This window comes from Lynx rufus, unplaced genomic scaffold (assembly GCF_022079265.1).
Source record: "Lynx rufus isolate CCGP_SWC_20201006 ecotype Redwood Valley unplaced genomic scaffold, mLynRuf1.p SCAF_5, whole genome shotgun sequence".
Classification (NCBI taxonomy): domain Eukaryota; kingdom Metazoa; phylum Chordata; class Mammalia; order Carnivora; family Felidae; genus Lynx; species Lynx rufus.
Window position 1 is genome coordinate 220,166 of NW_025814867.1, and position 72,089 is coordinate 292,254.

Consider the following 72,089-nt stretch of genomic DNA (forward strand, 5'->3'; position numbering starts at 1 on the left):
TGCACTACTGGGTATTTACCCACAGGATACAAAAATACAGGTTTTTGTACAAAGGGGTACATGCACACTGATGTTTATAGCAGCATTATCAACAATGCCAAATTGTGGAAAGAGCCCAAATGGCCATTGACTGATGAATGGATAAAGAAGATGTGGTATATATATATATATATATATATATATATATATATATAGAGAGAGAGAGAGAGAGAGAGAGAGAGAGAGAGAGAGAGATATTACTCAGCCATCAAAAAGAATGACATCTTTCCATTTGCAGTGACGTGAATGGAGCTTGAGTGTATTCTGCTAAGCGAAATAAGTCAATCAGAGAAAGATAAATACCATATGATTTCACTCGTATATGGAATTTAAGAAACAAAATAGATGAACATATGGGAATGGGGAAAAGAGAGGGAAACCAACTGTAAGAGATCTTAATGATAGGGAACAAATTGAGGGCTGAAGGAAGGAGGTGGATGCGGGATGTGCTAAATGGGTGATGGGTATTAAGGAGGGCACTTGTTAGGATGAGCACTGGGGGTTATATGTAAGTGATGAATCACTAAATTCTCCTGAAACCAATATTTCACTATATGTTAACTACCTAGAATTTAAATAAAATTTTGAAAAATAAATAATACCCTTCAATAATTCCCCCAAAAAGAAAAATTTGTTAGATAAAACAAATGAATGTAAAGTGACTGAATATGAGAAAAATAACTGATAAAGGTGATTATAATTTTTTTGTTTGAAACATTGCTAGTTCTTTAATGTTTTGTCTTCCAGATTTAAGATCTTTCATTTTTTCTCTTCAGCTACATATATATATACCCTACAGTAATTTGGTAAATTATAACTTTGTAAACAGAATTAAAGGTTTAATTTACCTTTTTTTCCTACCTACCTAATCCCTTCAGAATTTTGAAACTCTTACGAAGTTTTTTTTTTTTTTTAGACTCTACTGAGTTGCATAAATTCAACAAAAAACTATTCTCCTTGTAAGAGGACACAATGGACACATTGGTTTTATAGCCACAACTTTGACTGGAATGTCATAGTTTGAAATGATGTGCACAGAATTCAATATAACCAGACAGTTTATCGGGGCACATGCGTGGCTCAATCATTTAAGAGTCCGACTTTTGATTTGGGCTTGGGTCATGATCTCATGGTTCCTGAGATCAAGCCCTGCACTGGGCCCCACGCTGACAGCGGCGGGGGGCGGGCGGCAGGGGAGGGCGAGATTCAGCCTTGGGATTCTCTCTGCCCTTCCCCCGCTTGCACACCCATGAACCCCTTCTCTCACTCTCTCAAAATCAGTAAATAAACATTAAAGAAGAAGGAGGAGGAGGAGGGGAGGGGGAGGGGCAGGGGAGGAAAGGAATAAAAGAAGGAGAGGGAGAAAAAAAGAAGAAGGAGAGGAAAAAGAAGAAACTAAGGTTGGCTTTATGGAGCCAGTAAAGGCCCTCGAAAAAATCTCCTGGAATTTTTCTTACAGGGTTCCCAGTCTTACCAATTGAGTAAGAAAGGTCATACCTGGCAGCCCCAGGAATATCAAGCTATTTCCAAACTTCAAGAAATAAAAAATTCACCCAAATCTATAGGTATTTCATGTGACATCTAGCAAATCACTGGGTTAGCTTCCTATCCTCAAGAGGCTTTTAAAAGTCCAATCTAAGAGTCCTTGTAAGAAGTTTTAGCAAAGGAGACTTTTAAAAAGTCTGGTCAATCATATTTTTGTTGCACTTGTGTAAATAATAAAACCAAGTTTAATAATACTAGACTAATATGCAAATAAATTAGTCTGTGATTATTTTTTCTAAAAATTGGAGTAATTGTGAATAGAAAAATTATCTTGCAGTAAAAAACTATTACACACCCTTGTGAATATCAGATTCTTGTCCTGTTCATTGTCTTTGAGATTTTGCTACTACCTGTAAACTGCTCTAGACTTTGAATTTCTCTAGGTTCCTAAATATCTGTTTTTGACTCTCCAACTTTATCCCACTCTTCTTTTTTTTTTATTATTTGTTAAAATGTTAACTTATTATTTTGAGAGAGAGAGAGAGAAAGAGAGAGAGAGAGCTGGTGTGAGTGGGGGAGGGGCAGAGAGAGGGAGACAGAATCCAAAGCAGGCTCCAGGCTCTGAGCTATCAGCGCCGAGCCCAATGCAGGACTCAAACTCATGAACCATGAGATCATGACCTGAGCCAAAGCTGGATGCTTCACTGACTGAGCCACCCAGGTGCCCCCGCTCCTACTCTTCTGACTTGGAATCACTAAGAAGAAAGACTGCCCTTGAACCTCATAGAAAGGGACCATACCAGGTCCTCCTCACTACAAAGACAATAGCCAGATTTCAGGGCCCTGAATCTTGGGTCCACATCTCCTAATTAAAAAGGCCCCTGAAGTTCTTGAGTGGCTCAGTCGGTTGAGCGTCCGACTTCGGCTCAGGCCATGATCTCGCGGTTGGGAAGTTCAAGCCCTGCGCAGGGCTCTGTGCTGGCAACTCGGAGCTTGGAGCCTACTTCACATTCTGTGTCTTCCTCTCTCTGCCCCTCCACCACTTGTGCTCTGTCTCTCAAAAATTAAAAAACAAACAAAAAAACATTGAAAAGAATTTAAAAGGTCCCTTGCAGACTCTTGGACCTGCACGCCAGCTAGAGATCTAAGATTAAAATTGACTAGAGAGGTTTCTCAACGGAAGCAGATGGCATCTTGAGGTGGACGACTCTCCCAAAATCAGTGATCAAGATCTTCATCTCCAAGCAATATGAAATCTTTTATTCCTTTTGCTTTTTTGATACTTGCTTTTTCTCTGCTAACGCATGGCGAAACTATGCTTCTTAATTCTGGCAACTATCACTGAAGCTAGCACCAAGGCCATAGTTGCACAACAAAAGTCCCTAGGGTTTCTTGCTAAGATGGTTTTAGATAATAAAATTGCTTTAAATTACTTATTAGCTGAACAAGGAGGAGTCTCTGCTTTAGCAAATACCTCATACTGTACTTGGATCAACACCTCTGGTACTATAGCAAATACAAGAAATTAACAAGCCACTAAAATAGGCTAAAGTAGGTTGATACCTCTGTAAGTAGGTACATTCTTTAATTTATTTGATACCAACTGGCTTGGTTCATGGGGGCCCTCGCTAAAGGATATACTTCAGTCTCTTAGTAATATCCCCCTCATAGCCATCACTGTAGTCTCCATGGTGCTCTGTATTCTCTCAAGAATCTCAAATACATGTTTGGAGACATCAGCAATATATCAAATGGTCTCACTGTGCTTGGATAAAGATAAACAAATGACAAAGAAATAAAGAGCAAAAACAATCCTTCCACAAATCTGATAGCATAACTTATCATAAGTTTCATGGGTTTCTCACAACAAGACAAGAACAATTAAAACCTGACAGTGACCAAGAGTGGCACTAATACCAGATTTGGGGTCACCCTTAAGGTGAGAATTGATAAATCAAACAAGGAGACCATTAGACTGAGGTGGCTCTAATGCCTTGGTAGCCTCATAAGGAAGCCAAAATCTAAGTCAGAGTCAATTCCTGTAATGCCTCAATGTTTTTCTGGTAAGAAAAACAACTAATCACCAGCAGCCAACTGGGCTTTCCCAAATAACGCAAACTGCTTAAGGTATAGCCAATCAAATAATGTCCTTGCTTTGCTACCAATCTTTTCTATAAAAGTGTTGTCCTTAGCTCCTGTTGATGGAGTCCTCCTAACCAGTTCCAATTTGGTGCTACTCAGTCCAAAGCAATGTTTCCTCATATAAACTCTTTAAAAATGTTAATATGCCTCAATTTATCTTTTTTTTAAGTTTATTTCTTTTGAAAGATAGAGAGAGAGTGTGCATGCAGAGGAGGGACAGAGAGAGAGGCAGAGAATCTCAGGCAGGCTCCACACCATCAGTACAGAGCCATATGTGGGGCTCAAACTCATGAACTGTGAGATCATGACCTGAGCCAAAATCAAGGGTCAGCTGCTTAGCTGACTGAGCCACCCAGGTGCCCCAAGTCACAACTTATCTTTTAACAGTAGTAAGTGTTGGTTGTATTAGAGGGATATAAAACCATGGAAACCATTATACACTATTGCTCGAAATACACTATTTGAATGACAAATCTGGTATTACTTGGAAAACTATGAAATCTCAATTTGGACATGTAAAAATAAAAATCAGAATTGGTCCTTTCCATCCAAGATAGCTGAAGCCAGCAAAAGGCATAGGTTCTATAAAAACATAATTAAGGTATAGGCTGAATATAAAAAGTGTCACGAGAGAAAAGGCCTACCAACCTGGCTTAGGTTTAGAGAATATTCGTTTATTTATTCAACAACTATTAACTGAGTGCCTACTATATGCTAAATCCTGTTCTGAGTACTTTGGGATACAACAAAAAACACAGTTTCCATAATCTCTTCCTCATGGCTATGGCCTGACCCAAAGATAGACAGATCCTCCACCCCATTACAAATGGAATTCAAACTCCCCTTCTTGGCTTCCTGATCCTTTCTTTCCACCCCTGCTAGGCAAAGCATACTCTATTTGCAGAACTATGGGAGAGGATTTAGGGATGACGGAGGGGGTGAGGTGGGGTCCAATAAGAGGGGAAGCTGAATTCCATTTTAAATCTTTTTTTTACTACTTAAAGCATCAGTACTTTTTTAAGTATAAATTACACAGTAATTTAAAAATTCATTTAAAAAGAGATCACCTTCCAAAAGAGGAGACACCTTTTTTACTTCCTGTTTTCACCCACAAAAGAGGGTCTCAGAGCTTGTGGCCAGAAAAGGAGTGAAAATTTCATCAGAACAATTTCATTTCTTGTCACTTGGCCACAGCTAATTCTCAGTTTTACATTCTTTTCTTTTTTTCTCTGGTCACAATCCTGACATTCATCCCTACTCACCATACCCAAATTCCTTCCGCATTTCAAAATAGGAGGGAAAAAAATTGAGGGGGAAATGCCCCTCTTATTTTAGATGCAAAAAGCTGATACATTTTAACTTGAAAACAAACTAGCCAAAACCTTCAGCATGTGGCTTTTGCATGCAGGAGGGAATCAGGGTAAAATGAAGCATCCTAAATTCTGAGGTTCTCAGCCTCAGAGAACCACCTGGAGATTTAAAGTACTAGGAATCCCCAGGGTCCTGCCCAAAATGCTGTGGATTTAATTGATATGGGATACAATTTCTTTAAAAGCTCTGCATGGGGTGGGGGAGAGGACGCCTGGGTGCTCAGTCAGTTAAGCATTCAACTTCTGGCTCAGGTCTTCATCTTGCAGTTCCTGGGTTCGAGGCCACATCAATTCTGTCCTGACAGCTCAGAGCCTAGAACCCACTTCGGATTCTGTGTCTCCCTCTCTCTCCGACCCTCTTCCACTCGCTCGCGCTCTCTCAAAAATAAGTAAACATTAAAAATGTAAAATATCTTAATAATTAAAATTTTTAAATAAAAATAAATAAAAGCTTTGCAGGGGCATATAATATAGTGGGCAGCAAGTTAAGAGCCAATGATGGACATGGTACCTTGCTGCTCAAAGCCTCGTATAGGCTTTGACATGGACACATCTGGGACTTTGTCAGAAATAGTCTTTGGCCCCTCCCAGACCTCCTCAGTTAGAATCTACAGTTTAACCAGTTAACCCCAGGTGATTTGTGTCCATATGCACATTAAAATTGGAGAAGCTCTACCTAGAGCTCATACCAATCACACTGACCCAATCTGTAAGGAGGTAAAGTACTCAGGAAATAGAGCTTGCGAGATTAGGAGTCTGACCAGAGGAGGCATTGCTACAGACTCCATGCTGTGGCTCTCAGAGAAATCGGGTGCTGGCAGAAGTGGGCTGAGCTTCAAACGCTGTGCAGGATCTCAAAACAGAGCTGTTCTCCCAGTGGCTGCTGCCAGCTTTGCATTGCCGGTGGGGCCACTCTGATGGATCTGTTCCACCACATCGGTCTGGGTGTCATCTGTGCTGACTGCCTAGTCATGTTGTAAAACATCCAGTAAACACACCCCAAACACAGAGAACCTTCTCAAGCTCCTCTATGATGGGAACATTTCATTCTCAAACAGACAAAACTCAAAACTCATTCCATGGGTGGTTGTAAATATTCAATCTGCCCGCGCCCCCCACCTGGTACCACCTGCCTCCTGGAGTCAAGTTTTCTAAGATTATTATTTCAAAAGGAAAGCAATGGAGAAATTGGGCATTGACAAGTGGTAAGTTGTTCCCATTTTCTTTTTTAGTTATGTTGGATATGTCGACTGAAAGAAAGCCAACCTCAAAGTAGGTTAATAAATGCTTTATTCTTTATTTTACTGAAGCCTATAGCCTGGGAAACAGTCTTTCAGATTGCTCTGAAGAACTGCTCCAAAGCTTGTTAGCTATGGGGGATATTATATACAAAAAAGGGAAAGGGGTATACATGCTTGCAAACAGCTCTCCAAACACTTGTGCTTCACAAGGTGTAATCTACTACAGTTGTAAGAACTAAGGTTTACTGATTTCCACATAGACACGAGAAAGGCCCTTAGGTCATCTTAGTACATTATATTTCTATCATATCTGGTTGTTTAAAAATATTGCTTGTATATCTCTGCTTAACTGGTTTTCTGCTTCTTCCTTTTCTTGATTTCTCCTTGAGGTCACTCGAGATGGTCATAGAAGGCTGACATCAGTCACCTACTGCAGTTTCAATGCACAGATATTTTCCAGTTGCCACTCCATATTCATTCTTGGTCCTTCCCAACCCTGTCCCGAGATGTGGGAGGTTGACCTTGGACTGCCCTCCAGCTTCCAGTTGGGTTAAACCAGTGCCAGTCTCTGGCAGGAAATCAGAAGGAGAGTCAGGTCCAAAATACTTATTCTTCCACTTCCCTCTGTACTTGACCATGGGTTGGCTATGCCCCTTCGCTGAAGGCCACAGCTTCTGTCAGTTAGCCTGCTCCTAAAAGTGGTTGCTAGCCCTGGAGTTCTATACCACCATGTCAACTTTCCTTAAGCCATCCACCTTTTGTAAATCATCTTTGAACTCTCCTCAGTTACCCTGCTTCAGCATGCCATCTGTTTCTCTTCCACATCATCACCCTTTCTCTAGTATCAGACTCCATTCTCTGTTGCCATCCTTGGTGACTGGAGCATTGAAAAGAATCCTGGGGTGTTTCAGATGGGTGGAGTGGAGCCTCGGCACAGATGTACATCCTTCCTACTGAAAGATCAAGTGGCAACATGCTGAAGCCTGCCACTAGAAAGCATATGCCAGAGATAACCAGAACAGCTACCTGGCCCCTTGGCACAGGAGCTTGTAGCATACCCCCCAAAGGCAGCAGATGGCCTTTATGACATTGCCTACACATCCTCCAGGTTGCTGGCACTGTCGATAGAAGACATTTGCTCCAACAGAGGCTGGGCAGTGGGCTGATGTTGCTTCAGCTCTTCTTCACATGGCCACTCCACCCCAAAACCTATTTTCCCAGGATTCCACATATTGGCATATGATGCCATTGTTCATCCAGTAGGTGAGCCTCCCTAGAAATTACCTATAGGAATGTTGAAGACACGATGACAGGCCCAAAATGGAGTTGCTTATGCTAAGCCCAACTCACAAAACCAAATTTAATTACAATTTTGGCTGTCCCAGAAATGGATTCTTAAATCAGTTAATGAGGAATTTCCTGATTAGGTTAGGTAATCTGCCTGATAAACCCCCATCCCCCATAAGGAAAGTAATCTTGGAATAACCAAATTCCCCTTTTTGTCTAGTATAACTTACTTTTTCCTGCTCCCTCTTGCCTATAAAATCTCTTGCCTTGTAACTTTTCAGAGCTCCTTTCTACCTGCTAGATTGGATACTGTCCAGTTTGTGAATTGCTGAATAAAAGCCAGTAAGACCTTTCGGGGCGCCTGGGTGGCGCAGTCGGTTAAGCGTCCGACTTCAGCCAGGTCACGATCTCGCGGTCCGTGAGTTCGAGCCCCGCGTCGGGCTCTGGGCTGATGGCTCAGATCAGCCCAGAGCCTGGAGCCTGTTTCCGACTCTGTGACTCCCTCTCTCTCTGCCCCTCCCCCGTTCATGCTCTGTCTCTCTCTGTCTCAAAAATAAATAAAAAACGTTGAAAAAAAAATTAAAAAAAAAAAAAAAGCCAGTAAGACCTTTAAAATTTACTCTGTTGAGTTTTGTTCTTTTAAAGCTTATCAATTTTTCTTTTTTTAAAAAAGTATTCTCAAGAGTCACATGATCTTCCAACTGAGCCAGCCAAGCACCCCAAATTTTGTTCTTTAGCAGTTTTGGCAATAAGGATGGGATCAAAAGGAGACCAATAATGGCCATGTGGACAATGGGAAAGGCTTTGGTGCCTGTGAACCCTTAGTCCTCTATCTTTCTGTTTCCGAAGGCCATGAGTCATTTTTTTCTCAGATCCGAGTTCTGTTTCCCTTCTGTTGGAACTCTCTAGTCTTAATGGCTTTCCAGTCTGGGGCTAATGGGCTAGTTTAGGCTGACAGGAGTCTCCAACAATGCATACTAGTCCCTAGCCCTTGGTTAGTCTATAGTACCATTTCTTTGGTTACTGATGGTATCCACAATTGTATGTCGTTGGTTATTGTTGGTTTCAGCTAATGTGCACATAAGGTAAAGAAATAATAGATCTATTGTTATGGGAATGCTAGAAGCCAAAACTGTAAATTTGGTGGGTGTAGGTTGAACACTTAGCACACCTGTCACCTAACTCTGAGACTCCTGTGCTGGTCACTGAATGGCTTAGATTGACATTAGGGCATCTGTCAATCTCAAGGAAACGTGTGTTTTACAAGTTACCACCATAAAATTCCCAGCCCATCCAAATTAGGTATTCATTTGGCTTTAAGAGATTCGGGGCTTAACAAATTCTGAAGAGTTGAGTGCTCTACCTTCCAGCACACCTGCTTACTTTGCTTCTAAGAACTGTGGTCCTGAAAGCTATAGACTTCTACAAAAATGGCAAAATCTTACTAAAGACAACCTAGAATTGTAATGACCATTATGGAGAACATTCCAGTTAGGTCATTCTTTTAAGAAGAGCACTTGAGGGGCGCCTGGGTGGCGCAGTCGGTTAAGCGTCCGACTTCAGCCAGGTCACGATCTCGCAGTCCGTGAGTTCGAGCCCCGCGTCAGGCTCTGGGCTGATGGCTCAGAGCCTGGAGCCTGTTTCCGATTCTGTGTCTCCCTCTCTCTCTGCCCCTCCCCCGTTCATGCTCTGTCTCTCTCTGTCCCAAAAATAAATAAACGTTGAAAAAAAAATTTAAAAAAAAAAAAAAAAAAAGAAGAGCACTTGAAAGCAAGGGTTCCCAATCAAACAGAATGGAATACCTATGCTGATTGGTATGTAGAAGCCTCCAAAGGGCTTCCAGATGTAAAAATAGCTTCATTGCAAAAGGCTAATAAAAATTAAAGACACAAGAGGTCCCTGAAACCAAAGACTGTAAGACTGATGTGACTTGTACCTGAGAACTCGCAATCTACTAATCCTCTATTTGAATTGCTGTCCCACTTTGAAGAGACTATGAAAGAGTTATGTTTTAAAATAAGATCACCAACATGGTATCGAGGCCTGTATTGGGCTCCACACTGTGAGTGGAGCCTGCTTGGGATTCTCTCTCTCCCTCTCCCTGGTGCCCCTCCCCACCTCAAAAATAAAATTTAGACCACTGGGCCTACTGGTGATCATTTTCAGTTATCTCCTCTCCTTGGTCGAAGACTGAACTAAAGGCCCTAAAGAATTTCCTAAACCCAGATAGGATCCCCTAAAGTTTTCTGAAGAATTTAGAGTTCTCATTAGGGCCTATGATCCTGGACTTCCAGATTTTTACCAGTTTGTGCATACAGTGAAGCTCAGAAAAGGAGACAGGAAGCAGAATGACATAACCCCAAGAATGATATTCAAGATTCTCAGTCTGCAACGTGGTCTCCTTATGGATCAGAAAACGCTTGCAAAATATTGCAGCAGATATTTTAAAAGCCATTCCTTGCATCTTCCCTGCCTGCACTGATTGGTCTATTATCAAACCTGTGAACCAAAGAAAGCTGAATCTGAGGCAGACTAAAGCGTGTCTGAACTCTCTTCCTATAGCATTCTGGTTTCTATATAATGGATGATACTACCCAACCTGCTCCAGCTGCCTTATGTGTAGATGTAATACCTCCTAGGATTAGTGGATTGATTACAAGGCAGAAAATAGGATGGGAAGCCATAGGTCTGAGTGAACTTGTGACCATAGCTGAGCACTTTGAAAGGATCTTGGAATGGACTGTTAACAAAGGTCTGCTAAGGTAGTGTCCTTACAGTTTTAATAGGTGTAAGGCCAGAAACCTAAAACAATACCTGGGCTTCTCCCATTGCACCCTCCTAGGGGTCCGTCATCAAAACACCCAGACATGTTGTCTCATTTATAATCAACTGGGACACTGGAAAAAGATTGCCCCCAAAGGTTTTGTGCAAATCCTTCAAATAACTCAAATACCCCTATATCTGCTTTTGAAGAAGGGCCCTATATGGGCCCCTCCCAGGGGTGACAGGACTTCGAAGGATTCTCCAGTAAACTGCTGCTAATTATTTTCATAAACAGCCAAGGGGAAACTAAAATTAAAATCAATAGAAAACCTTGCCAAATTCTGATACCAGAGCTGCACTCTGTTTGAAACCTGATCTCTCATAGGCCAACAAATCCCTCAGAGTAAAAATAAATAAATAAATAAATAAATAAATAAATAAATAAATAAATAAATAAATATTAAATTAAATTAAGTTAAAAAGAAGAAAGAAACAAAGATATAAAACAACAACAATGACAAAAATCTCCATAGATGGGTATCCAATTAAATTCAGGGAGAGTTTTTATCTCAACTAGTACAAATGACTAAGAACTTTCACTGAAATCATTCCTTTTTGCTATGATACAGCTCCCATCAGTCTATAAAATAGAGATCTCTTTTGCCCCTAATATAGACCTTACCTTAGAATATCCTGACTAACCTAAAGCTGATGTTTTAATGTTCCTTACAATCCAGGCTTAATAAGCAGGGGGAGAATTTCCAGCAAAAGATCCCTAATTTAATCGAGGTGTCCAAATATCTGTGGGAGACCTCTAATACTGACATTGGGAGAATAAAAAAACAGAATCTATAAAAATTCAGAGAGACCTAACGAAAACTATTCCCAAGTTATCTCCATATCTGTTAAAATCTGAAGCCATACAAGACCTCACACTAATAGAAGACCTAATTGCCCAGGGCCTAATCATTCCCTGCCCCAGCCCCTGTAACATATCAACTTTGCCAGTCCAGAAATATTGTAGGTAGGGATAGAGATTTGTCTAAGACTTGAGAGCTATTAAACAAGATAGTTATTCCCAGAGCACCTAGCTTGCTTAGTTGGTAGAGCATACAAATCTTTTTTTTTTAAGTTTATTTATTTACTTTGAGAGAGACAGAGAGACAGAGAGAGAAAGAGAGAGAGAGTAGGGGAGGGGCAGAGAGAGAGAGAGAGAGAGAGAATCCTAAACGCTGACAGTGCGGAGCCCGATGCAGGGCTCAAACTCGTGAACAATGAGATCATCACCTGAGCCAAAATCAAGAGTCAGATGCTTAACTGACTGAGCCACCCAGGCACCCCAAGTAGAACATACAACTCTTGATCTCAGGGTCACAAATTCAAGCCCCATGTTGAGTGCAGAACTTTATTTAGGGGAAAAAATATATAGAGTTATTCCCCTTTCCCAGTTGTTCCAAACCCTAACACCCTGTTGTCACAAGTCCTACTGTAAAGGTTAAATTGTAGTGTAGGGCTAACCTGTAGCCTTGAGAAATAACAGCTTTGTTTTGACACTGTAGGTTAAGAGATAACAGGCCTGTCCTATCAATCAAGGGAACAAAAGTTCAAGGGAAATCAATTGGATTGGTGTTTGGATTGGGGCAAGGGCATGTTGAGAACTTTGAAAAAGTGGGCCAGAGGCAGGGTCAAGGAGGTCAACTGGTTGCAGCTTAACCACAGAAGGTCTGAACTGCTTCCACCCCCATCTGGGAACTATTTCTTTGTTCTGTTCCCAGGTGATGATAAGATGATGTGGTCGGCTATAAAAACTCTGCACCCCAGCTGTTCAAGGCCGCACTCTGATCAAGAGTGTCAGTCCCGATGGGTCGGCCTTGCCTCTCAATTGCAATAAACTTTGTTGTGACTGTCACTGGTGCCCGTAGCATTCTGTTTCAGGAGTCATGTGGATGCAACACTACCAGATGTAAAATGATTCACTGTTGTAGACCTATGTTCAACCTTCTTCAGCATTTCTGTAGACCTCAGCTACCAATACTTGTTTGCTTTTATTTAGAATCAGTAATATACCTGGACAGTGGTGCCTCAAGGGTTCACTGAGGCCCCTTATTTCTCCCAAGTGGTCCATCAAGATTTAAGTCTCTTTCAGTTCCCTGGGAAATCAACCCTTCTACAGTATGTAGACTATCTCCTGCAATGCTCAGTTACCAAAGAAGCATCTGTATAAGATTCCATTTATCTGCTGCAACAGTTAGCTGAGAAAGAACAGGAAGTCTGTACGGAGAAATGACTTGATTTACCTAGTCATAATGTAAGTGCTGTAGGAATCCAATTGTCTCCAAAGATAATTTTAAGCTTATTCAAGCATTCTCTAGGCCCATGATCGGCAGTAGCTTTCTGGATTTCTACCCCTAGCTGGGTATCATAGATTCTGGGTTCCTGACTTTTCTCTATCAACTTCTCCACTCTATGACCTTCCTGAAAATGTAGTGAGCAGGCCATTATGAGATTTACAAAAGCACTATAAGAACTCCTGCCCTAGGGCTATCTAACTATTCAAAGGCCTTCACCTTTTTTGTGCAGTAGAGAGATAATCAATGCCTGTGAATGCTCACACAAGAGCGTGCTGGTAAGAATAGGCCTATTGCCTATTATATCATACAACTTGATTCACTTGCTCGTGCCTATCCCAATTGCCTTAAGGCCTTACTGAAGCTGCAAAGTTAGTAAACATTTCCATGGATTTAGTCCTAGGAAATGATGTTTATTTCGCAAGCTCCACATGCCGTCCTAAGTCTTCTTAATTCTGAATTGACTCATCATTTCTCTGCATGCAGACCAACCTCCTATGAGATCCTTCTGCTCTCACTACTAACATACAGGTTAGTATGCAACATTGCAGCATTCTTAATCCTGTCCTTGTCTGATGAAAATGAACCCCACGACAGAAAGGTAATCATGTGATTTTGTGATACCAAGTCTGGATTTATGACACACTTCTTTGATGAATCCCGATCTAATTTTATTTGTTAATAGGTTATCCTCTAAAAATGAAAAAGGGACTTTCCAAACTGGCTATTCTATTACTATGCAATATGAACTACTTGAGAGGGGAAACCTCCCACAAGCTAAATCAGCCCACCAAGCGGAGCTATACACCCTTACCTGAGCATGCCAATTATCTGAAGAACAAACTATTGATATCATATTTATAATGACAGCTGGTATGCCTTTAGGATCAACCATGATTTTTGGATGTTAATGGAAACAAAAAGGTTTTCTCACATCCACTGGGACTCCAATGAAAAATGGACAGTAAGCAAATGATTCCTTGCTGCTATTCTCTTATTTTTCTGAAACTACTGTCATCAATTTGAGGCTCACACAAAGAGGACTGAAAATGAGTTTAGGGAAATGTCCCAACTGACTTTCATGTAGTAGCAACAAAAACTATAAAGGTTTTGGCATATGGGGATGAAGTCAATTCTTGCTTCTGCAAAAAAAACCCAAAAAACAACAAAAAAAAAACCCTGACCCTTTGAGCTCGACATTGCCTTTTGTCCTCTTGAAGGTCTTGTGACATGTGCTCCCGAGTCATAGAAATCACAATGGGCAAACAATGTTTGTAAATGGAATGAACAGTTGGGACCATGGGAGACAACATGGCTGCTTGTTTCTTCCTAGTGGAAGAGGGGGAGAATTTTTCCTCTACCCTCAAGTTCTTCTAGCCGGACTAAGAATTAAATTTACATGTGAAAGGTTAACAGGAGAAAACCAGAAAGTTTTATTGCGTGTGCTTGGAAGTCCAATAATGAAATTGAAACCTAAAGAAATGACCAAGATGGCAATTTTTACACATTTTAGATAAAGAGAGATGATAAATTAGTGAGGAATTTACAGGATAAGGAAAACAGGTATTTGGAAGCTGTAATTGGTAAGGAATTCAAAGCAAAATGAATTTGGGCTGAGGAAGTAGATTGGTAAAAAAGTAACAAGGTTTATTTCTACAGCTTTCTCCACTTTAAAGTCCATATCGCTGGTGATAAGGGTGTCTTTCTACTTCTTAGTATAGGGAGGCTATTTTTCATATGGGAGATTTGTTTCCTGCTTTCAGGAGGACAGAGATGTGTCTAGGTGTCCTTGAACTGATTGTTTCTTAAGTAACCTTTGCTAAAATATTCAAATATGCCAAATTGGCACACTGTGGGAGCCTACCCTAAGCCCCTACACTGACTCCCTCGCAAGCCCTACCTTCTTGTTCTTGCGTTCATTTAACCACCGTGGTGCAGCTAAGATGACTCAAACCATAAATAAATACTGGTGGACAGACTTCTAAAAAATTATAAAAACTGTTTATCAGTGTCTTATGTCTGACCTGTCAGGTTCTTAACCTGGAAAAATTATTTTTCTTTCCAGAGTCCTCAGACCTTCTTCCTCTGAACCATCTGAGCACCTTCATTCAAATGCCACCCAGTATAGATTATTAATATATTCTTATTATAGTATATATAATTTCTGGATGGATTGAAGCCTTCCCTTGCTGAAAGGATGACACCCTCACACTCACAGTGGCAAAACAAACCGTTGGCAAATGCAGTTCCTACCTGGAGTTTACCCTTCACACTATCTAGTGACTGAGGCACCCACTTCACTTTGGAGATCAGATGAGCTGTAACTAAAGCTTTGCAAACTTCTTGGAACTGTCACTGCTGCTATCACCCTCAGTCATCAGGCAAGGTTGAAAGAACTAATGGAATCACCAATCTCAAAAATCTCCAAACTCACTGAAACTGCTGGACTCCCTTGGCCTGAGGTGTTGCCTCTGGCCTTGCTGACTTTTGCAGTACCCTCTTTGTGAGATAGTCACCAGTAGACCAATGTCTTTTGGTGTACAACCTTTAGTCGTTCCCTTGTTGTACTGTAAGTCTAGTGTTGTTATGCCCAGAATTCGTGATCCCCAAAGACCACCAGGGAGCCCAGTCCGATGCAAAAGCAAAGAGCCTTTATTCGAGCTAGCTCGAGCTCAATCCCCTACCTGCACCGACGCAGCGGTGAGATGTTGGAGAGAGAGAGAGAGTTTTAAAAGCACAAAGGTTTTATAGGGATCTAGGGGCAGTTGGTGGGGTAATGGTCGTGGCCTTAACCGATTGGCTGAGGAAGGGTCCAAGTCCCATTACGCAGGTTGCCAGGCGTGGTTTGAATGGGAAGTTTGAACGGGTGAGTGGGAAGTTACTCAAGGGGAGGAGGCGTGGTCTGAGGTTTAGAACGGGAATTTCTTTCTGCGGTTTTCTCGGGAAGGGGGCCATGTCGGAGACATAGTCACTCAAGATGGAGGACACAGAACAAAATGGAGTCGGCCGGCCTAGGTCCGCTCTTTCAGTGTCTCATGCTAAAACCTCTCAACACCAGGTTCAGAATCTCTTCCATATCCCCAATTCAAAATATCCTCTTGTTCATGATTTGGTATTTTGGAAAAGCCCCCAGAGGAACATGGTCCCTGAGCCCTGTTGGAAGGGAACATTACCAAGTGCTCCTGATAACCAATACTTCTGAAAAACTAGAAAGCACTGAACTTTGGGGCACACATCTCCCAGCTGAAAAGGATCCTCCTGACACTTGGTCCTCCTCTTGCACTGGTGACCTTAAAGCCAAGTTGCCCAGGAAGCTGATGATTTCATGTGGTAGACAGTTTCCTTTCAAGACACCAGAGCAAGAATTCATACTTTCACTAGCCTCAAACGTGAAAGCCTTTCTTTTTCTCTTTCTCTCTTTCATGTTGGCGTTGGCTTGGAAAGATGGCATCACCCACATCTCCCAAGCCACTCTTAAAGGGGATAACCTTTCAGACTGCTCTATTTGTCATCAAAACCCTCCCATCTGTCCCTGATGCTGGAGCCCCTCTGGTCCTCCCTGTGACCAATTTTTCTTCCATTCCCAATGAAACCATAAACTGCAACCGAAGCCACCTGCAGAGTCCAGAACATTCAGCGCCTTTGCTTTAACCTTTCTTCGGCCATAACTGTATGGACTGAGACAGGCAGGGACACTTTGAAAACATCAGTATAGTACATTTTTACAATGACGTTCTTATGATTATCTAAACCCAAACTGCTCCGGCCTAGAACTGCACTTTTCTCCACATGCACCCACTCTCCAAAGAGCTTAGAACTATGTTTTATTTTAGAACAAGAAATTACCTTCCCAAGTGCAGTGAAAGCCTCACTGACCCATGGCTTACCTGGGCAAATGAAAAGTCCTAGTGAATAAATTCATTAATAATAATACTTTGATGGGAGCAGCATGTGTCCCAGCAGCATTTATTTTTGTCTGTGGTGGTTTTGAGGAAAAGCATATTTCTTTGGCTTATGAATACCTAGATGGCTGGCACTTAACCGGGCAGTGCCTTTGGGGTTATCTAATTGAACCGCTAAACTGCCAACTATGAAACTGGAACACCTCACTGGTCAATTTCCCTCAATCTGTGTTGCTGAAACAAATAGGAATTGCCAGAAAGCATTCACGATTCAGAATTTGCTTCTTTTGGTGGATCTCTAGGAGCTAGAGTGCAGATGAGGCTATGATCATGAACCTCTACTTAACTCTTGAAGATATTCCAGAATCTACTGCTAAAGCAGAACTGCCCAACAAAAATCCCTAAACACTCTGGCCAGAGTTGTTCCCCATACTAGAATAGCCCTTCATTACCTTTTAGCTGTGCAGGGAGGTGCTTGTGCTGTAGCCAACACTACTGGTTGCACTTGGACGAATGCTTCTAGGGAGGGGTGAGTCTCAGCTACAATAAGATCACTCACCCAGCCAATTGGTTTAAGAAAGCGACTCCTTCAGTGAGGTCTTCCTCACTGGGTCATTTATTTGACCTTGATTGATTTGTGTCTTGAGCACCATGACTCCAAAGTGCACTCCAGACACTGGGAGGTATTCTACCTTTGGTAACCATAGTAGTCCCCCTGATGCACTCTGTTCACTCAAAGCTTTAAAGGCATGCTTGCATCCACTAACCACTAAGGAAATCATCTCCCTAATATTACAAAGTCACAGGCCACCAGGGTGACTCAGCCAACTAAGCCTCTGACTTCAGCTTGTGTCATGATCTCGCGGTTCGTGGGTTTGAGCCCTATGTCGGCCTCTGTGCTGACAGCTCATGAGAAGCTTAAGCAAACTGAAACCTAACCAGCCTGTTCCGCTTCTGTACAATTGCTTGGCGCGCCCGCGAACTCCTGCCCAATCAGTGCATTACCCATACCCCCCCCCAGCTTAATGTCAACCAATCAACTCCCCCGCTGACTGGAAATCCCCAAACTGTTTACCTCGGCCTATAAAAAGCCTGCTCAAACTCCCCTCGGGACCTCGGAGCCTCACTGTTCCTGAATGCACGGAGGTCCAGGTTTGAACCTGAAATAAACGGCCCTTGCTGCTTGGCTTTGACTCTGGACTCTGGTGGTTCGTTCTTTGGGGTCTCTCGAGCTTTGGGCGTTACACTCAGAGGCTGGAGCCTGCTTTGGATTCTGTGTCTCCCTCTCTGTCTCTGACTCTCTTTCTCTCTCTGCCCCTCCCTCATTCACACTCCATCTCTCTCTCTCTCAAAAATAAATAAAACATTAAAAAAATTTTTCAAAGTTAGAAAAGTAACAGAGAGAATAATCAATTTAAAGAATGTGAACCTGACATTGTGGCCTTTGATTACCACACAGAGATTCAACAAAAACTGTGAGAACTCCAGAGTGGTATAGCTGGGAGTAGTGCATTAATGTCTTAAATTTTGTTCACATCTCTCAGTTAGGCTGAGAGTCTGACTAAAATGGGGTGATTGTTAAAGACAAGACAACAGGACCAAAATGGAGTTGCATATGCTATGCCGCCTCCCCCCTCCCCCCATTACCAAAATAAGACTTAACAGTTTTGGTAACTTACTTGCATTTTGGTCTCCCAGAAATAGAATCTGAAACCAGTTGGTTAAAGAACAAAATTCAAAATTTAAAGATCTAATTGGCTTTATTCAGTGATTCACAAATCGAGCAACATACAGTCTAGCAGATAGAAAGAAGCTTCAGAGAGCAGTACAAGGCAATACATTTCATAGACAGAAGGGAACAGAAACAAGAATGTTACACTAGACAAACAGGTGGATTGGTTATTACAAGGCTACTTTTCTTCTGGGGATGGCAGGGGTTCTTATCAGAGCGATTACCTAACTAATGCGGATCGGGAAATTCCTGATTGGTTTCAGATTCTGTTTGTGGGACAGCCAAAACTGCAGCTAAGTTCAGTTCGGTGACATGAGGGGGAAGAAGAGAGGGGGCCAGGGAAGGGGTTGACAACTCTGACTCCATCTTGCAACAGCCACTGTTCTGTTGAGTCCTTAGAAGAGCAGAACTTTCTTGGAATCATGATAAGCATCTTGAGGGTTAGACACCTGAAAAGTCCTCCCATCTCACAATACTGAGCAAAAAAAGGTCAGCCAACCACTGAGGAGCCCATGCCCAGTGAAAATTTTCTCCCAGTGTGGGTTTAAGCCTTAAAAATACCATCTCCCCTTGTCTTCTTCAGATGGGCACACCCACTGAGTTGAGTTGCCCTTCCTGGCTTGCAAACCTAAATAAAGATTTGTCTCGGTTTTCCTTCCTCATAGGCGGGCTCCTGAAGATTTTTCTTAGCATAAGCGACTCCATTTGGGGCTCGCTGTCCTTAACAAGTCAATCAAGAATTTCCTGATTACTTTAGTTAGGTAATCTACCTGATGAAACCCTGGCATCCCCCTAAGGAAAGTAACGCTGCAATCACCAATCTACCTTTTTGCCTCATCTAATTTTTTCCTGTTCCCTTCTGCCTGTGAAATCTCTAGCATTGTATAGTCCTTCCAGCTCTTTCCATTCTATCTGCTAGACTGGATGCTTCCCGATTTGGGAATTGCTGAATAAAAGCCAGAAAGATCTTTAAAATGCACTCAGGATTAAAATTTTGTTCAGGAAAAAAGAAATGGGGGGCATGGGAAGGCACAGGTTTGTGTGCCTGTGGCTGGAAATCAGCAAGTATCCCTAGATGTGGTGTGATGGGGAGAAGAGGTCCTCCTGGAGTCTCGAGCGGCCCCCATAATAGCTCTCCCTTTGGCCAGAACCGGTCAGCTAGATCTTGGCGCTCGCTATTTTGCCCCCCTAGTTTTGGATCCTAGTCTTCCCTGGCGGGCGGAGGCCTGGAGGGCAGCTGGGCAGAGACGCTGGAGGGGATGTGGGCAAATTGGGCAAGACTGATAGAGCGCTGGGGACTGACAGGGCATTGGAGAGTGTAATGCCCGAAGTTCCGAAACCTCCCACAAAAGACCACCAGAGCCGTAAGTCAAAGCCAAGCGGCAAGGGTCGTTTATTGCAGGTTCAAACCTGGACCTCTGCTCACTCGTTGCCGGTGACGCTAAGAGGCCCCGAGTGAGGTTTTTACAGCCTTTTTATACACAGGTACAAACAAGTTATGGGGAAGTTAGGGATTCTTCGTGGTTACAGAGCGGTTATTGGGTGATATCTTAATTTAAACACTTAGCAGAATTTAATTGGTCCCCGCCTTTAGGTCAAATCACAACTGGGGTGTGGGTGTCTTAATGATTGGTCAAGAATACGCGGTTACGCCAAGCAGTTGTACAGAAGCAGAACAAGCTGGTTAAGCAAGCGGATTTAAGCTAAGTTTGTTTTTCACAGACCAGGATGACTAGGCAAACAGTTTGCCCAGGTCTCTCATTTCTCCCCTTTCTCAAGTACCTGAGGAACCAAGGGGAAGGGGAAAATATGTTAAGCAAGCAGGTTTACAGAAGCGAGAAATGCCGGTTAGTTCATGTACAATCACTTATTCTATTACATACCAGACTACATTTAGGAAGTTTCACAACTTATTCTATTACATAGCAGGTTACATTCAGGAAAGGTTTCACAATGCTCGTAGCATTAAACTAAGGCAGGGCTGTCATTTGGATTTAAAGCTGTTCTTTTCAGAGAGTGGAGGGCAGGCGCTCACAGTGGAAGACAGGGTTGCTGAGGACAGGTCAGGCAGCTGAGCACCGCGCTGGCGCCAGGGAGAAGGCGAGACGTTGGCCCTCCCAGCTTCCTAGAGCGGCCGCCGAGTCGCGGGGCGGCGGCGCGCGTGCGCGACCTGGGCCGACGGAGAGCTGGTCTCTGGGCCACGGGTTCTGGGCGGGTGGTGTGGCTGGAGGACTCGGTGTCGGGGACCTGGGGAGGTGAGCCACCGGGCGGGGCACGGGGGCGGCGGAGGCGGGGGGGGGGGGGGGGCGACCGGCAGTGAGGGTGCACGGCTCGCGAGGGCGGCGGGGACGCTCGGCCCCTCCCGGGGTGAGAGTCAGGGGTCGGGGGTGCTGGCTGAGGCCCGGCCTGGAGGCGGCGCCCGGGGCGGGCGGTCTGGCCGGGCGGGGATCCGGTCCCCGCTGCGGTGAGGAGTGTAGCTGGAAGCGCTTTGCAGCCCCGGGCAGAGAGTTGGGAGTAATGGCTTCTGTGCTTTATCCTTTCTCCCAATTATGCAAACAAAGCGTACTCATTAGGGACAATTAGATGACGCGGGTGGGAGCCAGAAAAGTGAGAATAACCGCAGTCCGCAAATAGTTTCGTCTGGATGCTTCCTGACATTTTAAAATTTGCTCACAATTGTGCACATTCATACACGGGTGCGTGTGCCTTTCGAAATGGGATCGTACTGTGGCCTTTCAAAACTTAGTATTATTGGGATGCAAAAGTATTGTGCTAAAATTTACATAATACTTACCATAGGGTACAATAAAATCGACCACTTTAACCATTTTCAAGTGTGGCAAAATTGAGCGGCATTAAGTACATTCATACCCTTGCGTTTTGAAAATGATGATACCTTCAACAGGCGGAATGCATTTGTTCACATAGCGGTCAAAATTGGTGCTAGCGTTAGTTAGGACGCCACCGAGACATATTTCTGTGAGGATAATTAAACGGAAACGTTTTCGTTGCAGTTTATTTTCCGTAGTTAGTACACACTACACAAAGCTGTAATGCTCACAAAGTGACGCTTGTGCAGGAAAATAGCAGAATCTTGTGTATTAGGGTGACTGCCTCTTTTCAAAATGAAAGTGTAGCATATAAAAGGGAGTTTTAATTTTTTCAATATACATTTTTAAAGATTTTATTTTTAACAAAAAGGGTTTTTTAAAGATAAGGTACAGCTCTTAAAACCACCGTACTGTCTCTGACTTGCATAGGCCTGAGAAGTCAGAGAATGGTCGGTCCCCTTCTAAGTTACAAGTGGTGGCCAGGAAAGAACACCACCCTGTTTCGAGCTGTATGTAGTGCAGAAGTGAAAACGCATTAGTATTAGTACATTATTTGCAAGGAAATGTCAGTGAGTGGTTTTAGTCATAATTTGATGAAGGGATTTTGGAGAACTTGCATCCGCTTACACGTGTGTGTGTGTGTGTGTGTGTGTGTGTGTGTGTGTGTGTGTGTGTTGAGGGTCTGATGAATGGGGGTGCTCTTACCTGTCGTGTTGATGCTGAAGAAAGGCGGACAAATTTTGGTTCAAAATGTAGTCCTTACTGTAGGTCGAAATGACGGGAATGTTTTGAAGATAAACCCTCAGTATATACTTAGAAAGGAAACTGACAACAGCATCACAAATACTAAGTCTGCCACTTGAAGTTTTCTGAGGCTCCTCGTGTCCAGGAAGTATCAGTGCAAGGGCATTCTGTGATGTCGGAGAGTTGCTTGGGAGTAGAAATACATAACGTATAGTAACCGTAACTTACCTTATTTGTCAGTCTTCAGGATTTTTGTATCAGAAACGCTCTGAAAGAACTCCCCAGGTGAATCATGAGACGCTGTACAAGATTGGATTTTTGAGCTTAAACTTCTGCCTGATCTTAAACCTCTTACCCTCCTTCCTTGTTTTATTACAGTGTGTCGGACCAGACATGCCTATCTAACATGCCATGTGTTTTCTTCATTTTCTGTCTTCCTGTAAGCTCTGCAAGGCGGTGGTGTTTTTTGTTTATTTGTTTTGGTTTCTTGTGGTGTTTTGTTTTTGGTATCCTTATTCGTTATGTAGTCCTTAGTGCCTGGGGCATAGCTGGTGCCCAGTAAATACTGTTAATAAAAGAATGAATCTAAATTGGAGATAAGAATAACAATATTTAATATCTTTGATTGCCACGGTTTTGTTTTGTTTTTTTAAATCTAAGATAGAAATACATCAGAAAAAAGTGATAACAGTTCTTCCCTTCCGAGACCTTTTTCTTGAGGCGCCTGGGTGGCCTAAATGGTTAAGCGTCCAACTTTGGCTCAGGTCACGATCACAAGGTCCGTGAGTTCGAGCCCCGTGTCAGGCTCTGTGCTGACATCTCAGAGCCTGGAGCCTGCTTCCGATTCTGTGTCTCCCTCTCTCTCTCTGCCCCCCTCTCAAAAATAAGTATATATTTAAAAAAAACAAACAAACAAACAAACCCTTTTTCTTTTGAATAGTTGTGGACTTATAGAGGGTTGCAGAAACCGTACCGAGTTCCCTTATATTCTTTGGTCAGTTTGCCTAGAGTTAATATCTTGCATAACCATAGTACAAGTCCTCAAACTTCAGAAATTTACAGTGTACAATGCTATTCATTAAACTGCTGACTTTAATTACAGAGTCCAGCAGTTTCTCACTAGTGACCTTTTTCTGTTCCAGGATCCGATCTAGAATCCCTCATTCCACCATTCCGTGTAGTTGCCCTGTCTTCTTGTTTTCCTTCAATATGTGACAGTCTCTCCATCTTTCCTTGTTTTTCATGACGTTGACACTTTTCAAGTATGTTGTATGGGTATTTTTAGAAAGACTCTCACTTTGGTTTTGTCAGATGTTTTTTCCTGCTTCAATTGAGGATGATGTTGCTATGTGTTATTACTGTCGATACTGATTTTGACCTAGTGGTGTCTTCCATGTGTCACCATTGTAAAGATACTGGCTTTCCCTTTGTAACTAGTGATTATTTGGGGGAAGATACTTTGAGACCTTGCATGGCAATATCCTGCTTTTCTTTACTGTTCACCCACTAATTAGCCCTCTTGGTGGATCTTATCACTGTAATGGTCTAGTGGTGACTTTGATTTCTGTTATTCCTTCTCCAGATAATAATTGGAATATTTCCTGAGGAAGAGTTGTGCCTTCTTTCCCTTTATTTCTTCAATTATTTGTATCTGTGTGATGTTGGATACATATCCTTTGGGCTATGATGCGGTGCTAATGGTACTTATTTCGTTGCTTAAATTATTCCAGCTTTGGCCCTTGGGGGCTCTTTGCAGTGGCTCCTGCTTCCCTTAAAGTGTCCACATCCTTTTTGGTGTCTTTCCCTGACTTTCTGGCCCCATACATTAGTTGTGTTTGTTGTATCTTCCCTTCCCCAGCCCCCGAGACCACCACTTCTCCAAAGATCCCTAGTTCCTTTCTCCATGTTCACGGTTTATTGGAGAATGATACTGAGAAACCAAGTTTTGGGCGCTAGGTTTGAGCTCACTTCTTAACTGATGTACGGGTTCAAGTATACTGTAACACTCTAGTTATGTACTGGAAGCGGTCTTTCTTGTTTCCTTATCAGCGTATAAAATAAAGCATATGTACCCTCACACTGGTAGGAAAAACACGGGAATAAGAGACTGCTAAATGAGGATTAAAAAAAATTTTTGTTAACATTTATTTATTTTTGAGAGAGAGAGACAGTGTGAACTGAGAAGGGGTAGAGGGAGAGAGAGGGAGACAAAGAATCTGAAGCAGGCTCCAGGCTCTGAGCTGTCAGCACAGAGCCCGACGCGGGGCTGAAACGCACGAACTGTGAGATCATGACCCGAGCCGAAGTCCGGCACTTAACCAACCGACTGAGCCACCCACGTGCCCCATAAATGAGGATTTTAAAAGAAAACGAAATACGTCATGTATGAGCTGAAGAAGCAAAATGACAAAAAAGGAAACTGTCCCTGAAAAATGCCCAGATAATTGTTTGGGATTTCCCTGTTTTTACAAAGCCATTTTCATTGCAGGATTGAGACTGGGCCTAAGGTATGAAGCTCTGGGAGAAGAGGCCCGATCAGCTCAGGTTGCCTCCTAGGCCTGGGATGGGTGAAGTTTTATTTCTGTTCTCAAAAGCTGGTTGCGGGGCGCCTGGGTGGCGCAGTCGGTTAAGCGTCCGACTTCAGCCAGGTCACGATCTCGCGGTCCGTGAGTTCGAGCCCCGCGTCAGGCTCTGGGCTGATGGCTCAGAGCCTGGAGCCTGTTTCCGATTCTGTGTCTCCCTCTCTCTCTGACCCTCCCCCGTTCATGCTCTGTCTCTCTCTGTCTCTCTCTGTCCCAAAAATAAATAAACGTTAAAAAAAAAAAAAAATTTAAAAGCTGGTTGGGACATGGAGAAACCCTGAGGCATTAGGAAACCTGAATTTAACTGGGCAGCTTCAGCTCACTGGCCCCCATGTCTTTACTGTGCCCCGGGTCTTTCCAGAGTCTGACAGGCCCTGGAGGTCTTTAGCTTTCTCCATGTTCATGGTTGCAGAGGCTAGGCCAACCCTTTCTCCCCGATTGAAGGCCTGGAACCCCTCGCCAGGTTCCTAGGCTTTCGCCCTCTTTTTCCTGTCAGTTAGTCTTCTCATCACCTGTGTCCAGATACTTCGCTGGCCTCTTTGGACATTTCTGTAGCAGCTGCTTTAGAACAGGCCTGCTTGGAGGCTTATTTTTGGTGCTAATTGTGCTGTGGATCTCCATTTCCTGAGATAGGTCTTGCCATTTCTATTTCCTGCTGGGTGCCTTCCTTCAGAACATTTGTCTCTGGGCTCAAGTTCATTCTCTTTAGCCTCACTGCCAGATTTCTGGTCACTGTGAGCAGCTTTCTAGTCCTTTCCTACTTGGGTTTCTTGCTCTTCTCCAGTCTATTCTGCAGGTTTGTTGGGGAAAGTCTCTGTCCCTCTTCCTCTGACTTTCAGCTGCCTTCTGAGCAGTTGTTTCTGCTGCTGGGGCTCAGCACGGCTGCAGCCTGTCCCTCTTGCTCGGCTCAGCCTTCTTTTGTTGTTGCTGGTCTTCAGGTCTGTCTGTAGGCCTTCAGCCACTTACTTTTTCATTTCCCTCCTTTTCCTTTGCTTTTGTTTCGCCAGTACTTCTTCTTTTTCTCCACTGTTTTTCCACATCAAAGCTTCACTTCTCTGCCAGAACTTTAGCTGACTCCTCAGCCTGCATGATCCCTAATGTAGTTCTTGACTGGACTGACTCTTCATGCCCTGAAACAGAAGTGTAGTTTTTTTGTGTGTGTTAGCTGGATGGCAGCCTGCTTTCTGGCATGAGCTCTTTCCGTCTGGTTAGTCACTCTTTTTTCTCTGTCTTGACAGCATTGGCGGAGTCTGGGAGATAGCGAATAGGTATTGGTTTATAACCAAGTAGGAGATGGCTTCGGAGTGAAGGGAGTGATTTCTTTAAATGTATTTAATGGTCGCAGGAGATGGAGGATGGTTTCAGGGGACGATGAACATCATGTGTGACTTGGTGCACTGAGTTATGGGACCCTTTACAAGAGGTACCGAGGCCGGCTGTTTATCTCACCCTTTTTGTGGACCCTTTGTTTTGTCTCTTTGTCTTAACATTCTTGGTCTTTGTTTTTTCTTTTGCATGTTGTGTTTAGGGGTAGCATTTTGCTCTTTTCATTCTCTTCTTATTTGCCGGGTCATGTCTTAGGTTGGTCTCTTAATTTTTAGGAGATCTAAGGTCATGTTGGTTGGTTTTTCCATTTGTGGTTTTTGAGTACAGCCACCATTTGCTCTCAGTACCCCTTCAAGGCTGCCTCTCCCCCTCAGTTCTTGTCCCTGTGTCCTGGAAGCTGCTTGATACTCATTTAGTGTGTTTGGCAAAGAGAATTATTGATTACTTTGATGATTCTAAAAGTGACATGTAAAAATTCACGGGACACTGGTTAATAGGAAGGGAAAGGCTTTATCCCACGTTCTGGAGAAGATAATGGGTGAGAACACTCTGGCAGCAAGGCTAAGAAAGTTTTTGTGCATATTCCAGCTGTACTTTATTTTTATTTTAAGTCTTAACTAGTTAATAACTATAATTTTTTTTCAACGTTTATTTATTTTTGGGACAGAGAGAGACAGAGCATGAACAGGGGAGGCGCAGAGAGAGAGGGAGACACAGAATCGGAAGCAGGCTCCAGGCTCTGAGCCATCAGCCCAGAGCCCGACGCGGGGCTCGAACTCACAGACCGCGAGATCGTGACCTGGCTGAAGTCGGACGCTTAACCGACTGCGCCACCCAGGCGCCCCAATAACTATAATTTTTAAACCTTGTCCCATAATTTACTTATTATTTTAGGAAAATGGGACAAGACAAAATATATAATGAGTAAAGTAACAGGGAGGCAGATTTCAGACACACCAGTTTAAGCACTTCTAACATTTTGGCATTTTTGCAGCCTGCCTTCCTTCCTTCCTTCCTTCCTTCCTTCCTTCCTTCCTTCCTTCCTTCCTTCATTTTTGAGAGAGAGAAAGAGCACAAGTGGAGGAGGGGCAGACAGAGAGGGAGACACAGAATCTGAAGCAGGCTCCAGGCTCCGAGCTTACAGCAGAGTCTGATGAGGGGCTTGAACCCATGAACCATGAGATTGTGACCTGAACTGAAGTCAGATACCAACTGAGCAACCCAGGCACCCCTGTAATCGTCATTTTCTACATGCATTCTTAAAAGAAAGAAAAGAGAGAGGCGTAGTACACAAATGTTATGTTGAAAAATGAAATAACTACAAATAAACTAAAGGTTCCTTTAACTACTATTCTCAAACTCTCCACTCCTGTATTCAGTAAGAGTTTTTGTGAATTGCCCAAGCCATCTTAAATTCCTTTGAGTACTTATGTACATCACACGTACTTACACTTAGGCGTATATATGGTTTTAGATTTTTTCTACAATTATATCTAAGATTTTTTTTTTAATATCTTAACATGTTTTGTTATTGATGGGCAAGGCGGTCAAGAGCAGCTTCTCCTCTCTTGCGTAACAGCGTTTAGAGTAGCCTTGAGCTGGGGACATTTCCTTGCAAAGAGATAAAGAGCACTCTGGGCTTATTGCCTTCTGAAGGACTATTTTTCTGTGTTCTTGCTTAATGTATACCCCTTTGTTCTGCCTATTGCATGTGTCAGTGACCCTCAGGCCTACCCCTGCTTTCTTTATTTCAGACCCCACCGGCAAGGGGTTGAGGGTCCTACTGCAGCATTGGGTGTAGTGCTTGTCTCCACACTGTCCTAAACACGTTGCCTGCGAAAGTGATCTGCTGCGCATGGGGAAAGCAATGGATTGCAAGAGGTTGAATCTTGTGCATTCTTTCTCTTTTCTCTTCTTGTGAGTAAGTTTTGTACTACTTGAGTCAGGTGTGTATTTTGTTTCTTCTTAGCAATAGAATCGTGCTCTGGCCTCTTGTGTGAGTAGCATTTACTTGCCTGTTAACCTTGGCCACACAGTCTGAGCACCCAGCAGACAGTGAAACAGTAATGTTAAGAGTCCAGTACAGTCTTTTAAACTGTTTTGTACTAGATATTTCATCCTAGGAAGTGCTACGCTTTTATTTATTTCTATTGATGAACAAGTCATTTATTTCCAATATTGTGTTACTACAAAGAGTACTCTAGTGAACACCTGTGCGAATGTCTGTATATCTACCTCTGCAAGTGTTTTTCCAGGGAGATTCCTAGAAGTGAAATTCCTGTAGTCGAAGTAATGGGACTTCATAGTTTTGCTGTAGACTTTCACACTACCTTTCCTGGTGGCTGTATGCATTTACGCTTCTATCACTGTTTTGTTTTTTGTTTTGTTATTCTTTTTTCTGGTCAAGAGGTTTTCAAATATTGTAGTCGTATATCACACTTTTCCTTTCATTTTCTTAAGAAATCCTTGCTTAGTCTGAGGTTCTTACTCTTTTGTTTTTGAAGTTAAGGCTTTGGAATTCATTTTGTGTGTAATTGTACTTTTATTTTTATTCCCTAGCCAGTCGTCCCTATGCAAGTCATTGATGTCTGTCCTTTTCCACTGTCTTGTAATGCCACTACTGTCATATACCAGATCAGTGTGTGCATATAAGTCTTTGGATTCTGTGCTATTCCTTTTATTTGCAGTTTGTGTATTCCTTCAATAATACTCACTTTTAATTGTTATATTTTTATAATAAGCTGAATTGTATGGTAGGACAAATCTTCCCACCTTTAAAATAAAAGGTTGTCTTCACTATTGTTGACCTTTACTAATTTTTGTAATTTGTAGATGTTTATCAACTGTGAAGAAAGTTTATATTGGGTTTGTTATGATTTTATAGACTTTTCAATTAATTTAAGGAGAATTGATGTCTTGGAAATACTAGATTTCATATGCTTAAGACTTTTTCAGATATACTTTGTCTTTTGGTAGTTTACTATTTCCCCCATTAAAGTTGTGTACATTTTTTTAAGAGCTTTATTTCTGGATATTTTATGTTTTAGTTGTTGTTGGTATTTTGTTCTGTTTCTAAATAGTTGTTGCTGTTATGTTAGAAAAGTATTGATTATACATTGATATTCAGCTTTTTAAAAATATTTAAAAAAATGTTTTAAAAACATTTATTCATTTTTTGAGAGACAGAGACACAGAGTATGAGCGGGGGTGGGGCAGAGAGAGGGAGACAGAATCTGAAGCAGGCTCCAGCCTCTGAGCTGTCAGCACAGAGCCGGCCGTGGGGCTTGGACTCATGAACCACGAGATCATGACCTGAGCCGAAGTTGGACACTCAAGTGACTGAGCCACCCACGTGCCCCCATGTTTGTTTATTTTTGAGAGAGAGAGAGAGAGAGCACGCGAGCAAGCAAGCTGAGAAGGGGCAGAGGGAGAGGGAGACAGAGGATCTGGAGCAGACAGCTCCACGCTGTCGGTGCAGAGCTTGATGCGGGACTTGAACTCATGAATCGTGAGATCATGACCTGAGCCTAAGTCGGACACTCAACCAACTGAGCCACCCAGGTGCCCCGACATTCAGCTTCTTAATTACCTATCATATTTTAAGTTTTTCAGTTGATTCTCTTAGACCTTTTAGGTGGATGTTTATATCACTCATGAGTTATAGTAGCTTTTAAAAATTTTAATTTACTTTTTTTTATTTTTCTTTTTCTTAAAATTTTTTTATTAACATTTATTTATTTATTTATTTTTTATTTTTAATTAAAAAAAATTTTTTTTTCAACGTTTATTTATTTTTGGGACAGAGAGAGACAGAGCATCAACAGGGGAGGGGCAGAGAGAGAGGGAGACACAGAATCGGAAGCAGGCTCCAGGCTCTGAGCCATCAGCCCAGAGCCTGACGCGGGGCTCGAACTCACGGACCGCGAGATCGTGACCTGGCTGAAGTCGGAGGCTTAACCGACTGCGCCACCCAGGCGCCCCAACATTTATTTATTTTTTGAGAGTCAGAGAGAGGCTGAACACAAGCAGGCGAGGTGAAGAGAGGTAGACACAGAATCGGAAGCAGGCTCCACGCTCTGAGCTGTCAGCACAGAGCCCAATCCGGGGCTCGAACCCACAAACCGTGAGATCATGACCTGAGGTGAAGTCAGTCACCCAACCGACTGAGCCACCCAGGCGCCCCTAATTTTATTTTTAAGTGATTTCTTTACCCAATGCGGGGCTCGAACTCATAACCGAGCGTCGAGTGTGTACCAACTGAGCCAGCTAGGCGCCACATCTTTGATCCTCCTTTTCTAACAGTTTCTGCGTATTTCTTCCTCTTCACCTCCTCCTCCCCATCTTCCCCCTCCTCCCCATCTTCCCCCTCTTCTCTTTCCTCCCCTTCCTCCACCTCCGCCCCCTTCTACTCTTCCTATTTCCTTTCCTCCACCACCGCAGCCGCCGCCAATTTGGTTGCCTTTTATTTCGTTTTGTTGTCTGATTACTGAGGCTGAGACTGCCAACACTATGTTAAACACTCCTCATCCTCCCTTTCCTCCTCCCCTTCCTCCTCCCCTTCCTCCTCCCCTTCCCCCTCCCCTTCCTCCTCCTCTTCCTTCTCCTCTGCCGCTGCCAATTCGGGCGCCTTTTATTTTGTTTTGTTGTCTGATTGCTGAGATTGAGACTTCCAACACTGTTAAACAACCGTGGTGAGAGTGGACATCGCTGTTGTGTTCCTGATCTCAGGGGGAGTGTTCTCAGTTTTTCCCCATTGAGGATGATATTAGCTGTGGGCCTTTCATATATGGCTTTTATGATGTTAAGATATGTTTCTTCTATCCCAACTTCCTTGAGGGTTTTTATTAAAAGATGCTGTATTTTGTCAGATGCTTTTTCTGCCTCTATTGACAGGATCATATGTTCTTACCCTTTCTATTAATGTGATATATCACGTTGGTTGATTTGCAAATATTGAACCAGTCCTAGAGCCCAGGAATGAATCCCACTTGATCATGGTGAATTATTCTTTTAATATACTGTTGAATTTGATTTGCTAGTATCTTGCTGAGATTTTTTGCATCCACATTCATTAGGGATATTGGCCTGTAATTCTCCTTTTTTGTGGGGTCTCTGTCTGGTTTGGGAATCACCATAATGCTGGCTTTAAAGAATGAGTATGGAAGCTTTCCTTCCATTTTAATTTTTTTGGAACAGATTGAGAAAAAATAGTTATTAACTCTTCTTTAAAAGTCTGGTAGAATCGATCTGGACCAGGACTCTTATTTGTTGGGAGATTTTGATAACTGATTCCATATCTTCACTGGTTATGGGTCTGTTTAAATTTTCTGTTGCGTCCCATTAGGGTTTTGGTAGTATGTGGGTGTCTAGGAATTTGTCCATTTCTTCTAGATTGTCCAGTTTGTTAGCATATAATTTTTCATAGTATTCCCTAATAATTATTTGTATTTCTGTGGTGCTGATTATGATTTCTCCTCTTTCATTTGTGATTTTATCTATTTGGGTCCTCTTCTTTTTGAGAAGTCTGGCTAGGGGGTTATCAATTTTGCTTATTCTTTCAAAAAACCAGCTCTTAGTTTCATTGATCTCTTCTTTTGTTGTTTTTTCAATTCTATACCATTGATTTCTGCTCTAATCTTTATTAATTCCCTTCTTCTGCTGGCTTTGGGCTTTATTTGCTGTTCCTTTTCTGGCTCCTTTAGGAGTAAGATTATGTTGTGTAGTTGGTACCTTTCTTGTTTCTTGAGATAGGCCTGAATTGCAATGTATTTTCCTCTTAGGACTGGTTTTGCTGCATCCCAAAGGGTTTGGACTGTTGTGTTTTTATTTTCACTTGCTTCCATGTATTTTTTAATTTCTTCTTTAATTTCCTGGTTGACCCATTCATTCTTTAGTAGAATGTTCTTTAACTTCCATGTATTGGGGACTTTCTAAATTTTTTCTTGTGGTTGATTTCAAGTTTCATAGCATTGTGATCTGAAAATATGCATGGTATGATCTCAATCCTTTTATTTTTGTTGAGGGCTATTTTGTTACCACTATGTGATCTATTTAGGAGAATGTTCCATGTGCATTTGAGAAGAATGTGTGTTCTGATGCTTTTGGATGAAAAGTTCTGAATATATCTGTTAAGTCCATCTGGTCCAACATGTCATTCAGAACCATTGTTTCCTTATTGATTTTCTGCCTAGATGATCTGTCCATTGTTGTAAGTGGAATATTAAAGTCCCCTACAATCACGGTATTATCTATACATTTCTTTATGTTTGTGACTAGTTGATATGTATATATGAGTGCTCCATGTTGGGGACAATAAACATTTACAGTTGTTAGCTCTTGATGGGTAGACCCCTTAATTATGATATAATGCCCTTCTTCATCTCTTGTTATACGCTTTAGTTTAAAATCTAATTTGTCTAAGTATGGCTACTCCAGCTTTCTTTTGACATCCATTAGCATGGTAGATGGCTCTCCATCCCCTCACTTTCAATCTGCAGGTGTCCTCAGGTCTAAAATGAGCCTCTTGTAGGCAGCATATAGGTGGATCTTGTTTTTTTATCCATTCTGATACCCTATATTTTTGATTGGGGCATTTAGTCCATTTACATTCAGAGTGATTATTGAAAGATACGGATTTAGTGCCACTGTGTTATCTGTAGGTTTCATGCTTGTGGTGATGTCTCTGGTCCTTGTAGTATTTCCTGCTTTCTACTCAGAGTCTCCCTTAGGATCTCCTGCAGGGCTAGTTTAGTGGTCATGAACTCCTTCAGTTTTTATTTGTCTGGGAAAGCCTTTATCTCTCCTTCTATTCTGAATGACGCCTTTGCTGGATAAAGGATTCTTGGGGCGCCTGGGTGGCGCAGTCGGTTAAGCGTCCGACTTCAGCCAGGTCACGATCTCGCGGTCCGTGAGTTCGAGCCCCGCGTCGGGCTCTGGGCCGATGGCTCAGAGCCTGGAGCCTGTTTCCGATTCTGTGTCTCCCTCTCTCTCTGCCCCTCCCCCGTTCATGCTCTGTCTCTCTCTGTCCCAAAAATAAATAAACGTTGAAAAAAAAAAATTAAAGGATTCTTGGCTGCATATTTTTCCTATTCAGTACATTGAATATTTCCTGCCACTCCCTCTGGCCTGCCAAGTTTCAGTGGACAGGTCTGCTACTACCGTTATGGGTCTATTGTGTAGGGTAAGCCCGTATGTCCCTAGCTGCTTTCAGAATTCTCTCTTTATCTTTGTATTTTGCCAGTTTCACTATGATATATCATGGTGTTGACCTGTTTTTGTTGATTTTGAAAGGCGTTCTCTGTGTCTCTTGGACTTGGATGTCTGTTTCCTTCCCCAGATTAGGGAAGTTCTCAGCTATAATTTGTTCAAATAAGCCTTATGCCCCTTTTTCTCTTCTGGGACTCCTATGATATGGATGTTATTTCATTGCATTGGATCGCTACCTGGCTTTCTTTTTACTTCCATTTGAGTGATAAATGCTTCTCCATCCCTTGACTTTCAATATACATGTATCTTCTTGTCTGAAGTGAGTCTTCTTGTAGGCAGCATATAAACCCAGGTCTTGGGTTTTTGTCTTCTCTGTCACCCAGTGTCTTTTGATTGGAGCGTTTAGTCCATTTACGTTCAAAGTAGTTATTGATGGATATGTATTTATTGCCATTTTGTTACTTGTTTTATGGTTGTTTTTTGCAGTTCTTCCCTGTCCCTTTCTTCTCTTGCTCTCTTCTCTCTTGGGTCTGCTGGCTTTCTTTAGTGATATTCTTGGATTCCCCTTTCTTTGTTATTTGCATATCTATTATCAGTTTTTGATTTGTGGTCACCATTAGGTGTATATATATAGCATTTTATGTATATGGTGCTGTATGTTAAGTTGGTGGTTGCTTAAAGCACTAACCATTCTAAAAGCACTAAATTTTTATTCCTCTCCAACCCATGTTTTAAGTATATGGTGCCATACTTCACATCATTTTATTTTGTGAATCCCTTGCCTGAATTTTATAGGTACACTTAATTTACTGCGTTTTTGCTTCCTATTCTTTTTACTCCTGCTTATGGTCTTTCCTTTCCTCTCAAAGAGTGCCTTTTAATATTTCTTGTAAAGCTGATTTAGTTGATGAATTCATTTGTTGGTCTGGAAACTTTTTCTCTCTCCTTCTCTTCTGAATGATAGCTTTGCTGGATAGAGTATTCTTGACTGCATAGTGTTTCCTTTCAGCACTTTGACCATATCATGTCACTCCCTTCTGAAAAATCCACTGATAGCCTTACAGAGTTTCCCTTGTATGTAACTGTCTTCTTTTCTCTTGCTGCTTTTAAAATTCTTTCTTTATCATTAGTTTTTGTCATTTTAATTATTAGGTGTCTTGATGTGGATCTCTGTGGGTTGATTTTGGGGGGGATTCTCTGTACCTTCTGGATCTGGATTTTTTTGTTTGTTTCCTTCTCCAGATTTGGGGAGTTTTCAGCTATTATTTCTTCAAATACATTTTCTGTCCCCTTTTCTCTCTCTTCTTCTGGGATCCCTATAATACAAATGTTATGCTTGATGGTGTTGTTGAATTCCCTAATCTACTTTAATTTTTAATTATTCTTTTTTCTCTCTCCTGTTCAACTTGGTTACTTTCCATTACTCTATCCTCAGGATTGCTGATCTATTTTTCTACTCCATCCAGTCTGCTCTTTATTTTCTGTAGTGTATTTTTAATTCCAGTTATTGAGTTTTTCATCTCTGGTTCATTTTTATATTTTTTATCTCTTTGTTGAGGGTCTTACTGAGGTCCTCCACTCTTAAGTCCAGTGGGTATCTTTATGACCATCACTTTTAGTTTTCTATCAGGCATATTACTTATCTCCATTTTGTTTAGGTCTTTTGCTGATATATATTTTTTTTAATTTTTTTTTCAACGTTTATTTATTTGTGGGACAGAGAGAGACAGAGCATGAACGGGGGAGGGGCAGAGAGAGAGGGAGACACAGAATCGGAAACAGGCTCCAGGCTCTGAGCCATCAGCCCAGAGCCTGACGCGGGGCTCGAACTCACGGACCGCGAGATCGTGACCTGGCTGAAGTCGGACGCTCAACCGACTGCGCCACCCAGGCGCCCCGTCTTTTGCTGATATTTTGTTCTGTACTTTCATTTGGGACATATTCCTATTTCCTCATTTTGTCTAGGTCTCTGTGTCTGTTTCTGTATATTAGTAAAGTCACCTATGTCTCTTCCTGTTGGAAGTAGTGGCCTTATACAGAAGAGGTCCTATAGTACCCTGCAGCACAGTGTACCTTATTCACCAGAGCCTGGCATTGTAAATATATCTCTTATGTGTGTTAGATGTTCCCTACTGTTGTCGCTGAGCCATGTTTGCCTTCTATCCAGCATCTGCAATGGCTCTCTTTGCCTGTTGTGGGCACGGTTTGTATCCTGTGTTGTTAGTGGGCCAGTCAAGGGCCATCTTGGGCTTGAATTAAGTTAGACCATGTGTTTTCCAGAGCTGTGGTAGCACCAAACTGCAGGGTACTCTCCCTGTGTTGTTCCCTGAGAAGCTTTCATCAGTAGGTGAGGCCTGCTGCCAGACCAGATGTCTGCCCCCGGCCCACTGCTGGGGCCCCGGAGACTAATGTGTGTGGTTGTCTTCCCTTTTCTGCTGGGCAGGAGTCAATTTGGATTGGTGCTGGCCCCCCTTGGGGGTGCTTGCACACCACCAGGCTCGTGGTACCACTTTGGATGTAATGGTGCTGAGGGCTTGTTGGAGGGGGTCGGTTACAGGAGATGGTGGCACTGTTAACAAGCTAGGTGGAGAGTGTTCACACTGTGCTGGTTCCCGCAGGTGTCCCTGTATGTGCGTTGTGGGGAGTGAGAGGGAAACGGCTCCTACCAGCTCTTTTGTTCTTGGAGAAGCCTCCTAAGGATACCTGCTCCTCCAGCACATGCTTTTGAGATTAGTAAATAAATCTCTTTCTTGTATACCCGAGGTGTTTTGCAAACTGCTGCTTCTCTGCCGAATCTCAGTGGGGCTGTTTGTTGTGCTTTCCTTTTAAGGGCAGAGACTTAGTTTCCCATTGCCCTTCCCAGAGCTGATCCCGCTAATTTTTAAAGTTCCAGGTGTTAAGTACCACTGGTTGTAAGAACTTGAGAAATTAAGCCCCTCTGGTTTTCACGGTCAAATATTGTGGAGACTTGTCTTCCCAGTACAGGTCCTCTGTACCTGGGGTGCCTGGTTTGGGGTTTGTTCGTGTCCTTTGTCCACCCCACATGCTCCCTCCTGTCCATGTCTTTGCCCTTTCTACCCTCTTCGTTGTGGCCTCTTCTATACATTTAGCTGTGGAGAATCTGTGCTTCTAGTCTTCAGTTGTTTTCTGGGTTATTTACACTGATATGGGTGTTATCAGGTGTATCTGTGGGATGAGGTGAGGCTAGGTGAGCCCATGAACCTCCTATTTCCAGCCATTTTCCCTGAAAGCTTCCCCCCACCCCCTTTTTTAAAATTAATTAATTTATTTATTTATTTATTTACCTAAGTGCCTAAGAAACCTCCTGGACGGTGTTAAAGAGAAGAGTTGAGAGTGGACATCCTTGTCTTATTCTCACTTTTTGAGGGGAAACATTTGGTTTTTAACTACTAAGTTTGATGTTAACTGTGGGTTTTCGTAGAGGTGTTTTGCCAGAAGTAGAAGTTCCGTTCTATTTCTAGTGATTGCTTTTGTTATGAAAAGTTTGGGTTTTGTAAAAAAAAATTTTTTGCTCCTATTTACATCATTATGTGATTTTTGTTTTGTGTTTATTGATATGTTAAACAATCTTGCATTCCTAGGATCAATCTCACATGGTCATGGTATATAATTCTTTTCGTATGTTAGTGGATTTTATTTTGCTAGTATATTGTCCAGAATGTTTGCATTTATATACATAAGAGATACTTGTCTGTCTGGTTTTGGTATCAAGGTAATACTGGCCTCCTAGAATGAACTGGGACGGGTTCTTCTTTTCTGTGTCTTTGAAGAGTTTATGAAGAATCAGTATTATTTTTTTCTTTAAATATTTGGGAGAATTCAGCAATAAAGCCATTTGGGTCTTTGCTTTTCTTTATGGGTAGTTTTGACTACTAATTTAATCTCTTTACTTGTTACAGGTCTATTCAGATTTTGTGTTTCTTCTTGAACCAATTTTAGTAGTTTGTGTTTTATAACTACTGTAACTACTTGTCAATTTCATGTAATGCATTTAATTTATTGGCAAAAATTATCTTTTAAAAATTCCAGTAGTCAGTAGTATGTTTCTTCTCTCATTTCTCATTTCCATATTTGGATCTTTTTTTTTCCTTCATCAGTGTGGTTAAAGATTTATCAATTTTGTTATCTTTTCAGTGAACCAATCTTTTTTTGAATATAATTTATTGTCAGGTTGGCTTACAAACAACACCCAGTGCTCATCCCAACAAGTGCCCTCCTCAATGCCCATCACCCATTTTCCCCTCTCCCACACCCCCCTTTTCCACCCTCAGTTTGTTTTCTGTATTTAAGAGTCTCTAGTGGTTTGCCTCCCTCCCTCTCTATAACTATTTTTTTTTCCCTTTCCCTTCCCTCATGGCCTTCTCTTAAGTTTCTCAAGACCCACATATGAGTGTAAATGTATGATACCTGTCCTTCTCTGACTTATTTCACTCAGCATAATACCTTCCAGTTCCATCCATGTTGTTGCAAATGGCATGATTTTGTTCTTTTCATTGACAAGTAGTATTCCATTATATATATAAACCATATCTTCTTTATCCATTTGTCAGTTGATGGACATTCAGGCCCTTTCCATAATTTGGCTATTGTTGAGAGCACTGCTATAAACATTGGAGTACACGTGCCCCTATGCATCAGCAGTCCTGTATCCCTTGGATAAATTTCTAGTAGTGATATTCCTAGGGTATCAATAGGGTAGTTCTATTTTTAATTTTTTGAGGATCCTCCACACTGTTTTCAAGAGTGGCTGCATTACTTTGCATTCCCACTAGTAAGTTATGAGTGATCTGGTTTCTTTGTATCCTCGACAGCATTTGGTGTTGTCATTGTTTTTTTATTTTAGCCATTCTGATAGATGTATAGTAATTATCTTATTGTGGTTTTAATTTGCATTTCCCTGATGACTAATTATGTTGAACATTTTTTCATGTGCTTATTCTCTGTATATCCTCTTTGGTGAAATGTATCTTCATGTTTTTCACTCATTTTCTTATGGGATTGTTTACTGTTGAGTTTTGAGAATTTTTTCTTTAATGTTTATTTTTGACAGAGAGAGAGAGACAGAGTGTGAGTGGGGCAGGGTAGAGAGAGGGAAACACAGAATCTGAAGTAGACTCCAGGCTCTGAGCTGTCAGCACAGAGCCTGATGCAGGGCTTGAATTCACGAACCGTGAGATGGTAACCTGAGCCAAAGTCAGACACTTAACCAACTGAGCCACCCAGGAGCCCCAAGAATTCTTTATATAGTAAAATACCAGTCCTTTGACAGATATGTGGCTTCTAAATATTATTTTCCAGTTTGTAGCTTGTCTTCTCATCCTTTCGACAAAGGGTCTTCCAAAAGCAGAAGTTTTAAATTTATCAGTTTTCCCTGAGCTTATCAGTTTTCCCTTTTATGGATCATGCTTTTGGTGTCAATTCTAATAACTCTTTGCCTAGCTTTAGCTCCTGAAGATATTCTCCTATGCTTTTTTCTAAAAGTTGTATAGTTTTATGTTTTATATTTAAGGCCGTGATTCATTTTGAATTGATTTTTGTGTAAGATGTTAGGTTTAAATTGACTCATTATTTTGCCTATGAATGTCCAGTTTCTCCAGCAGTATTTGTTGGAGCTTATCCTTCCTTCTTTGAATTATTTTTTTTATTAATGTTTATTTATTTTTGACAGAGAGAGAGAAAGTGAGCATGAGCGTGGGAGGGGCAGAGAGAGAGGGAGACACAGAATTCGAAGCAGGCTCCAGGCTCCGAGCTGTCAGCACAGAGCCTGATGTGGGGCTCGAACTCACAGACGCGAAATCATGACCTGAGCTGAAGTCGGACGCGCAACCAACTGAGCCACCCAGGCGCCCCTATCCTTCCTTCTTTGAATTGCTTTTGTACCTTTCTAAAAAATCAGTTGAGCACATTCTGCAGAGTAGACTCCTATGCAGTGATGTGGCCTGCAGCATAAGCTCTTTCCCCAGTGTGAAGAGGCAAACATTCATTGAGGGCCCAAAATGTTAAATCCCACGACCACACACATATTATACAGTGAGGCCACAGAGATTTTAAGAGGTAAAGAGATAAAGTGCACCTACTGTCTTACAGGTAGTGGGGAGATAGATTTGAACCTAGGTAGGTCTTAGTGCATCTTCTCTACTCTGTACACTAAGCTCTGCTGTCTCCAGTAAGTGGCCCTTATGACGAATTACAAAGGCAAATAAGTTCAGTAGAGAACTGGATTAGTGTTTCCAAATTACAGTTCTTAATTCATTGGTGGGGTCATAGTTATTTAGGGGATTCCTAATCAGCATTTGTTTTGTTTTTGAGTTGCTTATTTGAGACATTTTAAAATATTATATTACAGTATTAGTAAGGTCACATTTGATATTACAAATCAGTTGGATATACTTGTGTTAGTCTATTTCAGGTTTTTCTTTTCCACTGATTTATGTGTCATTTCCTCCACCGCTACCACAGTCTTTTTTTTTTTAAGTTTTTATTTACATACCAGTTAGTTAACATACAGTGCTGTATTAGTTTCAGGTATACAATATAGTGATTCAACACTTCATACAACATCCTGTGCTCATCACAGTGCACTCCTTAACCCCCATCAACTGTTTTACCCATACCCCACCCACCTCCCCTCTGGTAACCATCAGTTCTCTATAGTTAAGAGTCTGTTTCTTGTTTCTTTTTTCCCCTTTGCTCTTTTGTTCTTCTCTGGCTGACTTATTTCACTTAGCATAATATTCTCGAGCCCCCTCCATGTTGTTGCAGATGGCCAGATCTTGTTCTTTTTTATGGCTGGGTAATATTCCATATACCACATCTCCTTTACATCTTTCATCAGTTTGTACATCTTTTCATCAGTTGATAGACCCTTGGGCTGTTTCCATAATTTGGCTATTGTAGACAATTCTGCTATAAACATCAGGGTGCATGTATCCCTTTGAGTTAGTATTTTTGTGTTCTTTGGGTAAATACCTATTAGGGCAATTGTTGGATTCACAGTCTTAATTATTGTAGCTCTAAGTTTTGAAATCAAATGGACTATTTCCCCACACTTTATTCTAATTTTGAAAAATTGTTTAGCTATTGTAATTCCTTTGCCTTTCCACATAAGTTTTAGGATAATCTTGTCTCTCTCTCTCTCTCTCTATATATATATATATACAAAAAACGTTGCTGAGATATTGATAGGAATAGCATTAAACCTGTAGATCCTTTGGGGGAAAATTGACATCTTTACTCTGTCAAGTTTTCCAGTACATGATATGGTATGTCTGTCCATTTATTTAGATCTTCTTTGGCTTCTTTCATCTGCCATTTGTAATTTTTGGCATACAAGCCCTGTACATGCTTTCCTGTATTCTGGGATATTATCTTAGTTTACCCCAAAATGTGACAATCTAGCCCTGTGGTCTGCTTGATATGGGCAGGCACGAGTATGCAAACGGTCATGTGCCCTCTTTTTGTACATCCAAACATGATCCTGGCTGCACCATCATTCTCATCCTCCTGAACAGTAATATTTGTTATTTTAGTCTCTTACCAGTGATGTCTGATGCCCCGGCAAATGACGTTGCCCACCACTGTGCTGAAAAACTACTCCTGAGGTCCCAGCAGCGACACAGCTAACATAGACTTGGTTTGCACTCTGCTGGGTAGACCCTGAACAGGAGTGATGCCTCCAGGCAGGTGGTATGCTGTCCACCCAGCTCAGGCCCGGGCTTCAAGGGAACAAGGGCGGCTTCAGATGGTAAAGAAGGAAGAAGAGGATGAAGGCTACACTTCAGCGCAGGCTGCCAGGCCACAGACACTCAACCGTTCTGGCCAGGAGCTGTTCCGCCAGCTCTTCAGACAGCTTCGCTACCATGAATCTTCTGGGCCCCTAGAGACTTTGAGCCGGCTCCGGGAGCTCTGCCGCTGGTGGCTGAGGCCTGACATTCTCTCCAAGGCCCAGATCCTGGAACTGCTGGTGCTGGAGCAATTCCTTAGCATCTTGCCTGGGGAGCTCCGGACCTGGGTACAGCTGCATCACCCTGAGAGTGGTGGGGAGGCCGTGGCCCTGCTGGAAGAGCTGCAGAGGGATGTCGATGGGACACCGTGGAGGCTGAGGGTGAGCAAGTGTGTAGTACTCAGTGAACTCTGCCTGTCAGTGAGCCCGCTTGTCTAGAGGGACTGGGTTGGGCCTCTGAACGCTCAGCACTGAGGAATGCAGGGAAAGTCTTCCCTTCTCATTCCCACGGCACCTGAGCAGCAGAGAACTGGGCTCTGATCCAAGGACCTTTTAGCAGCAGCCCTTCTCGCCCTCCCAGAGGACAGTTAGCTCCAGGAAGAGGGTCAGCAAGTATCCATTGATAACAGTAATGAGTTTTTGGACACAGTAACTTAGATTATGGGAGTCTATCTCCACAGACCCAATTTGACTGGATACTGAGCGGTTAAGCGGGGGTGATGTCTCTTGCTTGTTAGAGTCAGGACTCTTGGCTTCTGTGTGCCCGTTAAGACCTATAAATGCAGTGCACTCATAACATGTTCCTTCTTTCTTAGTAAGCTTTTGAGGATTTATTCTCTGCAGGGGTCAAGGGTAAGAAGAGTACTGAGGGTCAGCCCAGGGCCAGGAAATTGGAAGATTTATTCCACAGTCTCATTGTTCTTGCTCACATTCTTTCAGAGCCTCACTTTATTGAAAAGGATATGCAAACAAATTTGTTCAGTGTCTATTTGAGTGCCTACCATGTCCCCAGTTCCAGCCTTAGACCTGGGAAACAGAGCTCTAGGGCTGGCAATAGAGCAGCCAGTCAAAGTGAGCTCTGTGTGTCCCTTGTGCTACACACAAGCAAGCCTCTCAGTGCTTCCTGTAGCTTGAGGGTTTTTTTTTTTTTTAAAGAGGATTTATCATTTTTATAAGCTTTAAAATTTTTTTCAATAAAAATATGTGTAAGTCTACATATATGATGCATGCATAAATGAAAGTTACCTTTAAGATTTTTTAAAATGTTTATTCATTTATTTTGAGAGGTGGGGGAGGGACAGAGAGAGGGAGAGAAAGAGAATCCCAAGCTGACAGTGCAGAACCTGACGTGGAGCTCAATCCCACAAACCGTCATCATGACCTGGGTGGAAATCAAGCACCGGACACTTAACTGACTGAGCTACCTAGGCGCCCCAACTTTAAGATATTTGAAACGTATTTGGCATACTCTTCCCCCAAATATAATATGAAAATTAAGTCAGTTGAGTAACACATCTGACTGAACATCTACCAGTAAATGGTAATAAATCAATTCAAGGTATGACTTAAAAAAGAAAGCTCTTTGCGTAACATTTGTTACTATTTTTAAAAATCTAAAAGAGCATTTATCATTTTTGCTGAAACACCAAGATGTTCAAAAGGATTGAAAAATAATTTATTAAAGCAAATAAGGTTCATAGTAGGTACATAATTGTAGCTTGGTTACATTTAACTCATTTAGAATTCGAAAATCCATGAAAACATTGCCAAATGTGCAGACAGGGTCTACCTGGTTGAAAGTAGTTAGAAATTAGAAAACAAAACAGGCTGGGAGAACACCTTCTAAATTCTGAAAAGTGAGCAGAAAAACCTCAAGATGCACATAAAATTACAGAATCACCCTATGGTTCATAAGAATTGAGCAACTAGGGCCCGGTAATGTTTGTCCTTAAACTCATTGGGCTGTGTGCTTCCATCATTAAGTATTGTTTCTTTATTCTCTTTTTGGTAGGGTTTGGGAGGACCAGGTTCATCATCTTTAAGATGTTTAACAGCCTCAGGCTAAGATTCGTCCATAGCAGTGTAGTCAGTGTCTTGGCCAGAGAACCAGAAAAAACTTACAGTTCATTGGCCATAAGCTTTCTATCCTCATTTCTCCATCAGGGATAGCCTTGCCTAAGAGACTGGAGCCATTTGAAGTCCCAGGGCAAATTGGCTCTTTCCAAGTGTTTGCTTGGATGGGCACTGTCATTTTTTGGATCTGAGACTTCTTCTTTTATGGTCCCATGGCTGACCCTCACAAGTAATATTGCCTCACTGGTAGTGTTACTTACTATCTCAATCAGATTAATGTCTGGGAGCTGTCCTTTGAAGTCACTTTGCTTATCACTGCCTAGAACAGTCCCTGATACTTGGGAGATGTTATCTGTCTGCATCTCTCTTGTGAACCATTATCAATTTAACTCAGGGATAAATCTCTTCTCTCTCATTTCTAAGTTCCAGACCAGGGGTGGGGTTGAGGGTTAGTGGGGAGGAGTCACTGCAGCACCTGAGGCCTGACAGCATTGCCTTGCTGGGTGTTTCCTATGTTGTAGCTGGAATCTGACTCCACCTGTCTCCCTCATGGTCCACATTAGAGGCCAGGGAGGCTGAGGGGTGAGGAGGTCCCCCTTGGGCTTTCTCCTCCTCCTTTTCCCTCTACTTATAGATAAGAAAGGGCCTGGCCTGCCCTTCCCTGGGTCCCTGCCCTAAAGATTGGCCATGTGGCCTCTTCTCTGAGTTTGCTTTCTGATTCCCATGGGGATTCTCTCACAACATTTTCTTCTCGCCAGGACCCAGCCCTTGCCCAGAGCCCAGACGTGCGTTGGATGGGTACAGGAACCCTGCGAGCCTCACAGATATGGCCCCCTGCTTCACCTCTCAGGAGCAGCTCTACTCTTGGGGACCACCTGGAGCCTCCCTATGAAATAGGAGTGTGTGACTTCCTGGCTGGGCAATCCGGTACTCGCCATCTGGCTCTAAGACCCCAGCCATATGCCACACATCCCAGATTAGTATTGTCATTTCACCATCTGTCCTCACATGAGAATCCCTTTCTATCTTGGCCCTTAGCTTTGTGTCCTTTTTGCCTTCTGTGACCCATGTCCACCTAGACTTTCCTCCTCCCATTGTACCCCCCACTGCTCACCCCCCATCCCTCAGTGGACACAGGGGAAATGTGAAATGGATGTTTAACAATAGTCCATACCTGCTCATGGGCCCAGGAGTCCTCTATGTGGGGGAAGAGTAGGCCTACTCAGTGGGGTGCCAAGAGCTGGGTTACCTTCTCTCATGGCTCTTTCTTCTCCTTCAGAGCCTCCTGTTGCCCAGGCTCCTGCTCTTTCCCAAAGAGAGGGGTGCCCAGGAGACCTGTTGACAGCCCAGCCTCAGGTGAGCCACAGGACCTTTGGTCCTTCGTGACATCCCAGCATTGCTGCCTAATGGAGCTGCTGAGGCTCCCCCTCATCTTGAGTCTCTGTGTCCAGTGACCTCACATCCAGAGACCTGTGTCCTAGAGACCAGATTATCCCCCTTGAGCCCAGAGCTCTTCTGCTGCGGGATGCTCTTCCTTTTCACCCTTACCAGATCCATCTTGTTCTCACTCAGCGCCTACCCCTTTACAAAAGCTGGGAGCTGTAGACCGGCTCTTGGACATAGGACTGTGTTTTTCAGGAGGCTGTGACTTTCAAGGACGTGGAAGTGATCTTCTCCCAGGATGAGTGGGGATGGCTGGACCCTGCTCAGAGGAACTTATATAGGGATGTGATGCTGGAGAATTATGGGAACATGGTTTCTCTGGGTAAGACATTAATTTCCCCATACTTCTACCCACTTTTACTTCTGCCTTCTTAGTTTTTGTTATGGTGCCTAGACGGGGGCCTGACCTGGACTTAGATCTTGGCTCTCTGTCACCTCAGGCTCTTCTCTTGAAGCGTGGTGATAACGATGATTGTCATGCAGGATTATTGTTAAGATTAAAAGTCATATATGTCCAGTTCCTAGTTAGACATCCAAAAAAATGTTGGTTGATTTAACTGGGTGAGTTGTCACATGGCTCCCACCTCCAGAGAATCCTAATGATTCTTTTGGCTGTGACTTCTTTCAGCCTCTTTTTTTTTTTTTTTTTTTAATTTTTTTTTTTCAACGTTTTTTATTTATTTTTGGGACAGAGACAGAGCATGAACGAGGGAGGGGCAGAGAGAGAGGGAGACACAGAATCGGAAACAGGCTCCAGGCTCCGAGCCATCAGCCCAGAGCCCGACGCGGGGCTCGAACTCACAGACCGCGAGATCGTGACCTGGCTGAAGTCGGACGCTTAACCGACTGCGCCACCCAGGCGCCCCATCTTTCAGCCTCTTTTATCTCTGTTCAGAGCTGTTGGAAATGGCTGCCTGGGCCTCCTGTCCTAGCTTCTTCCACCAGCCTCCCTGGCCTTTCCCTCGTCCTTGCCAGGACCTGAGGCCTGAGAGGGTCCTGGAGAATAATTCTGTATGATTTATCCACCCTTCCATCTCATCTCATTCCCTTCTCTTCTGCAGTGGGGCCATTCACCAAACCTGTTCTGATTTCCTGGTTGGAGGCAAGGGAGCCATGGGGCCTGAATGTCCAAGGAGCTCAGCCCAAGGGGAATCCAGGTGTTGCCCCTGCAGGTGAGTTCCAGAGACCCTCCAGATCCTGCTTCTCTCACATCTACTCTTTTCTTTCTTTCTTTCTTTCTTTCTTTCTTTCTTTCTTTCTTTCTTTCTTTCGTTTATTTATCTCAGGGGTGGGGGAGGGGCAGAGAGAGTGAGAGAGAGAGAATCCCCGACACAGGGCTTGAACTCACAAATTATGAGATCATGACCTGAGCTGAAATCAAGTCAGATGTTTAACTTACTGAGCCACGTGGGCACCCCAACTCTTCTCTTTCTTAAAGTCTTTTATACCAAGTAAGTCACAGGGAACTTTGATGTTTGCTAGAAGGAAGATCCTTAACAGTGATGCTAAGGAATGCTGGGTTTTTGGCCTTCCCCCCTCCAGACTGGCCTATTAGACATTTGTTTCTGGCCCTGCTCCTTCCCCAGAAACCCTTTCAGTAAGTGTTCTTGCCCACTGGAGGGCTTCACTGTTGCAGTCTTTTCCAGTCAGTGATGGTCCTCCTCCTCCTCCCTCTGCTGCACTCCTGCTGGCCCGTAGGCCCGTGCCTGTCCCTTTGTGCTATGAAGAGCCCTGATTCCACTCCAGCTTCTCTTCTTTGCCCCTGCGATAGGCTTGACATTCAGTTCTTTCATCCAGTCCTCCGTGGACCCCTCCCCTGGGCTCTTGTGGACCTTCTTACCCTCTTATGCCGGGACTCCTCTCCCCTCTTTTGCTGTTTAACACTCACTTTTCAACTCTGTTTTTCAACTAGATGTGATTCCTGCATATGTCTAGCTTCTGTGCCCACCTTGCTTCTCCTCCTCCCTTCCCTGTCATCTGGAATACTCTTCCACGTTTTGCCTTCCCTGATTCTTTGGTAAAGGTATTGGTAGTCAGGCAAAAGCCTCACCACCCAAGATTGTGGCATTTTTTTTTTTTGTCCTTCGGTGCTTTCTGCAGTTCCAAGTATGGGGAAAAAGTACACTGTCGTTTGTTTTATTTTGTGTCAGGAGGTGAGCTCCAGATTAAAACAAACAAGTTCGTCTTAAAACACGAACCTTTGGAGGAAGCAGAAACCTTTGCTGTGCCATCAGAATGTTGTGTGATGAGTGTTTCCGAGGGAATCAGGCTCAGAGAATCTCTTGAAAAGAAGAGCAGGCTAAAGAAACAATGTGGAAGCCCCATACAATCAAGAGTTAAGAAGGAAGAGACCAAGTTCAGTCACAGGACAGCAAAAGAATCTGAAGAGTCAGGAAGAAGTGCCAGTCTTAATTTAAAACATGCTACGTATTTGAGAGTTCCCAGGAGAAAGCGATCCCTGAAACATGGCAGACACTTCAGAGGGAGTTCATACCACTGTGATTACAAGGAGTATGGGAGAGGGCTCAGGCGCATCGTTGGCGGGTTTAGCCTCCATCAGAGAATTCATGCTGGACTGAAAGGGAATGCAAAGGATGTACATGGGAAAGATTTTAGCCTTAGCCCACATCACCAGCGTGGGCAGCATCTTCACATGGTGGAGACCTCGTATAAGTGCAGTGACTGTGGGAGGGCCTTCAGTCATAGCTCTCATCTCACGTGTCATCAGAGACTTCACACTCAAGAGAAACCATTTAAATGCAGGGTGTGTGGGAAAGCCTTCAGGTGGAGCTCAAACTGTGTGCGACACGAGAAGATTCACACTGGAGTGAAACCTTATAAATGCAGTTTATGCGACAAGGCTTTCAGACGCCTATCTGCCTACCGCCTACACCAGGAAACCCATGCGAAGCAGAAATCTCTTGAGTCTAATCAGTATGAGGAAGCTCTCACCTGTGGCTCAGGATTTGATAATCATTTGAGAGACCAGAGTAGGGGGAAGCTTTTTGACTGCAGTCAGTGTAGGAAATCATTCCACTGTAAATCGTATGTTGTTGAACATCAAAGGGTCCACACTCAGGAGAAACCTTATAAATGTACCAAATGTAGGAAAACCTTCAGGTGGAGATCAAATTTCACTCGTCATATGAGAATGCACCAGGAAGAAAAGTTCTATGATCAAGACAAATGTAAGGACTTCAGACTGGCCTCCAGCTGCGGTCAGCTCCAGGGTGCCCCTGCTCGGGAGAAAGCCTTTCCATGTCAGCAGTGTGGGAAAACGTTCACTCGGAAGAAATCTCTCATTGATCATCAGAGAATTCACACAGGTGAGAAGCCCTACAGATGCAGTGAATGTGAAAAAGAGTTTACCCATCGGTCAGCCTTTATTGCTCATAAGAAGCAGCATGCCATTCAAAGAAGACCCGAGAATGGGCCGTCTTCAAGTCAGGACACAGTGCTCCAGGTTCCTCCGAGCAGTACAGAGGAAGCCTACAAATGTAGCCAGTGTGGCAAAGCCTTCCGCAATCACTCGTTCCTCCTCATCCATCAGAGAATTCACACCAGAGAAAAGCCTTATAAGTGCAGGGAATGTGGGAAAGCTTTCAGATGGAGTTCTAACCTCTCCCGACATCAGAGGATTCACTCTTTGGAAAAACGGTACGAGTGCCACGAAAGTGAAAACACTCCGAATCTGCAGCCGCAGATCCTCACTGGTGAGAAACCTTTTTGGTGCCAAGAATGTGGGAAAACTTTTACACGCAAAAGAAGTCTTGTAGATCATAAGGGAATACATAGTGGAGAGAAGCGCTATAAGTGTAATCTGTGTGGGAAATCTTACGATAGAAAACATCGCCTTGTTAATCATCAGAGAATCCACACTAAAGAGAGACCTTTTAAATGTCAGTGGTGTGGGAAAGATTTCATTGGAAGACATACTCTCCGCATTCATCAAAGAAAACACACCAGAGTGGCACAGTCTGAATGCAGCCTGGCTGCATTATCTTCCTGCCAGGACACAGGGGTGAGTTTACAGGAATTAAAACCAAGTGGGGAGAAGCCACTTGAAGATTCTGAGGAAGCTTGTGACCAGAGCTCCAGGCTCACCAGACTCCAGAACATACCCATTGGGAAAAAGTGCCACAAATGTAGCACCTGTGGGAAAACTTTTAACAAAAGCTCACAGCTCATTAGCCACAAGAGATTTCATACCCGAGAGAGGCCCTTCAAATGCAGAGAGTGTGGGAATACCTTCAGGTGGTCTTCAAATTTGGCTCGGCATATGAAAAACCATATTAGAGATTAGCTTGGGTTTTGACAGTGGGGGGAGAGGGGTTCCTAGCTGCCCTGCCAGAGAACCCTTAATTGTGGGCAGTGTGGAAAAAGCCTTCACAAAGGGTCCAGCCCTTTCTGTTTCTGAAGCTGGTGGCAGAGAATCCTGAGGTCAAAAACTCAGGGCATTTCCTTTCCTACCTGCTGGGGAAGAGCAGCAACCTGTTTTTTGGGGCCCTTCTGGAGGCTTGGGCCCCAGGAGTGGCCTTTGCACAGTGGCCTGGAGCTCCCCCAGACTTAGGTATAAGTCTAAAGGCAGATACCATTGCCCTGTGTTGTTTGATGAAATGTCTGTGGTGTGATGGGCTGCGGCTGCTGGGAAGGGGCCAGTTGGATACTGTGGTGGTGTGTATTCTATTTGATCTCACAAGTTGCAGCAGCAGCAACAGCAAGAACTCCTAGTCTCCCCAGTTGCCTCCTGGGAGTTCTGGCAGCAGCTTTGGCCTTCACGCCTGGCTTTGGAGATCTGCCACGGGCATACAGTTGTCTCAGTGGCACGTGGAAGAGAGCAGGGTTGGACTCAGTCACCTGGAGAATGGGGCTCTCCCAGTGCCCCATTGCTGTCTCCACCCACAGCCTGCAGGGTCAGCAATGGGCCATGTGTTCCAACAGAAATGTGCTGAGCACCTTCCATATGCCAGGCACTGTTGGGTGTGCTAGAGACCCAGCAGTGACTGGAATAGACAAAAAATCTGCTGTCTTGGATCTTTACAGACAGTGAACGAATGAGATACATAGTGCTTTGGATGGCGATATGTGTTGTGGACAGAATGAATCAGAGAAGAGTGAGAGGCAGTGCTGAATTAGGAGGTGGGTTGCGATTTTAAGTAGGCTAGTTAGAGAGGGCTTCAACTGAAGAGGTGAAACTTGGTCTAGGCACAGGAGGTGGGGTCTTGTCTGGTATCTTGGAGAATAGTAGGGAGGCCCTTGGGCTAGAGTCGAGGGAACCAGCAGAAGAAGGGGCCCCAGAGAGCTGGTGGGCCAAGTGGCGTGAGCACCATCGAGTCCCCCCAGGGGCCGGAGCTGCTTCACAGGGAGGTATGGAGGTGGGGAGCTTTGGGACAGTTTTGAGTTTAGGAGTAATGTACTCTGTGAATTAACATTTACAAGGGTTAACCGCAGACCCGAGGACTCATGCAGTTAGTTATCCCTGCTGCCAGTTTCCATGAATGGGACTATCTCCTTTCCCCTCAAAATGTCTGAATTTTTTACAAGACTTACAGCAACAATTGTAAATGTTTAATTATTGCACTTGCATCTGTACGGGACACTACGGGACCCTCTAACCTTCATGTAGCCTTCTTCTCATGTCAGATCCGGTGCTGGCATCGGGTTCAACCCAAAGGTACCAGTTCACATGACTGATGCCCTCTGGAGGAAAGGTGGCCTGGTGGGGGGAGGCACCCCCATCTCATTTGCCAACTTGACTTGAAGCACATAGCAAGAATCAGCTGGTTGTGTGAGGGTAAAGGACTGATTTTTCTAAAATGTATGTAGGTAGCCATTACTTCTGATTATTGAAGAGCTCACATTATGAATATAAGAATAAAATACCTCACTTGATAGTAGAGCACCATCCCAGAATATGTTTTACTGCTGTGAGTCAGGGTACACCTGGTGGACAGGCCATCTCTTATAGTAAGAAGAAACGAACCTAAAAAATGTACTTTCAGTACAGTACAAGTACTCTTACCCTTTCTGGATTGTCGTAGGCGGGTGAAAATGAAGGCTTTGATGCTTTGTGGTGATGTCACATGGAATAGGCAGGGGTGGGGAAGAGGGAAATAACTGCGGCAGATCCATGTCTTTGTTCTGGTCCCCATTCAGCTTTGTATTCAGGAAGGTTCCGTCATCCTGGCTCTCCCATCCTTTTCCTACAGCAGCAGCTGCCTCTGGCCTGGAATTGGGTGTCCCATCACTGGTAAAGTAGCAAAAACTGGCTCTAGAAGTGGCTGGGCAGGGACCAGAGACCCATGTACTGAGGGCCCAGGGTCATGGGAAGGGCCTTGGAGTTATCAGATCTGAGTTCAGGCTCAGTGTGACTTTTCTTGGCAAAATGATCCTGGACAAGTCACTGAACATCTTCATCTATTTTCGGGTGTGTAAAATTAGAGTAATCAAGCTCCCTGATCCTAGGAGTGGCAAAAGAGGACTTGGTATACGGGGCTCTGGGTTAGGTAGCTGATATCTGGAACCAGAGCCCTCCGAGAACTGCAGCTCCATATCAGTTTCAGCTTCAAATCAGTTGGTGCTACAACCAAGGAAATACCCTTTTCTGTTCGTATTTTCACCACCCTCCCCCAATTCCTTGTGCCACTGTCACCTCATAGAGTTCATGCCCCAATAGGGGTTTTCTACTGCCATTTTTATAAAGTGAGACATACTTACTTTTAAACATTCACACCACAATTTGAAATGTTCAAAGAAGTAAAAATCAACAGAAATCCCTGTATGCTGAGGTAAGACTTTAATATCTTGGGGTTGTGCTGATGGAGTCTGTTTGATAACCTGAGTTTTTAAGTAATATTAATTATATGAGTAATACATGATTATTGTAGAATTATTAGTAAATACAGATGAAGTAAAAGGAAAAGGAGAAAAGTCTTACTACTTAGAGCCAACTGCTAAACATTTTGGTGTAATCAGTGTTGGATTTAACTTCATTGCCTGCCCCTGAACACCCTTGGACTGGCCTGCTTTGTGCTGACTCCCTTCTCCACGAGTGTAGACCCTACCCATGCTCTCCCAGGTCCTCACCCTTCAAGGCCCGGCCCTCCCTACCCCTCATCCACCTAAGGCCTCTGCCCTGGTCCCACCTCTCCTTGTGCCTGTATCTTACTCTGCAAGTTGTCCAAGTTTCCAGGAGTTACGCCTGCCACTGCAGCCAGACAGGGTGCTCTGGAGGCCAGAGCTGGGTGCTTATTTGTTTGCCACGCCGAGGAGATTTTGCGCAAAATTACGTCTGTTGAGGAATGTGGAACTGCGTTTAGTTCAGCCAAGTCAGAATTGGAGTGTTTTGAAGGGACCGCGAGCACAGTGTTGACTGGCGGTCCGCCACCAGCACACTAGTTAGCAGCTCAGCGGTGCAGTTCCAGTTGACAGTGTCTGACTGCCCCAGCCACCAGTTCTCAAGTTGTACCCCATCTCGCCCTAGAGAACATGCAGTCTTCTTTGAACCCTGCCTTGCTTTCTCTTACTGCCTGGGAAGAAGTGGAGTTGGGGCTGGGGAGAGCCAGAGGGCTGGGAGCCCCCAGAAAAGAGTAGGTATTGGAAAGTCTGAATCGGTTGTTCAGTGTGGTTAATCCCAGCCTCACCATCAGCCCACACAGAGGCATGTACAGAGAAGAAAGCACAGGAAGTGTCAGTTAATATGTACCATCTCACACGCCTCAAGATGACAGGTTTCTGTAAGCCCTTGCATGGGCATGTGTGTGGGACAGCAGGACCTGACTGTGGTGGGAGTGGAAATTGTAATAGCTCCTGTACCAGGCAGCTTGCAAAACCTTGCAAAGTTGTGTGTGTCACCAGCAGCTTCACTCCTGGACAAATCCTAGAAGAACTTCACATGGGGAGGGACATCTGTGTAAAACTGTTTATTGCAGTACTGTTTAGGTAGCAAGAGTGGGAAAAACTGAAATTTCCTTCAACAGAAAAGCAAAATAAAATAAAAGGGGTGGTTCTTGCTACTTTGGGAAGTGAATGTGAAAGAGCTAGTTACATCTTTCAACATAGATAAATCAAAAATGCTGAGAAAGTTGCAGAAGCTATGTACAGTATACCCCATTTATGTCAAATTAAATGTGTATCTGTGGGCACATTATTTAAACTTGTGTTTCACTTTTTTAATGAAATGGGATAGTAGTTGCCAACCTCACAAGGTAATTTGGGGAGGGGGGATGATTAATGAAATAATGCATGTAAAGTGTTTTGGTTAGTGGCTGGCATGTAAGCATTGTTGGCATATGGTAAACAATGTTGTTATTGTTTTGCACAATAATATATTCCTGTGGATTCAAATTATATGATGAGTATAAAATCATGTATTAAAATGTTGTGTGAAAATCGTGTTCTGCCTTTCCAGGGTGGGATTTGCAGATAGAATCAGGGAGGGTACATGGAAGTTTCAGTTGTGTTTTTATTTCATTTTAAATATTGATGTAGATGGGTCAACATGTTGATTAACAGGATAGCGTGGGTTTTTTTTTTTTAACTGTTTGCTTAAAATACTTAAAAATAAAAGTGTTTTTAAGCATGGGCTCTGTTATCTCATGACTTTATAGAAATCCTGGCCCTACCGTTTATGAAATGTTACTTAGAGTGAGCCATTTAATCTCTCAAGGGCTCCAGTTTCCTCACCCACAAAAATCTGTAGCAACACAAATGGCTACTAGTAAAGGAATGGTTGAACAGTTCTGGTCCCATCTGTGATGGAATACTACACATCAGTTAAAAAGAATGAGGATGTTCTCCATGTATTGACACATCTCCAAGACAGGCAGTTTATAGGAAATTATAAGGTCTATTTTCTTTAACCTTTTGGGCCTAAGTCTAGCAAGTGAGGTCAAAAGCTTTAGACTCAAGAGTTTAAGAAATGAAAAAAAGAAAAGTTTAAGAAATGGGATCCTGTGGATGGAGATGCTTAGCCATTCCACTTTATTAGGTAAATGAAGAAAGGGGAGTAAATGTTTATGCCCAACTGCCATGCATATTACGTTAATCCTAATAACCCTGTTAAGAATAGCAAAGAGACTTGTGTCACCCAGGTTATAGTCAGGAGTCAAAAACCATACCAATTATTTTAAGAAAAAGAACTTAGAATTGTGTTCAGTAGGTATATCTAAGTAAAAAGCCAAAAAAAAAAAAAAAAAAAAAAGCTAATGTTCATGGAGGTAGTGACTTGAAACCTGGTACCACCCCAGGATGGGGGTGGGGGGTGCTGTAATGGAGTCTGACCCCATTTTTTTTTTAATTTTTTTTCAACGTTTATTTATTTATTTTTGGGACAGAGAGAGAGACAGAGCATGAACGGGGGAGGGGCAGAGAGAGAGGGAGACACAGAATCGGAAACAGGCTCCAGGCTCTGAGCCATCAGCCCAGAGCCTGACGCGGGGCTCGAACTCACGGACCGCGAGATCGTGACCTGGCTGAAGTCGGACGCTCAACCGACTGCGCCACCCAGGCGCCCCATCTGACCCCATTTTTGATGTTTGACAACTGACAGCTTTCAAGCCCTCCCCATTTTGCCTCACATCTGGGCCAACTGGTAAGGAAACCAGGCACTGTCTTAACACTTGAGGTGAACTTTATGCAAACCATTGCCCTGGAAACCCACACCCCTAACCACAATAAAAATCAGTCACTTGCCCTTCCTTGCAATCAAGGCCAACTGACTGGCTGGGGTGCCTGTCTTGCTCTTCCCAGGGAGCCGCATTATGTGAAGAATAAACTTTTTCATAACATCCTGAGGTGTGTGGTGTCCTCTGTCTCAACATCTGAATCTGTTTGGGGGCACAGTATTTATCCCACCTACACAGGGCAAGCTACAAAGCAGGAACAGAATTATAAAAAGGGAGGACATTGGAAGAGAGCACCTGTGGGGCTGAATTCAGATGTATGCAGAGATCACTGCTGGGCTGGTGTTGGTCTGAATCAAAAGGAGGGCCTTATGATGACAGAACTGCAAGCTGGACCCAATTGCTGCTACCAGAGGAAATTGCCACTGCTGGAGTGAAGGAGCATTGGAAACAGGAAACAGTGCCTACGTAGACATGAAAACCAGGAAAGGATTCCCCTCTTCCTCGTATTGTTAAGGTTCTCCAGAGGAACAGAACCAATATATGTGTGTATACACATAGAAATAGATTTATTATATGGAATTGTCTCGTGATTCCAGAGGCTGGCAAGTCAAAAATCTGCAGGATTGGCCAGAAGACTAGAGACCCAGGAGTGCTAATTTTCCTGTTCCAGTTGAAGGCTGGCTATTGTAGAACTAGAAAGAGCCAGTGTTGTAGATGAAGTCCAAAGGCAGCCTCCCAGAGAATTCTTTCTTGTCCCCGGGAGGCTTTTTGTTCTATGCAGGCCTTCAACTGATTCATGATGAGGCCCACCCACATTATGGACAGTAATCTGCTTTACTCAAAGTCCATTAATTTAAGCGTTAATCTTATCCAACAGCACCCTCACAGGAACACTCAGAATAATGTTTGTTCAAATTAGGCAACTTGTCACACGTAGCCAAGTTTACCCACAAAATCAATCACAATACTTCCAACACTGCAGCTTTCCTTTTACATTCCTCAATGCTAGAGCCTAGCAGAGATATAGCTGGCAAAATGGAGATGTGGATTACAGAGTTCCCACCCCATCATCTCAAAGCATCTACAGAAGAGTGGGTTTTGAAGCAGAGACCAGTTAACTGGCACAGCTTTCCTAAATAATTTTATCTTAAAAATTCCTAGGATGTTGACTTAAAACTTTTGAGACCAAGAATATTATTTTTTAAAAAAGTTTTATTTATTTTGAGAGAGCTAGAGTGTACAGGAGGGACAGGGAGAGAGGGAGAAAGAATCCCAAATAGGCTTCACAATGCAGGGCTCAACTCACGAACCTGGAGATCATGAGCTGAAAAAGCGTCAGATGCTTAACTGACGTGAGCCACCTAGGCGCCCCTCAAAATGGAGAACATATTTAAAGATATTTCTGCTTAAAAACATTTAATTTACAACAAAAATGAATACATTTAATAAGTTTAATAAATTTAACAGTAAATTTATGACTTTAACAAAACACAGACTTCTGATTTGCCTCCAATGGAGCAGTAACTTAGGTGATAACCCCCCAACAGAGCTTAGGGGAGAGCATATAGCAACTCCTATAGCCCTGAATTCTGAATGAATGAATCAACTAAGAAGGCAAGGTTGCCTCCATTTATATCTCATAGTTGAGCCATCTGTCTTTGTTTCCCAACTGATCTGTAGCCACATTACTTCAAGCTTCTTGCTATGAAATCAATTTAAGCTAGGTAAGGCAAAGAGAGTGTATGCATCCTCTGATTAAGTCATAGGATGTTTAAGTGTTTTCAACAGATGGTTGCTATTGGTGTGAACCCAAGAATTGGGTCAATATATTGGATACAGGTAGAGAAATTTGGCCTATGGATGTTTTACCATTATGACTTGGGGTTTTAATGAGAGCAGAAAGCAAGCTGTCCTTGGATACATCATTGAGGTTTACTTAAAATGGCCATGGCAGGTTCTCCCTTGATGAGAAGTCTAAAGAGTCCATATGTGCATAAACCAATACTAAATATTGAAGTCAGCAACCCAAAGGAAATGTACTTTTATATTCATACAAACATTTCCATATACTAGTTATACACATATACTAGTTATACTAGTTCTATATTCATATATAAACAACAAAGTTTTGGGGGATATCCACAAATATTGCTTCCTTTTGATCTATTTATAATCAAAACAATTACTCTTTATACATATAGAGTTCTATCATCAGATCTTCAGCTGAGAAGCTCATTCTACCAAGGTGCATTCTAATGTGAACATAAGCAGAACTTTTATATGTTAAAAAAAAAAAAAGAAACAAGTAGCATTTGCACATAAGAAGGAAGTCTGGTTGGAGTCCTTGAGAGCAAGCATGGTGACTGCATTGTCATTGGAAGGAGCTATGTTAGGTAAGACTACTGTAATTCTAATTATATGAGATGACTTGTAGAAGAATGTTCCAACTGATAAACCATGGTCATGGTCCTGGAGTAATCCAATGTCCAATAAGAATTGGTGTTTTCCTGTCCTCAAATGTTTCATTCACACATTGAATGTTTCATTCAACCCTAGAATGACTTTCCACCTGTAATTGGCCACATTAGTTGGAGCTGGTAATCTTTTAAAACTGAAATGGAAGAACAACCTATTAAAGTTTTACTTGATCTGAATATGTGGAAAATCTCCAGGTCTAGGGAATATAGGTCTGATATGAATCACCAAAACAGAGTTACAACTCATCACTCAAATCCCAGACTTAAGCTAGTTCACAGACCCAGAGCAGCTTGAATAAAGGGTAGGTAGGCACCTTTGAAGCAGGACCCTATGTGTGTGTGTGTGTGTGTGTGTGTGTGTGTGTGTGTTTTAGAGAGAGAATTTATATATATATATATATATATATATATATATATATATATATATATAATTTTTTTGAGAGAGAGAGAGATCATGAGCAGGATAGAGGGGCAGAGAGAGAGAGAGAGAGAGAGAGAGAGAATCCCAAGCAGGCTCCCTGATGTGGGGCTTGGTCCCACGACCCTGGGATCATGACCTGAGCTGAAATCAAGAGTCAGATGCTCAACTGACTGAGCCACCCAGGTGCCCAGAACAATTTATATTTTGAATTTTCCTCATCTTCTTCCAAGGCACCCAAGGACATTTACCAGTGCATCAGGAAGGACATATAAACAGACTTTTCTGGGATTGCCCAAGCCTGGTTCTGAACTGACACTAATTACAAGAGACACAACTTGCTTCAACTTGATCTTGATCCATATTCTTGGGCATTGAAAAATTCAATAATTGAAACTGCTTTCTACTATGTGGTGGTCTGAGTCAAGTTGAGAATAGATTACTTTCCTATCCTCTCTGTTTTTTAACAGAGTTGGGAAGAACATGAAAACTGTAGGTGAGTTCATAATTTATTTTGAATTCTTTGAGTTTCCTGAGTTTGATCAAAATTAACTGCAAAGCAGAGTTCAATCCAAATAGTTTTGAACAAAGGATTATTATTTTTTTCAATGAGAAGAGGCCTTAAGGTTTTACATTACTTGACCTAGAGAGCTACCTCTAGTTTTGGAGGACCCACTCAAAATCAGACAGTTTAAAAGAGAGCTCTGAGTAGTAACTCTAGAAGTGGAATGTAAGTGAAAATATAACTCTAGAAGTACAGTGTTCTATATTGAGTGAGAAAGAGTGCAGGAGGGGCAGAGAGAGAGAATCCCAAGCAGGCTCCCCATTATCGGCACAGAGCCTGATGTGGGTCTCGAACTCACGAACCGTGAGGTCATGACCTGAGCCAAAATGCTTTGGCTGAGCCAAAAGAGTTGGACACTTAACCGACTGAGCTACCCAGGCACCCCAAAAGTATTTTTTATCACAAAATGTAACAAAGTATTTGAAACAAAAATGTACAACTCAAGTTTCATGAAGTGAGCTCCCCTAGAATCACCAGTCAGACTCAGAAGTAGGACTCTGCAGGAAAATTTTAAGTCCCCTCCTGCCCTTCCTGATCACTTTCCTCCCCTTACCAATGTAAACTGTAATCTGATGTATAATAATTTACTTGCACTTATTAACCACCTAAGAAAACTTCCCTAAACATATTTCTGCCTGATTTCTGTTTTGTTTTCTACTTTAAATAGATGGAATCATATAGTATGTATTCTTTGTGTCCGGTTCCTTTTCATCTAAGTGGTTTGTGGGATTCATCCCTGTTGTGTACCTCTGATTGGTTCATTTTCACAGAGAAGTATAGGTAGCACAGGTGATCACAGATCTAAGAAGGTTAGCTTTTCAAAATCCTGACAAGAAGACTGGAAAATAAAGTGCCATAGAAATGGAAATAGATATTCTCCATCATTCACCACCCTAAGCTTCCTGGGAATCTAAGCATCATAGTTGTTTTCATCTTTCCATCTGAGATACAAGGGCAAGTTTGGGATGTGGAAATTTTGTTAGAGAAAGGAAATAGGATAGACAACTCAGTGGAGTCTTAGGAGCCACTCCCAGAATCCATGTTAAATTAGGCTCATATTTGTGAGGACTGATGGGAACACAGGGAAATGCCCAGGGAGAGAGCATGGGGATGGCTCAAGAGCTCAAGGAACACGTTCTGGATCCTGATCTTAGGCCAAACCTGAGGAGAGAGGGTTGGAAAGTCAAGGATCATCTGCTCAATTTCCTCCTCACTATAGCAAATGCATCTGCCTCAGGTCAAGGGCTGGCTTCCTGGGTGTGCTACTTGGGCATTTGCACATAGGCCTCATACTTAGAAGAGCCTCGGCTTTAATGCCCTGATTTCACTGTCTTAAAATTTGGAATAATTTTGAACATTTTGCAATTGATGTGGCAAATTATATAGCTGGTCCTGATTAGATCTCAAAGCAGCTCCAAACCAAAGCTGCTCAAAGCCCCACTGAGAGAGTGAGTAGATAGTGTGAGATGAGAATTATCTGAGACTTAAGGGCACCCCCCCGTTTGGAAAACATTTGGGCAGTTCCACAAAATATTAAACCGAGTTACCATATGACCCAGCAAATGTCATGTAAAATTTCCTCTTGTGGCTCCTTTAAACATACAGAAAATAAATATTGGAAACATTACAAAGAATGAAATTTTGGAAAACATTGTTTACCTTAGCCAAGTTTATTTTCCACACTCTGTCATTTTATGTGTCTGGTCAGCATGTTAGAGTAGTTGCTGCTTCCAACATAGCAGATCTGATTACCCTAATATCATCAATATGTGGGCCAGCATGGTGTCCTGTTGGTAGAAATGTGATCAAAGTAACTGTGAACTAGATTGTAACTAGGGTTGTAGGGTTGGTATAGCCCTAAGGTAGGATAGTGAAGGTATATCCAGCTGAAAGCAAACAATTTTTGATGGTCTTTACTAACAGGCATAGAGAAAAAAAAGCATTCACCAGATTAGATTAGTAGCTGCAAATCAGGTGCCAGATGTGTTGATTTGCTCAGTACCAAAACCACATGTGGAAACAACAGGTGCACTTGGAGTCACTACCTGATTAATTTATGATAATCCAATGTCATTCTCCAACATCCATGGAGGCAGGCTGAATGGGGGAGTTCATATCTTTGATGGTGGCACTTACCTTGTCAATTTCTCCAGGAGTGCAATATTGATTTGGTCCACCATTTTCCTGGGTAGAGGCAGTTCTAGTGGCTTCCACTTGGCCTCTCCTATAAAGCCTTTACTCTATGGGTCAGGGAATCAGTGGGATTCTGCCAGCTGTTGAGTATGTATAGTCTAATTCTGTGTTCCAGACTGGGAAAATAATTGCAGGATGAATATAGGAGGCCTACGGTGGAGCTGAGCAAAAACTCCATCAATCACTGACCTCCAAATGCTCATACTCTGACCAGGGGACCACAGTGGCATTTTGAGTCTCCTGTAATTAGTGTCAGTTCAGAATCAGGCTTGGGCAATCCCAGAAAAGTCTATTTATATGCTCTTCCTGATGCAAAGTCACTCTGGTAAATGTCCTTGGGTGTCTTGGGAGAAGATGAGGAAGATCCAAAATATAAATTGTTCTGGAGCACCTGGGTGGCTCAGTCAGTTGAGCATCTGACTCTTGATTTCAGCTCAGGTCATGATCCCAGGGTTGTGGGACCGAGCCCCACATCAGGGAGCCTGCTTGGGATTCTCTCTCTCTCTCTCTCTCTCTCTCTCTCTCTCTTTCTCTCTTTCTTTGCCCCTCTCTCCTGCTCATGCTCTCTCTAGAAAAAAGTATATATGTGTGTATATATATATATATATATATATCACTCTAAAAAATACACACACACACACACACACACACACATATGTATATATAGTGTCCTGCTTCATAGGGGCCTACCTACCCTTTATTCAAGCAGGTCTGGGTCTGTGAACTAGCTTAAGTCTGGGAATTGAGTGATGAGTTGTAACTCTGGTGACTCATGTCATACCTATATTCCCTAGATCTGGAGCTTTTCCACATACTCAGATCAAATAAAACTTTAATAGACTGTCCATCCATTTCACTTCTAGGGACACCAGGATCAATTAGCTAATATCAAAGAATTCTGTGGGTCAGGCTATTCAGATTACAACTTTGACTCCACTGTTTATTATAGTAACTACATCTACCTTATCGTTGCTGACTGTTACCACATGGTCTTTGCCTCCCCTCAGGATTCCATTATCCCCATTGCATTTAGGAATCCCAGTTTAATGAAGTAATTCCCACTGTTTGTAGATTCCCTTGGATTTTCTATGTAGATAATCTTATCAACTGTGACTAATGGCAGTTTTATTTCTTTCTTCCCAATCTTTGTACTTTTATTTTATTTTTTACACCTGTTAATTAACTGGTTAGTTTTACAATATTGAATCCTTATCTGATTCTTGCCTTAAAGGGGATTATTCTAAGATTTCACAATTAAGTATGATATTTACTGTATGATTAACATACTAGCATTATTGGCTTAAGTAAGCTCTCCTATAGTTTTAGTTTGTCAGTATTTTTAAAAATTGTGAATGGATGTTTTATTTTGTCACAGATTTATTTTGCTCTTGTTCAGATGTGGTGACTTAAATGGATTTTCTAATATTAAGCCATTTGTGAATTCCAAAGATAAATCCAAACATGTATTTTTTAAAACATGTATACATCATTGGATTTTATTTGCTAATATATATTTATAATTTTGCATCTATGTTAATGAATGAGATTAGCCTGTAATTTTCTATTTTCCTTATCCAAATTTGGTGTCAAGTTTATGCTAGCCCTATAATTGAAAATATCTCCTGTTTCCAACTCCCTGGAAGATTTTATATACAATTAGTGTGGCAGAGACCACTAGATGTCCCCAAAGAGAATGAAAAAACGATTTTCTGGCTTTCAAGGTCAGAGTTATTTAAATTGAATCAGAGTTAGGAATTGTGGTAGTCACGTGATTAATAACCTTACTAATTGTTTTATGCCTCATCTATCAGTTAATGAGTAATACATATTTTTTAAACATCTCAGTGTGATGGTAGGATTATCATCTTCTCCATGTAAGTAGATCTATCTTTGTTTTGTCATGTACATTCAAGACAACAGTAATAACAGAATACACCTTAAGGATTGTAAAACATTGCTGGAAAACTGAATCTTTTATCGTTGTGTGATGAGCCTCTATATCCCTGGTAATACTTTTTGCCTTAAAGCAGGCACAGTTGACAAACTATGGTCCATTGGCATGAGAAAAAGAGATAAAAAAATCCAGGAGTATGAGAGGAAAATTAGAGAACTAAGTGATGCACTAAAGAGAAATAATCTGGGGTGCCTGGGTGGCGCAGTCGGTTAAGCGTCCGACTTCAGCCAGGTCACGATCTCGCGCTCCGTGAGTTCGAGCCCCGCATCGGGCTCTGGGCTGATGGCTCGGAGCCTGGAGCCTGTTTCCGATTCTGTGTCTGCCTCTCTCTCTGCCCCTCCCCCGTTCATGCTCTGTCTCTCTCTGTCCCAAAAATAAATAAACGTTGAAAAAAAAAATTAAAAAAAAAATAAAGAGAAATAATCTATGCATAATTGGTATTCCAGAAGAGGAAGAGAGACAGAAAGGTGCTGAAGGTGTACTTGAAATCATAGCTGGGAACGTCCCTGAGCTGGGGAAGGCAAAAGGCATTGAAATCCAAGAGGCACAGAGAACTCCCTTCAGACTTGAACTGATCTTCTGCACAACATATCATAGTGAAACTGGCAAAATCCAAGGATAAAGAGAAAATTTTGAAAGCAGCTAGGGATAAACACGCTCTAACATACAAAGGGAGACCGATAAGACTAGTGGCAGATCTATCTACTGAAACTTGGCAGGCCAGACAGGAATGGCAGGAAATCTTCAATGTGATGAACAGAAAAAAAAAATATGCAGCCGAGAATCCTTTATCCAGGAAGTCTGTCATTCAGAATAGAAGGAGAGAGAAAGGTCTTCCCAAACAAACAAAAGCTGAAGGAATTCATCACCACTAAACCATCCCTACAAGAGATCCTAAGGGGGATTCTGTGAGTGAAATGTTGCAAGGACCACAAAGTACCAGAGACATCACTACAAGCATGAAACCTACAGACATCACAATGACTCTAAATCCATATCTTTCAATAATAACAATGAAGGTAAATGGACTAAATGCTTCAACCAAAAGACATAGGGTATCAGAATGGGTAAAAAAACAAGACCCATCTATTTGCTGTCTACAAAAGCCTCATTTTAGACCTGAGGACACCTTCAGATTGAGAGTGAGGGGATGGAGAACTATTTATCATGCCACTGGAAGTCAAAAGAAAGCTGGAGTAGCCATACTTATATCAGACAAACTAGACTTTAAATTAAAGGCTGTAACAAGAGATGAAGAAGGGAATTATATAATAATTACAGGGTCTATCCATCAGGAAGAGCTAACAATTATAAATGTCTATGGGCTGAATATGGGAGCCCCCAAATATGTAAAACAATTAATCACAAACATAAGCAACCTTATTGATAAGAATGTGGTAATTGCAGGGGACTTTAATACTCCAGTTACAACAATGGATAGATCATCTAGACACAGGATCAATAAAGAAACAAGGGCCCTGAATGATACATTGGATCAGATGGACTTGACAGATATATTTAGAACTCTGCATCCCAAAGCAACAGAATATACTTTCTTCTCGAGTGCACATGGAACATTCTCCAAGATAGATCACATACTGGGTCACAAAACAGCCCTTCATAAGTATAAAAGAGTTGAGATCATACCATGCATACTTTCAGACCACAGTGCTATGAAGCTTGAAGTCAACCACAGGAAAAAGTCTGGAACACCTCCAAAAGCATGGAGGTTAAAGAACACCCTACTAAAGAATGAATGGGTCAACCAGACAATTAGAGAAGAAATTAAAAAATATATGGAAACAAACGAAAATGAAAATACAACAATCCAACGCTTTGGGATGCAGCGAAGGCAGTCCTGAGAGGAAAATACATTGTGATCCAGGCCTATCTCAAGAAACCAGAAAAATCCCAAATACAAAATCTAACAGCTCACCTAAAGGAAATAGAAGCAGAACAGCAAAGACACCCCAAACCCAACAGAAGAAGAGAAATAATAAAGATCAGAGCAGAAATAAACAATATAGAATCTAAAAAAAAAAAAACCTGTAGAGCAGATCAATGAAACTAAGAGTTGGTTTTTTGAAAAAATAAACAAAATTGACAAACCTCTGGCCAGGCTTCTCAAAAAGAAAAGGGAGATGACCCAAATAGATAAAATCATGAATGAAAATGGAATTATTACAACCAATCCCTCAGAGATACAAGCAATTATCAGGGAATACTATGAAAAATTATATGCCAACAAACTGGACGACCTGGAAGAAATGGACAAATTCCTAAGCACCCACACACTTCTAAAACTCAAACAGAAGAAATAGAAAACTTGAACAGACCATAACCAGCAAAGAAATTGAATCAGTTATCAAAAATCTCCCAACAAATAGTAGTCCAGGACCCAGATGGCATCCCAGGGGAATTCTACCAGACATTTAAAGCAGAGAGAATACTTATCATTCTCAAGATGTTCCAAAAAATAGAAAGGGAAGGAAAACTTTCACACTCATTCTATGAAGCCAGCATTACTTTGATTCCTAAACCAGACAGAGACCCAGTAAAAAAAGAGAACTACAGGCCAATATCCCTGATGAATATGGATGCAAAAATTCTCAACAAGATACTAGCAAATCGAATTCAACAGCATATAAAAAGAATTATTCACTATGATCAAGTGGGATTCATTCCTGGGCTGCAGGGCTGGTTCAACATTCGCAAATCAATCAATGTGATGCATCACATTAATAAAAGAAAAGATAAGAACCATATGATCCTGTCAATCGAAAGATGCAGAAAAAGCATTTGACAAAATTCAGCCTCCTTTCTTAATAAAAACCCTCAAGAAAGTTGGGATAGAAGGAACATACTTAAACATCATAAAAGCCATTTATGAAAAGCCCACAACTAATATCATCCTTAATGGGGAAAAACTGAGAGCTTTCCCCCTGAGATCAGGAACACGACAGGGATATCCACTCTCACCGCTGTTGTTTAACACAGTGTTGGAAGTTCTAGCATCAGCAATCAGACAACAAAAGGAAATCAAAGGCATCAAAATTGGCAAAGATGAAGTCAAGCTTTCACTTTTTGCAGATGACATGATACTCTACATGGAAAACCCGATAGACTCCACCAGAAGTCTGCTAGAACTGATACATGAATTCAGCAAAGTCTCAGGATACAAAATCAATGTACAGAAATCAGTTGCATTCTTATACACTAATAATGAAGCAACAGAAAGACAAATAAAGACACTAATCCCATTCACAAGTGCACCAAGAATCATAAAATACCTACGAATAAACCTGACCAAAGATGTAAAAGATCTGTATGCTGAAAACTATAGAAAGCTTATGAAGGACATTGAAGAAGATACAATGAAATGGAAAAACATTCCATGCTCATGGATTGGAAGAATAAATATCGTTAAAATGTCAATACTACCCAAAGCAATCTACACATTCAATACAATCCCAATCAAAATTGCACCAGCATTCTTCTCGAAGCTAGAACAAGCAATCCTAAAATTTATATGGAACCGCAAAAGGCCCCAAATAGCCAAAGTAATATCAAAGAAGAAGACCAAAGCAGGAGGCATCACAATCCCAGACTTTAGCCTCTACTACAAAGCTGTAATCATCAAGACAACATGGTATTGGCTGACACATAGACCAATGGAAAAAAATAGAGACTCCAGAATTGGACCCACAAAAGTATGGCCAGCTAATCTTTGACAAAGCAGGGAAGAATATCCAATGGAAAAAAGACAGTCTCTTTAACAAATGGTGCTGGGAGAACCGGACAGCAACATGCAGAAGAATGAAACTAGACCACTTTCTTACACCATTCACCAAAAATAAATAAATAAATAAATAAAAACCACCTCAAAATTGATGAAGGATCTGAAAGTGAGACAGGAAACCATTAAAACCCTAGAGGAGACAGCAGGAAAAATCCTCTCTGACCTGAGTCCCAGCAGTTTCCTACTTGACACATCTCCAAAGGCAAGGGAATTAAAAACAAAAATGAACTATTGGGACCTCATCAAGATAAAAAGCTTCTGCACTGCAAAGGAAACAATCAACAAAACTAAAAGGATACCGAAGGAATGGGAAAAGGTATTTGCAAATGACATATCAGACAAAAGGCTAGTATCCAAAATCTATAAGGAACTCACCAGACTCCACACCCGAAAAACAAATAATCCAGTGAAGAAATGGGCAGAAAACATGAATAGACACTTCTCTAAAGAAGACATCCAGATGGCCAACAGGCACATGAAAAGATGCTCAACATCTCTCCTCATCAGGGAAATACAAATCAAAACCACACTGAGATATCACCTCACGCGAATCAGAGTGACTAAAATGAAGAAATCAAGAGACTATAGATGCTGGTGAGGATGTGGAGAAACGGGAACCCTCTTACACTGTTGGTGGGAATGCAAACTGGTGCAGCTGCTCTGGAAAACAGTGTGGAGGTTCCTCAAAAAATTAAAAATAGATCTACCCTTTGACCCAGCAATAGCACTGCTAAGAATTTACCCAAGGGATACAGTAGTGCTGATGCATAAGGGCACTTGTACCCCAATGTTTATAGCAGCACTTTCAACAATAGTCAAATTATGGAAAGACCCTAAATGTCCATCCACTGATGAATGGATAAAGAAGTTGTGGTTTATATATACAATGGAATACTAAGTGGCAATGAGAAAGAGTGAAATATGGCCTTTTATAGCAACGTGGACGGAACTGGAGAGTGTTATGCTAAGTGAAATAAGTCATACAGAGAAAGACAGATACCATATATTTTCACTCTTATGTGGATCCTGAGAAACTTAACAGAAGACCATGGGTGGGGAGGGAAGGGGGAGAAAAAGAGAGGGAGGGAGGCAAACCATAAGAGACTCTTAAAAACTGAGAATAAACTGAGGGTTGCTGGGGGTGGGAGGGAGGGAAAGTTGGTGATGGGCAATGAGGAGGGCACCTGTTAGGATGAGCACTGGGTGTTGTATGGAAACAAATTTGACAAAAAATTTCTTATTTATTTATTTATTTATTTTATTAAAAAAAATTTTTAATGTTTATTTTTGAGAGAGAGAGCATGCGAGTAGAGGAAGGGAGGAGAGAGAGGGAGACACAGAATGCAAAGCAGGCTCCAGTCTCTGAGCTGTCAGCCCAGAGCCCGATGAGGGGCTTGAACTCACGAACTGTGAGATCATGACCTGAGCTGAAGTTAGACGCTTAGCCGACTGAGCCACCCAGGTGCCCCGATAAATTTCATATTAAAAAAAAACCCAACTGGGGACCCTTTCCTAGGAAGTCGGCCTTAAGAAAGGACTACATGTGTTGGAAAGTTGCTTATATCATGATGGACTTCTATCTTACCATTTTTCATCATTGTCCTCTACTAACTACTTAAACTACAGAATTGGGAAATTTCACCTTGTAAAAATTTTCCAGTGTTTTCCATGGGTTATAAATGGCAGGTTATTCATGGCCTTCTCAGCAAGGCAAGCCAAGGTGCAGCATGGCCTTCTCAGCAAGGCAGGCCAAGGTGAATCTGGCCTTTATGGTGTGGCCTTCTCAGCAAGGAAAATTCAGTCTATATGCCAGCACCCATTGTAGTCTAGGAAGCAATGGGGAAGTGGTAGGGGGGAGGGCAGGGGGGAGGGCTGGCCTCCCTCCTACAGGGTCTTTAGGGCAGGTGGTGATCATAGCAATTTTGAGAGATGCTTCAGGTCCCTTTGACACCAGGAACCTCTGACATATCTTGTGTGTGGAATGCCACCTGGGAGTTGGGGGGAATTTTCTTGGTAATGGACCTTCTCTCTTCTTCAATTCCCAAGGACTCTCCTTTGGGATGCCTTTTAACCCACTGGAAACAACTCAGATTGCAAAATTTAAGAAATAACTGCTCTCCTAAAGCACTGCATGGCCTCAGTAGGATCTATCAGTTAGATCTCTCCTGCAAGAAACAGGGAGAATGTTAGAGATACCCTATGTCCAGGACTTTTTGTCTCTAAATCAGGACCTCAATCTAAGGGCCTCTTGCAGACTGTGTTTGCTCAAATGTGTTTGGCTAGTAAACTTCCTCCTGATATATTGGATGATAATGGTCTAAATAAGTCTCCCTGAAATAAATCCAGGTTGCTGGAGGAAACACAGGCCATCTCTAATGAAGGGGATGCAGACTCTCTTGCACTGTTCCTCTTAGTAGACCCAGGTTACTCTAGCTATATGTGGGGGCTTCTCCCTCATTCATTTCCCAGGGTAATGTCTATAATTGGAACCAATGGTCTCTGGTAAGTCTATCTCAGGACAGGGACTTTAAGGAATATTCCCAAGCAGCTGCCAAAACCCTCTTTGTTTCAGAAAAGTTCCCTGTCTTCTCTGGCCTGACATGGACTGCATGTTTCCACTTTGGTGGAAAAAACATGGTGTCTGCTCATCTGTCCAAGCTGACAAGGTTTAGAACCAGGAACCCTCTTTCTCTGCCTTCTGGCGGTGCTTTGCCTCTTTGGTCTTCCCCTGTTTCTGCACCACCTTGGGAGCAGCCTGTATCACTGGCTCTTATACCATCCTCTTTGCCTCTGGCACCATTGGCTCCTCCTTCTATCTTCACTGTCAAGGATTAAAAGGCAAAACCCCCTTGGGCCACCCACTTCAGATTTCCCCACAAGTGTCCCAGGTAAGAATTGACAATGGGGAACAAATTGATTGACTTTTAAGTGGATGCAAGTGGAAAATATTCTGTATTTAAGCTAATTTAAGTTTGTGGGTTTAATTAATATAGACATGCCTTTAGAGTTTTTTTTTAAATTTTTTTTAACATTTGTTTATTTTTGAGACAGAGAGAGACAGAGCATGAACGGGGGAAGGTCAGAGAGAGGGAGACACCGAATCTGAAACAGGCTCCAGGCTCCGAGCCGTCAGCACAGAGCTCAACGCGGGGCTCGAACTCACTGACAGCGAGATCATGACCTGAGCCGAAGTCGGCCGCTCAACCGACTGAGCCACCCAGGCGCCCCTAGAGTTTTTAGCATTAAATATGAAACTTTTATACTATCTAGGTTTGCTGAAGGTCAAATAAGCTCATATTATCTCTGCAATTTGTCAACAAAAAGATGACTTAAAATGATGGTTAATTCTGTCTCAAAGTTTTCATGGGTAATTGTTAAGATAGCTTTCATTCTTTGGTAATGAAACTTTAAAGCTTTGCTTGCATGATAAATGGGATTGAGTCCACTGGACATCTAGATCTTTTCCAAATAGAATGTAGTAGTGAAGAATTGAATTACTGAAAGTAGGTTTATGTCTTTTGGCTTCTTATTGAAGAGAAACTAAGGATATTTAAATCTGTTGGAAAACATGCTTTGTGCTTAAATGTGTCCATAAATTTGCCATCTAAAGAATTCTGGTGTGACAGACCACAATTGGTTACTACTTAGTTTTCACTGGAGACTAAGATTTCTAAGAGTTAAAAATTCTGCTAACTGTAATTAAGACTGATGGAGACTGTGATTAAGTCTGCTGTCTAATAATAAGTCTTAAATTATATTTGGGTAAGTGCTATAACTATTCTAGAGATTATATGAAATTCCTGAAGCTTTAATATATATTGGTACAAGGCCATCACTTGGTATTCTGATTATTGAAGTGTTATATGTCACATAAATAACCGGATTTCTTGTCAGCTATACTCTCATCAGATCTTTATGTCCATTTTTTACTCTTTTTGTCATTTATAGTTTTTGTGACTCTTGTTAAAATATTTCTGGTTCTCTAATGTGTGCTTTTCCAGATTAGGGAAATTTCTCTTAAGATATTTATGATTTACAGAAAGGTGATAGAATATTCCTCTGTGAACAAATTGAAGCATTTAACTTTCTCCTTGAACCCTCTGAAATTCAGAAAACTCTCATTGAGTATTCTTTTTTTTCATGGCAACTACAGATATTTGCATAAGTTCAATAAGCATCTGTTCTTGTAATAGGACACCATTGGAAATACTGGTTATTTTACCAAGGCATTGACTGAAATGTCATTATCTGAGAGACATACATAGACTCAAATGACTATACAACGTTAAGGAACTAAGGTTGACTTTATGAAGCATGAGCCATTAAAGCCCCTTGGAAATGTTGGCCTGATACCTTGCTTACAGAGTTCCCAGCAGCCTTATTAGGTGAGTAAAAATTGTCACTTCCTGGCAAGTGCCAAACCTCAGGATATTTTGGGGACCTTGAGAAGAGGAATTCACCCAAATCTACAGGTATTTCAGGCATGTGTAATGGCAAGTACTTGGCTTGGCTTCTGGCCTGGAGAGACTACTAAAAGTTCAATCTAGAGATTCCTTATGAAAAAGTCCCAGCAAAGCAAAAATTTTAAAGATCTATATGATCCATCACTATTCTTACTGAGCTTATGTAAATAATTAGGCCAAGTTTGTTAAAATTGGATTTGTTTTACAAATGACTTAGTTTTGATTTGGCTATGGCTCTCCAAATTAAGGTTTCTAATATTCTTCCAAAAAGCCTTTTCTTACTTGTAGAGTTAACAATAGATGGAGACTATAATGCTCTGCTAAATTATTACATGAGACCAGGTTAATGCATAAATCTCTAAATGAATATGAGAAGGAAACCTGGTAAAAAGCAGACAAAAAGGGCCAGCCAAGATGTCCGAGGCTGGATACTCCCTTTACATGCTTTTGGCTTCTGCAATCTTGCTTGCCTCTTGTATCAGCCAGCAGCCAGGAAACAAAAGCTTCTCTGTACTAGTCCCACCCAGCCTGGAAGCACTTATGTCTAAAAGACCAGTAAAATGCAAGCCGGATGCTCAGCTTTTGGAATAACTCAGCTGGGGGCGGCACTGGTGCGAAATAAAGTCTTTTCTGATTCCCCGAGTGCGTGTCCCTTCCTGGGCACTGAGTATTCCTGTAACAAACATGCAAACTGTATCCTCCCTAAATCTGATCTGACAGTTACTAGCAACCCCATGTAAACTCAGGAGACCAGGTTTATTTAAAGGTTTGGAAGTCTAATACAGTGGGGTATTTAACTGCAAAATGTCAGGGTCCCTACTGGGTCATATTATGTACTCCCATTGCAGTAAATTAGAAGGACATTCCTCATGGACTCATATATCAAGAATTAAACATTTCCTTCTTCCCAGGAATCTAGTATGCCCGATGACATGCCTTCTTATTCCTATGAACCTGTGGAACACCTCAAATTCCTCTTCCAACGACAACGAAGGACTTGAGGAAAATTTTGGTCAACTATCAAAGGTCTTTTATTCAGGCTTCTTTTTCTCATGATAATATTAAACTTATTTTGTTGTCTTTTCCAGTGTCTTTCTGCCTGGCCTTTCTTCACTGCCATAACTTGTAGCTGACAGATGATCCTTTCTACTCAAGAAGGTTCATATATGTTGGATTGACTGTTTCTGCCTTTGGTAACTCCTACATATATATATATACCCCAACTGACCAATGTTGACCCATAGGTAGGGACATCTCTATGCCCCTATTCAGCAGGAAGAGGTTACAGAAGGTAAGACCTTCCACTCTCAGCAACCTTAAAGATTTAAGGGTCAAAATTGTTCAGGGGTGAATGATGTGGGAAACAAAGGCAGAAAGAAATGGTAGATAAAATTAAATTTCCTTATAACCTGCAGCCCATTGAAAAATACTTGAGTCTGGCAGAGTATGACATTCCTCCAGGAACTCCCAACTGTCATAATGTTAATGCTTTGCTAGAGAGAAAAACAACCTTGGCTTCACAATAAGCTAGGCCTCCAGGATCCTGCGAATCTTCGTTAGCATATTAAAATCTCACTGGAAACTTCCTCTTGCCTTACCTTCCTCAACTCCCAAGTATGTAATCAGCCACTCTTCACAAACCCCAGGGCAGCTCTTTCTGCCCATGGATCCTGTCCCCATGCTTTAATAAAATCACATTTTTTGCACCAACGATGTCTCAAGAATTCTTTCTTAGATGTTGGATCCAGACCCCCCTCACCACCACTCCATAACCTCATCAATTTCTACAACCTTATTGTGCTTTTGAGTTTTAATTTGTCCTGCTTTATAGATCTTCTTCTACTTTTGTTTTGGATTTATTGAAGCCTTTAAATTCATTTTTTTCTCTATACTATGGTAGAAGTTATATGCTATTTCTGTTATCTGAAAATATCATGCATTTTATACCATATACATACTTACATTGTACCTCTATTCATATATGATATTGTTATTACTACCTCAATTTTTTTGAAACACTGTCTCTACTCACTTTCCATCTTTAATTTTTTCTTTTTTGAAAAGAAATTATCCAATTAAAAACTGTAAATGAGCAACTATTACACAAAATTTTATAGAGCAAAAATTACTAGATGCTAAGACAGAACTGCTTAAATCTCTCCTACTTCCTTTTTTCATTTAATATCGACAATATGTTATAGACTTCCTTCAAGGTCAGTATATATAGACACTTTCCATGTTAGTGTCTGTTTTAATTTTGTTTGGTTTTTATCCCACAAACTACACATTTTTATTATTGTTTTATACACTGTTTACTACTGAGGTAGACATCTTTA

The 72,089-nt window shown here is 42.1% G+C and overlaps 1 protein-coding gene across 1 annotated transcript; it reads left to right on the forward strand.

Moving 5' to 3' along the window:
• The first annotated feature begins 20,264 nt into the window (after positions 1 to 20,264).
• On the forward strand, positions 20,265 to 52,844 carry ZNF445 (zinc finger protein 445). Its single transcript, XM_047099235.1, has 7 exons — positions 20,265 to 20,564; positions 40,549 to 41,123; positions 43,574 to 43,742; positions 44,095 to 44,171; positions 44,454 to 44,580; positions 45,320 to 45,430; positions 46,409 to 52,844. The coding sequence occupies exons 2-7, from the start codon at positions 40,689 to 40,691 to the stop codon at positions 48,559 to 48,561; spliced, it is 3,072 nt and encodes a 1,023-aa protein (XP_046955191.1). The 5' UTR covers positions 20,265 to 20,564; positions 40,549 to 40,688; the 3' UTR covers positions 48,562 to 52,844.
• Positions 52,845 to 72,089: the final 19,245 nt, after the last annotated feature.

Coding starts and splice junctions, on each gene's coding strand:
- ZNF445 (XM_047099235.1), top strand. CDS start 40,689: ATGCCTCCAGGCAGGTGGTATGCTGTCCACCCAGCTCAGGCCCGGGCT. Junction 41,124..43,573: donor GGACACCGTGGAGGCTGAGG/GTGAGCAAGTGT, acceptor TCTTCTCGCCAG/GACCCAGCCCTTGCCCAGAG. Junction 44,581..45,319: donor TGGGAACATGGTTTCTCTGG/GTAAGACATTAA, acceptor TCTCTTCTGCAG/TGGGGCCATTCACCAAACCT.